This window comes from Lontra canadensis, unplaced genomic scaffold, assembly GCF_010015895.1.
Source record: "Lontra canadensis isolate GAN:19392208 unplaced genomic scaffold, GSC_riverotter_1.0 scaffold53, whole genome shotgun sequence".
NCBI lineage: Eukaryota > Metazoa > Chordata > Mammalia > Carnivora > Mustelidae > Lontra > Lontra canadensis.
In genome coordinates this window covers 11,703,403-11,774,725 of record NW_022631047.1, presented here as the reverse complement: position 1 = coordinate 11,774,725, position 71,323 = coordinate 11,703,403, and the positions used below count along the sequence as shown (strand labels likewise).

Here is a 71,323-nt window from a genome sequence, read left to right as displayed (position 1 = left end):
TGGCAACGACCCGCCAGAGGGGCAGTTGGGGAGGCAGCTGAGGATGGTCTGACCCTTCTCTGGCCGCTCAGCACCCACTGAACCCGAGTCACTCCTTGATGCCACCTGCGTGTCACCTACTGTGTTTGCAGCTCTGCAGCAAGAATGTGTCTGCCTTACCTGTCCGCTCTGAAGTAGGACCTCTGTATGCCTCACGGGGAGAGAACACGCTTGGGATTCTCTCTCCACTTTTCTGCCCCAAATAAAGACCTCTGTTCCTCGTGAGGCTTCATAATCCCCTTTCTCTCTTTATGGGTTTTGAGTTATCAGATACCTAGGGGCTGAGCCAGATGTTTGAAGTTCCTTCGAGACCCCGGTGCTCAGTTCACACTGGGGTCTGCAGGTGGGCAGGGGGGACAAGGTTGAAGATCAACTACCTCTGGGTTTTTTTGTAGCCTCTTTGTGTTCTTGTGGTGCCTCAGTGACCCCATGAGAAGATGCACCTGTGACATTTTGAGATCTGTTGAAAAAGTACAAATCCCATGGCAAGCTCAGTGATCCCTCCCATCAAGGTGACACGTCGGGCTCCTGGGCATTGCTCATTCCTCCAACAGACTGTCTCGGGCTGGTCAGATGCCAGGCATTCTGCACCAAACACCTCATTTAACAAATGTTTATTAAGCACCTGCTTTTCTAGGAACAACAACGTCCCTGCCTGCTCGATCTCAGTGGCTCAGTGGCAGAAACAGAGAAGTCACAGGACGCCTGCTCCTGAGTGCAGTGGCCAAGAGCACAGTGCTCTCACAGGCCGGAATCCCTGATGGTCCACCCACTAGCTCTGTGGCCTTGGGCATGTCACTCCCTCTCTTCAGCGGGCCAGTTTCTTTATCTGTGAAATGGGATGAAATAATAGTGGTACCTCCTGGGTTCATTCATTTGAGCACTTCCGCGTGCCTGGCACACAGCCAGAGCTTACGAACCTCAGGCGAAGGTGGCCTGTGAGACAGGAGCCTAATTCAGTCTTTTTAAAAATTAATGTCACCAACAGGTACCCATTGTTTAGCTACTCAGCCCAGCCAACTTCGGCATTGAGAGAAGGGAGACATTTTAGATCATTAGCAGCTAAGGGCATTTTGTGGTTTCAAAAAAGCTCTTCCCATGTATCCTATGTAATCCGCATATCCCCGCTGTGCATCCGGTACTTGTCTCGTGGCTAAGTGACCGGAGTGTGGTACAGCTCATGGGAAGCTGGCAGAGGAGGACTGGAACCAGGTGTGGCAACTCAATGTTACGAACACACTGGGTGGCTGGATGTGTTTGTATTTTGCTTCATGAGGACTGAGCTGAGAGACTGGAACTTTCAGCCGGGATGGATGGGGTCGGTGGGACGACACCACTGGTGGAAATCACCAGCTGGAACGTCCCCTTCGATGAAGACAAGGTCCAAGGAGAAAGAAAGAGGCCTCGAAGTTCAAGGAGAAGTTTTGGGTGGATCTGGACTCTGGAAGGAGCATTTTCTTTAAGCATTTTTGCCATGCCTCTCAAGCGAGGGGCAGTGGTTCTGTTCAGGTAGTTTCCTCTTGGTACATGTGGTTTCTAAATGTGGAGCCACTATGTCCGCCCGGCACACACACGTGCAGGAACGTAATTGCTTTCCCCTGAAACTAGTTCTGATCGGAAGAATCTGCCTCTTGGGCCATTCTTAGTGCGTTCTCCCTCTTTCCCAGGTTTGCAGTCTCAGTTGGGTTTGCCTCGCCCCAGCACTCAGGGCAGGATGGAGGGGCGGGGTGGATCCTTGGGTCTCCAGTTCAAGCCTGCAAACCCCCTTTGGGATCAATGACTTTGCATACTGACCTAAATGAATTCTTAGAGGCTCTTTGTTGATATCTGTAGCCATTAAAAAATTTTAAGTGTGTGAGCCTTGGCCACTCCCTCGCAACCTTGCTATCAACTTACAGGGAGAGCAAAGCTTGGACTAAGTTTTGCCCCTCGTCCATACAGACATTTAGCAGACACGGCAAGCCCTAAGTGCTTCACACCTATCCCCATAGTGCTGGAAGAGCTCAGAGCTCTGTCTCTACCACCAGCTTGCGTGAAGCTTTCATTCCTCCGGGTAAATATTCCAAAGGTAGGAGGAGTCTCTTACTTTTAGAGTTAGCAATAAGCAATCAGAAGGCCTCCTCATCCTGTGGCTGGACACAGGGCTGTTAAAGACATGAGGAGCAGGCCAGCCCGCCTGTTTATTCAGAGGCGAGGAGTGTCTCTGAGATGGCTTCAGCAGGTCAATATACCGATGTCGATTTCAATGAGACCCCAAACTAACTCGCATTGTTATAGTTCACAGGCTGTTATTTTCACCAGTACATCCTCATTTCTGAAATTCAGGATGTTCATTAAAGTACCCATAAGCAATCGGGATACAGGTAACTGAAGTTCTATGGACTGTGGTTCTCCTGATTAGGGTACCTCTGGACCACCCTTGGATTGCACATCCTTGACTGGGATGTTTGTGTGCCACCCCCCCATTCATATGTTGAAAATTATTAATGAAACTTGATGGTATTTGGAGGTGGGGACTTTGGGAGGTGACCGGGTCCTGAATGGGATTAGGGGCTTTATAAGAAGAAGCCTGAGGGCTAGCTAGCTCTCTCTCCACCTCGTGAGGATACAAAGAGAAGAGGGTGGTCGGTCACCCAGCAGAGGGCTCTCACCAGCACCTGATCCTGCTGGCACCCAGTCCCGGACTTGCAGCCTCCAGACCTGTGCGAAACAAACGTCAGCTGGCGAAGCCCCCCACGCTCCCGGCGGTGGTGGTCTGTTATAGCAGCTGGAGCCAACAAGGAATGCTGGTAGCCTCTGGGTTACAGCTTACGTGAATCAACCACAGAGGCCACATGTTCTGAAGTATTTCAAGAAAATTGTGAACATTGCTACTGGGCCTGTCTCGGTGACGTTTTCGCTACTCTGGAATGGAAGAGTACTCCATTTCGCTACTCTGGGGGCTGGCGACCAAAAGACAAAGGCTGCCCGGGGTGCTACACAACTGCTCCTTCTCTGGGGTCTCTCCACCTCCAGGGGAGCTCCTCCTTCCTCTCCCCGAGTCCCCAGATTTATGTCCCGAGGCCCTGCAAGGGTTCTGTCATTCTGAGGTTAGGGTCGCCCAGCAGTTGAGGCATTGAGGTGGTCCGAGAATTCAGGGTCTGCAGTTCTTGGAAATTCTTGATGCCTTAGATAGTCTAAAAGCAATCATTCAGGGACGTCTGGGTGGCTCAGTTGGTTAAACGTCTGCCTTCAGCTCAGGTCATGATCCCACGGTCCTGAGATCATTGAGTCCTGCATCAGGCTCCCTGCTCAGTGGGGAGCCTGCTTCTCCCTCTGCCTGCCGCTCCCCCTGCTTGTGTTCGCTTTCTCTCTGACAAATTAATAAATAAAATCTTAAAAAAACAAACAAAAAAAATAAATAAAAACAATCATTTAGGAGGGCCTGGCTGGTTCAGTTGGAAGAGCACGTGACTCTTGATCTGAGGGTCACGAGTTTGAGCCCCACATTGGGTGTAGAGGTTTTTTTTGGAAAAAGAAAAAAAAAAGCAAGAGCAATCATTTACTTATATTTTCCATATGTCTCCGTAAAATCAAAATGAAAGCACTATGGAAGATTTGCTTTGATATGGCATTTCCTACTGCCGTCCTTTCTTCATACTCTAAATATTTCCAGATACTAGGGCCAAGAGAATAAGATTTTAGGGTCCTAAAGGTCTTCTTTTTTCCTTAGCATTCTGTCAGGGCTGTGGCAGAAGCAAGAGCCCGGGCCTTCCCACTCGCTATCCCCCAGTGCTTGGAGTGGAGTATTACTGACAGTGCCATGCACTTGTATGTTTCATACAAAGTGTCACATGCATCGTGACAGGGAGAGTCAGAGTGTTGTAGTGGAAAGTCTCACTTAAGCAGGAAGATCTGCGTTTGAATCCCAGGGCTTCCACTGATGAACAGCAAGAGCTCTGAGCTTGCTCATTCTTTAAAAAATGGGAAACCTCGGGGAACCTGAGTGGCTCAGTCGGTTGAGCGTCTGCCTTGGGCTCAGGTCATGATCCTCAGGTCCTGGGATCGAGCCCCGCATTGGACTCCCTGCTCAGTGGGGAGCCTGCTTCTCCCTCTCCCACTCCCCGTGCTGTGTTCCCTCTCTCGCTGTCTCTCCTCGCTGGATTAAGAGGATTAAGTGAGGTAGTCTATGTCAAGTGTACTACATAGGAACAACAAGAATCAGCCAGTCTGAATACAAGCAAACGTGTCAGGGCTGTATGAATTGTTTTTTAAAGGCATTATGTATGCACGTGTTAATTTCCCAAAAGCTCAGGGTGGAAGGGGTTGTTGTTTTTCTGTGGATCCTGATGGAGGGGAGCACTCTTGATACCACGGCAATAAAACTGTAAACATTTATAACTTTCAGAGTAGCCTCTCTGTGCTGCTGCCGTTCTTCCAAACAGCTATGAACTTGGGCTTGGGGAGAGTTCTTTTCCCCACTAAGTGACAGGCTCAAAGGCGAGGCATGAAAAGGGATTAGTGGATACATGTATTCACATAAAGGGGAGTTCCCCAGAAGCGCGTCAGGCTGAGAAGGCATCCTTCGACTGTCCATCAGTAGAAAAGCTATTTGATGGACAGATATGATTTTTTTTTGGAACGAGCAATAATGGAGAACCATGGATGACAGATGTCAGATGTTGGCAAGGGGGCTGCCAAAACAAATCTCCCTCCACTTTCAGACAGCAAGCTGATGGAGGACTGGGCACCGTTGGACCGGCAGCCCCTTCTCGCGCGGATCATCGGTCACATTATTATTTCTCAGTCAGCGGACAAAGCAGATGGTTTACCATGTATTTGTGATTTTCTGTTGGCCTAGAAATTCTGTTTTTCCATCAGGATACAGCATGTAATCAATTATGACAGTGGGTGGGGCAAGGAAATCCCTGCCAGTGAAAGTCCAAGACTTTCTCTTTTATTAAATTTGCATAAGCCACTATAATCTCCAACTTAAAAGTGAGAGAGGGAAAAAGCAAAGTAGTGTTGTTGGAATAACTTGGGTAATTGCAAAGCCACGATTCTTTGTTGGCCCTCCTTTGTACCGGTATCTGCTGTCAGTTTTGTCTGTCCATTTTTAGTTTTAAATTTTTCTTGTCTCAACCATAAGAGTCTCTTAATCTCACAAAACAAACTGAGGGTTGCCGGGGGAAGGGGGGTCGGGAGAGGGTGGCTGGGTTATGGACACTGGGGAGGGTATGTGCTATGGTGAGTGCTGTGAAGTGTGTAAACCTGGCGATTCACAGACCTGTACCCCTGGGGCTAATAATACATTCTATGCTTATAAAAAATTTTTTTTAAATTTTAAAAAAATGTTCTTGTCTCTATTCTGGTCTTACAGATGCTCTTAGAATCATTAAGTGACATCATCAGAACTAAACTCTGTAAAAGTAAACAGAAAACCGAAAACAAAAAAGCTCATGAACTCAGATTTCTTTTTTGAATATTCAACTGTATTAAATGGTAATAATACTAAGTTGGCTTGCCTTTGTGTGTGTGAGTGGCTACATAGAGAGAACACGTACATACATTCTCACCCACCCCCTGAATAGTTTTCTTTGTGAAAGGCGTCTTGCATATATTTATGGAAAAAGTCCTTTAGTAATAAAAACAGCACAAACATTTTTAACATTATAAATATCGCCTAGAGAAATCTTTGACACAAATAGCACATTTCTTCTTGTGTTTTTCCCCCAAATGTCTGTATTTTTTCTTACATCAGTCTCACAGTGAATAGTTTTCTATCCTACCATTTTTCCCCCATTTAATCACGTATCAGGGGAATGTTACCATATCATTAGATATTCCTTAGGAACATGATTTCCAATAGTGGTAAATATTGACCGAGTTCCTACAATGTGTCTGACACTATTCTAGGCACTGAAGGCATGAAAGAGAACAAGGAAGTCCCTGGCCTCAAGGAATTTACATTCTAGCAGAGACAGACAGGTGATAAACCTGTAAAAACAGTAAATAAGTGGTATAGTTTCAGATAAAATAGGATGATAGATGGTCTCCAGGAAGTCTGCTTTGCTTGCAGGAAAGCCTCTTGACAAGGTGACTTGAGTTAGGATCTGAAAGCTGAGAAGGAAATAACCACTCAAACATCTCGTGGAAGAGCTCGGAAGCAGAAGGAACAACAACAACAACAAAATGCAAAGACCCTGAGATAGGAATGAGCATGTCATGGTCTAGGAAGAGAAATAAGCATTATAACTACAGCTTGGTGAAGAAGGAGAGTGAACAGAGAAATGGGACTGGAGACCTAGAGGGGCCCCAAGTCACCCAGGCCTTGTAGGAGTTGGGTAAGGAGTTGGGACTCTATTCTAGTGGCAGTGAGACTCCATTATAGAATTTTCCACCAAGGGGCTGGCATGATGTGATCATAAAGACATCCCTTTGGCTGCTGAGTAGGAGGATGCTGTGTAGCGTACAAGAGCACAGACTCCTACTGTCATCCAGGCAAGAGATGATAGAGCTTAGGATAGGAGGTAGTAAGGTCATAAGGAAGAACGATAGACTCAGCACATAGACTTAGTGATAAAGCACACAAGAACTTTTTTTGTAAGTTTTTAGATTTATTGGTTGATTGATGAAGATTTGAACAACATAAGTCAGCTCAATTCAGACATACATAGAGGTCTGCACCAATAACGAGTGAACCCACATTCTTCCTGAAGAATATATCCAAATGACCATGGATGAGTTGACAAAACGAATCTCCACAAATTTCAAAGATGTCTATCTTTAAAGATCTTTGAAATCCTACAGATTGAAGTCTATGACTATTTCAGTCTTACGCTCAGAATAAGAAAAAACTCCTTTAGTTAAAAAAATTATAAACAAGAAAAACAGAAATTTCACTGACTCCTATTAACCAGAAAGCCAGTATTTGGTACCAATATAATTAACTTCACCCTTAATGCTATTGTTGAAAGTATCTGGAAACCGATGCCAACCCACGCTCTCCTCCTTGGTCCCACATCCTGAGTAGATCAAGCATTTTCACCCTTGGCTCATTTTCAATGAAGACTATAATGAAATCTTTATTTGAAAACATGACTAAAAGACCAGACTAAAACTCACAGCATTATTGAGCCTACAGAAGTTTGTGATGAATTTGATGAAGAGTGTTAGGTTAAGGTTAAGAATGTAGAATTGCATGGGCAGCTGGGTAGAAGGTATTGCCATGAGATGAGAAAGACTTGAGGAGGAGTGAGCAGTCTTAGGAGGTAAAAAAATGGAAGAGTCTCTGTGGACAAAGTTAGCCTGCGATGCTCACTGGGGATCTAACTGAAGATGCTGGGTAGGTACCTGGGAAAATGAAGGAGTAGACTGGAAACTTGCGGACTGGAGATAAAAGTATCTATACACAGGGTAGGATCACGTAGGAGACTACATGGTTAGGTGAAAAGAGCTCAGGGCAGAATCCTGGGATACTCCAACTCACCCAGTGTTGATGGCATTGTCCACTCACTAAACATGTGTGCATTCCCCACATTTCCCATTACTTTTGCAGTAAAATAGGGCTATGTCAGTAGCTCTGGACAATGCACAGCGGAAGCATCTAAGAACTGGTTCAAGACCTTCAATTGTTCTTCTCTCCTGTCTCAGGACTCATGAATCTATGTGTTTAAATTGATATGTCTGTCAAACCTAATTCCTGAGTAACTATGTGGAGCAAAGGCCCTTTCTGATCCATGTCAGACAAGTTACACGAGAGAGAAACTTTCATGCGGTAAGGCATGGGAAACTTCAGGGTTAATTTGTTACCTCAGCATAACTTGGTCCATCATTTTTTTTTTTTTAAGATTTTATTTATTTATTTGACAGAAAGAGACACAGTGAGAGAGGGCACACAAGCAGGGGGAGTGGGAGAGGGAGAAGCAGGTTTCCCGCTGAGCAGGGAGCCCGATGTTGGGCTCGGTCCCAGGTCCTCAGATCATGACCTGAGCCGGAGGCAGATGCTTAATGACTGAGCCACCCAGGCGCTCCATAATTTGGCCCATCCTAACTAATTCAGAATTCCATCACATGCTATACCGTAACAAAGCACCATTTTTCATTTTTTACAAAAGGGCATATGTGATGTGATAGGCTGTCAACAAAAGTCTATCAGTGGTTATTTCTAGCTTCTATCTAAACAAAGTTTAAACCAACTCCCTGTTCATTTTATCTTATTTTATTTTTAAGATTTTATTTATTTATTTGACAGACAGAGATCACAAGTAGGCAAAGAGGCAGGCAGAGAGAGACGAGGAAGCAGGCTCCCTGCTGAGCAGAGAGCCTGATGTGGGGCTCAATGTGGGGCTCTATCCCAGGACCCTGGGATCATGACCTGAGCCGAAGGCAGAGGCTTTAACCCACTGAGCCACCCAGGCGCCCCTTCCTGTTCATTTTAGAAGCTGAAGAGAAATCCCGGAACTGTTGACTGGATAATGCAAGATTATGTCCATTCTTTCAAAGATCCTCATTTCTCAACTTTATTTTTTTTATTCTTAAAGTTAATGAAAACACTCTTTCTATACATATTTCTTGCATAATTCTTTAAGTTAATACTGGTGCTTTATAATTTTCTAAATTTCTCCTAAATTAATACTCTCCCATTTTATCAGATAATTTTTTTTAGATATTGGTTCATTTGAGAAATTGATCATAACAAATATTCCTCATTCATGCATTTAACAAATTTTAATTGAGTCCCTACTGTGTTTTAAGCATTTTGATAGGAGCCAGGGACATAATGAAACAAAGCCAGCACTCACTTTCATAGTTACAGTTTTGATGCCACCTGGAACATACTTACCTGGGGTCAAACTCAGTTTTGAGATCTTGAGAGATGGGAAATTACTTAGCTTCTCTTTGCCTTATTTTCTTCAACTATAAAATAAAAACAGGGATGCCTGAATGGCTTAGTTGATTAAGCATTTGCCTTTGGCTCAGGTCATGATCTCAGGGTCTTGGGATGGAGCCCTGTCTGGGCTCCCTGCTCAGTGGGGAGCCTGCTTCTCCCTCTCCCTCTCCCCACTGCTCATGCTCTGTCTCTTCCTGTCTCAAATAAATAAATAAAACCTTAAAAAATAGATTAAATTAATAATTCATACCTTGCAGATTACTATGTTAAATGAGACAAAGTGGAAGTCTGGTTTTAATTAAGCTTTAGAAATGTACTCAGACTCCCTTAAAGAGAAAGAGGTTTTATTATAAAAACAGAAACCACAAAGTATGTTATTATGGCAGCTGGAGGGACAAGGGACCGGGTAGTCTCTGCATTACACACTTGTGTCTGCTTCTGTCTGTGTGTTTACTGATTTCTTCCATTACCTTGCTTGTTCTTACTCCCTATGCTGTAAATCTGTTCTCAAGCTTAAATTATTCGTGGTTTCAGTCTCTTCATAGCTTCAGGCTATATGCTCCTTATTGCTCTGCACTTAGTTTCTCTTGATGCTTTTTCTCTTTAGCCTTCACATATAACTAATCAATTTCCCTTTTCTAGTTCAAACTTCCAGGAGAATCTGTTGGACTGATTCATTCATTCAGGCATGCAGATTTATATGAACTATCTACTATGTGTAGGCAGTGTACTCCCATGATAATTTGGGCCTCCTTTTAGAACCTTCTGAATTATCCTTCCACCATCATTTTGAAAATGTCTGTTTCCCTGGAAGCTTGCTAGAGATGCTGAATTTGGCCTCTACTCCTGGTCTACTAAATCAGAATCATTTTAACTAAATCCCCAAGCAATTTGTACGAATGTTCAAGTTGGAGGAGCACTGTCTTAAGCTTCTACTTCTCAAAGCTGACAGTACATTGGAAAGAGCTGGGGACAAAAAAAAAAAAAAAAAAAAAAAAAAAAAAAAAAAAAAATTACGATGTCTGGATCTCTCCTGCAGAGGTTCAGATTTAATTTTTCTGGGTTGTGGCCTGGCATTCAAAAAGTCCTAGATGGCTCCAGTGTATGGGTAGGTTTGAGAATCACTGAACCAGTCCTGTGTCTCCATGGACAATTACCTAGAGTAATTGCTACATTTCTCTCCAGGCCAGATTCTTCCTATCTTAAGTGAGGATACCCTGTCTACCTCGGACTTGTTCTGAGGGCCAAATGTGATCACACGTGTGACACTGTTTTGAAATGTGTGCCTAGAAATCCCATGCATCACTTGACTTCTCTAAACCCATCTTCGCATATATAATTGGGGGGAGATGCATTATCAAATAGGGGAATTTAAGTAAAAATGAGTGGAAAACAATATAAAGGTTAACATTATGAAGCTCTATCATTGTAAAGCTAGCACGAGTAAGCTTTGTTACCATTTCACTTACCAGTAACCGAGAGGTTAAGTAACTCCCAAGGCCCCGAGAGCTGTTAAAAAACATTATTCGCCAGATGCTCTTTAAAAAAGGGCGGGTGGGGGGGAAGACTTCACTTAAATCCACTGCAACTGGGATTAAGGCTATTGCAAGGGGAGGAGAGACTGAATTCAACTTCAAATACAGCGGAGACCAGTGGAGGTTTACAGCCAGGGGGCGGAGTGAGGAGACTCCGAGGAAGTCGGTTAGACCCGGAGAGGGGAAAGAGGAACTTGAAACCAAGGACGGAGGAAGGGGAGTCCCTTTAAGTACCACGGGTGGAGGAAGAGGAACTTGATCACATACGATGGGCGAGAGGATTCTCGGTTAATTAGTTCCGCAGGGGTCAACGGTGAAACCCGGCTCAGCAGGCCGAGGACGAGGCCTAGTCTAGAAACGCGCTCAAAACAAATCTGAGCAAAGTTTGCAGCACGAGTGTGTCTGCTGAGGCGCGCGCGGGGACCCAAACCGGACTGGTCCAAGTCCCCAGACCTTGCTGACCCCACACCCCCCGTTTTAGGGGCTAACAGTAAAACCCCACTCACTGCGCCAGACACATTGGACCCAACGTGTCTGGCGCAGCGCAGCCCTGAGGTAAGACTACGAGCTGCGTTACAGCTTCAAACGAAATCAACCCAAAAACCGTGCGCTGATTCCCTTATCCTCCCCCGGAGCCTCCCGGATCCAAACTTGCCGGGGCAAGAATCGCCTCCACTGCGGACTCCGGGGCGGGCCCCGCACGCACCTGCCGCGCGCCAATCACAGGCCTGCGCGCAGGGGCGCAAGCGCTACGGCCCTGGGCGGGGCCTCATCGCTCACCAATCTCCGCCAGCCTGCGGGCCTCGAGTCCCCCTGGTTGGCCCCGCGGGGATGACGTTGATGGCCGCCTCGGCCTATGGCGGCGGAGCCGGCCGGCCGGCGGGGCTTGGCGGAAGTGGTGTGGGCGAGGTGTCCCGCAGTGCGGAGAAGCGGCGCGCCGGAGGGTGCAGGGCCCGCGAGCCGAGCTGCGGCCACTACTTTCCGTCCCTCCGGGCGCCAGGAAGATGACGCGCTTCGCTCTGACCGTGGTCCGGCAGTGAGTATTGCAGGGTGCCGCCTCGCCTTCTGGTCAGTGAGTTCTGGACAGGTTGACCAGACCGTTGCCCCTCCCCCTTGCTGTCCCCTCGTGGGGCGGGCTTGGACCCGGCTGTCTCGGAGGTGTCTTCGCCAGGGCCGTCTCCCGTGGACCCTCCTTCCCCCGAGCACCGCCGAGCGAGGAAGGCGGGTCCCGAGTAGCCCGAGTCCCGCACTGCCGATGAGCGCAGTGAGGTCCGGAGGCTCGCAGCCCCCCGGCGGAGTTAAACCTGAAGGAGGACAGCCCTGTCCCCGGACTTCCCCGGGCGCCGCTTTTTGCTGCGCGGCGGAGTCTGCGGAGTCTGCGGGACGGCTCGCCCAAGGCAGATGCGTTTGTGCCGGCCGCCTCCCGCGGTCCTCTCTCTGCCGGTCTGCTGTCCCGCCTCGCTCGCCCGGGCTGCCGCGGGCACAGATCCGAGATTTACTTCCTCCCCCCGGAGATGACATTGCTGGCAGAGGAAGGGGGCCTCCGCCCTCGTCTCAGCCGACCGCACCGCCCCGAACACATATTTTTATCGTAGCATTACGTGGTGGAGCGAAAGGCAGATATGTCTTTAAGTCTGTTATCTTTTTTCTTTCTGAACGCGGATTGGCCGAGTGTTGATGGGAGTGCAGCCCAGGGTGGTTGAGAGCACAGATTTTGCAAGCGAGATAGACGTGGGTTAGAATCCGGGCTCTGGCTAGGAGGAGCCTTGTAACCAGGGCTTCCGTGAACATCCTCAATCTCCTGATGCATTCAGTGGGGTAATGATACTAATACCGACCTCACTGGGCTAGTGTAAGAACTAGAGGCAAAGGCGAAGTGTATAGCTCAACGGAGAGGAAGAAATAAATATATCTCAAGAATTAGATAACTTCTAATTCTCTAACACATCTCTAATAAAAATGTAGTTAATTCTCCATATTTATGTGTAGTTTGATCAGACCAGCATCTTGTACACTGCGTGCCAGTGTACTGGGCTATACAGATAAATAAGATACCATTTTTTACGTTCTGGAGCGCAGAAGAATACTAATAGGACTTAACCTGGTCAAGCTGACTTTAACTGTTATCTTTTTTTTTTTTTTTTAAGATTTTATTTATTTATTTGACAGAGATCACAAGTAGGCAGAGAGGCAGGCAGAGAGAGAGGAAGGGAAGCAGGCTCCCTGCTGAACAGAGAGCCCAATGCAGGGCTCGATCCCAGGACCCTGGGATCATGACCTGAACCGAAGGCAGAGGCTTTAACCCACTGAGCCACCCAGGTGCCCCTTTAACTACTTTTTTTTTTTTTTTTTTTTTTGCCCTGTTCTTCCTTTATAGGAGGATAATCTTGGAAGTCAGCAGAATTTTCCCTTTAGGACTCACAGGATTTTGATGACTAAACCATAAATTCTCTCTGTCTCTTCTTTCCCCACCCTTCCATTTTATAGAATGCTTTATGACCATTTTATGACCTACTTAATGCCATATAGCTTATTGGTAGCAGAGCAGGAAATAGAGCCCTCATTTTCCAGTGTTACTGCACTTTTTGGATGCCTTGACTCAGGCAGCACCATGCCTGACATGTAAGTGAAGCTCAGAAGTTGTAGGAAATCTGGATTACACCATCCCTTGAAAAGTAAGGTGATGTCTAATTAGATTCTTGTTGGGCAGTACTTATATGAATCTGGATTTTGTCTCTTCCTGTTCTTAAAAGGGCCTTGGTTTTAAAAATTGATTCCTTAAAGATATGCTATGAAGAATCAATTCAGAAGTGAGTCTTTATAAATTACTATGTGCCAGGCACCATTGTAATTAAGTTCTGACAACAATCCAGTGAGGTAAGAACTGCTCAGTTAGCAGGTGAGGGAACAGATGCTGGCGGCCTGTAACTTGTTACCTGGCTAGATGGGGGGCTGGGATTTGAACCAAAGGAGCATGACTCTGCAGCCCAGTCTCTCAACCATTGTACTCTTCTGCCTCCTGTTTTATTGAGTTAAAACCTAGTATTTGTAGATTGCTGGAGGGGCACCTGGGTGGCTCAGTGGGTTAAAGCCTCTGCCTTCGGCTTGGGTCATGATCCCGGGGTCCTGGGATTGACCTCGCATCGGGCTCTCTGCTCAGCGAGGAGCCTGCTTCCCCATCTCTCTCTGCCTACTTGTGATCTCTGTCAAATTAAAAAAAAATATATATATATATATAGATATAGATATATAGATAGATAGATTGCTGGAATATCACCAGCCATTTTCATGACTACTTTTTATTTCTGCTAATATAATTGTGAAAAGTGATATGAATAGTTTGCTTTGTTCTGTTTTATTTGTGGGAAAGTGGAATTAAAAGTTTTGAAATAATTGGTAGGGTTATGGTTAACTCTGTTTGGATCATTCCTCTTTTCCCTTCTGAGTCCTCCAAACTAAGAACTGAAGATTCTTTCAGGGAAAGAAACGATTTCAAACTTGGCTAATAATAGTCACCATAGTTAAATATGATGACTCTTATTGGAATCCAGAAGATTGGGTCATTTAGCATAATATTGGGAATAGCACTAACCTTTTCCATGACCTGATTCTGTATAACTAAGATAGTCAAGTGCTTTGAAACTGATGGCATGATCAGTATTTTTTAAGAGATGGTTACTTTTATTGAGCAGTATCTTCAGATAATGCAAGAAGACTTTTGAAATGCAGTCTTTTTAAGTTCAACCAAATCCTTCATGAATATTGTACTGTTACTACATGTGTGTTTTTCTTCATTATACTTATGGGTATGTATCATTTTTGGAATAGAATATCCAAGATTCCAAACTCGAAGTCTTTTAATATTATTAAACTGTAGCCTCTTATGATCTTGTAGCACAGCATTGTTGAAAACCCCAAAATATGTAGGTTGGCATTTCCATCACCTATACAACCCATTGAAAGGCCGCAGTTCCCTTGAAATAATATTTGTGTGTGTTTGCAATTAGTTGCCTACAAAGCCATCCCATTTCACTTCCATTTTTATTTTTTTTTAACATTTTATTTATTTATTTGACAGACAGAGATCACAAGTAGGCAGAGAGAGAGATAGAGGAAGCAGCTCCCTGCTGAGCAGAGAGCCCGATGCGATCCCAGGACTCCGAGACCATGACCTGAGCCGAAGGCAGAGGCTTTAACCCACTGAGCCACCCAGGCGCCCCAATTTACTTTTTTTTTTTTTTAATTTTATTTAGAGAGAGAAAGAGAGAGAGAGAGAGAGCAATCGTGCACAAGCAGTGGGAGAGGCAAGCAGAGGCAGAGGGAGAAGTAGGCTCTCTGCCGATCAAGGAGCGGGGCTCCAACCCAGGATGCTGGGATCATGACCTGAGCCAAAGGCAGCCACTCAACTGACTGAGCCACCCAGGCGTCCCTTCACTTCCATTTTTAGCTAGCTCTTAAAACTTAAAAAAATTTTTTACAAACTAAATTAAATTTACTTTTTTTTTAAAAAAGATTTTATTTATTTATTTGACAGACTGAGATCACAAGTAGGCAGAGCAGCAGGCAGAGACAGAGGGGAAAGCAGGCTCCCTGCTGAGCAGAGAGCCTGATGCAGGACTCCATCCCAGGACCCTGGGATCATGACCTGAGCCTAAGGCAGAGTCTTTAACCCACTGAGCCACTCAGGCACCCCAATTAAATTTACTTTTATTGACTTAAAGGTGATTAGTAAAGTTATTGATAGCAAAACTCTTTCTTTCTTTTTTTCTTTTTTTTTTTTTTACACTACCTCTACTGGCAGTTACTTTTTGTTGAATGCCAATAATTGTTCTGGTCTTTAATAAAGCAAGTATAGTAAATGCTAGGTCATCTGTAAACTTTTATAAACATCTTTGTGATTGTTTTGTTACTGTGGTATTTGTTTTCTGAAAATACCATTGATCAATTGGGAGACCGTTTACAACTAGGACTAACTTCTTTATAAACAAAAACATATCATGAGTTGGGTATGTTACATTTTTTTCCCCCACAAGCTATCTAGTGAGAGTCTCTGTGTTATTAGCCCTTGAAATCTTCCATATTTTCGAATGAATTATTTGATAGAGAGGAATTACGATAAAGCTTTATTCGTGATTAAATATCAGGTGAGGCTTTGCATTTCCATGTATGCTAAAGCATACCTATTTTGAAAACATGCCCCCAACTCTACTAATTTCTTATGATTTATCTCCGTCTTGTGGCAAACAGTAGTTGTTGATTGAATTTGAATTCTTTACAGGGATACGATTGGGAAATTAAGTTTTAGAAATGACTCCTAAAGAAATCCCATAGCCTATAAACCAGAGCTAACAAAATACAATACCTTTCGAAGTGAAGAACAGTGTAATAACCTACAAAATGAATGATGCGTATTTGGAGGGCCTATAAATGGCTGGTCATAAGACTCAACTTCTTGGCATAAGCATTTGGATTCTTGCAGAGTCGGGTGTTCTGCTTTGGAAATGGATCACACTGCAGATTTTGAAAATGAGTAGTGTTATTCCTGACTCCTTAAAAATATATCCCTCTGACCTTTCGGCTTCCTCTACTTTCTCTACCGCTATCACAAGCCAAACTTTGGCTAAGGGAAGTAGATTAATAGTAAAACTATTTTAGCCACCTACTTTTCTTTCCTACTCCCAAAACAGACTTTTAAACATTTGCCTTAAGGATTTATATAAACCTCTTGATAAAGCTGATAAAAGCTGTAAAACTAAATATTTATGAAAGTTTGGGGGGAAAATTCTATTTCTAGGTTTCCCACTCTGTAATATTTATGAAGGGATTTCAAGGCAAAAAATGGCCAGCAGAATGCCAGCAATTGTTAATAATATAATCATGTTGGCGGCTGTCCCTATTGATTTATAGCTAAATAAAATCCTTCATTATATCATTGCTGTCGTTTTCTCCCTTTGTCAAAAATAGTTAGATGGTGTGGCAGTACCATTAGAAAACCGTCAGAGTACTGGTATTCCATTTTTTTATAGTATAACATTTTGATAATAGAATCTTTTATATTGGGGCTCCTGGGTGGCTCAGTGGGTTAAAGCCTCTGCTTCCGGTTCAGGTCATGATCCCAGGGTCCTGGGATCAAGTCCTGCATCGGGCTCTCTGCTCGGTGGGGAGCCTGCTTTCTCCTCTCTCTCTCTCTGCCTGCCTCGCTGCCTACTTGTCTGTCAAATAGATAAATAAAATCTTTAAAAAAAAAATCTTTTATGTCATTCTGCATCTTACCAAATCAGCTATTGAGTTTAAACTAAAATTGTGAGCTGTCTTTTTAGCAAGCATACAAAAAGTTCTGATCTGTTGAATTTGTATTCGTAACAACCTGCACTGGCAAAATTATTACATTTCTGGCGCCTGGGTGGCTCAGTTGTTAAGTGTCTACCTTCGGCCCAGGTCACGATCCCAGAGTCCTGGGATCGAGCCCTGCATCAGGCTCGTCGGAGGGAAGCCTGCTTCTCCCTCTCCCACACCCTCTGCTTGTGTTTCCTCTCTCTCTGTCTCTCTCTCTCTCTGTCAAATAAATAAATAAATAAAATCTTTAAAAAATTATTAAATTTCTCCTCATCCTTGATTTTAAATTTATAAAATGAGCAGGAGAGCATAAAGTAGGCAATAAAGTAGGCAGAAGCTTTTGAGGTTCCTGTATAAAAGTAAACATGGTATAGGGAAGGTTCTTTGAATTTTGCTGGAAATTGAATCGGCTACAAAGCTACTGTCTAAAGAGGACATTACTTGTATTTAACAGCAGTTCTTTTATTCTTGATCTCAGCAAGATTATGAGGCTGAAACAGGAAGTGCACCCAATGTTTGGGAACAATTTTCTGTATTAGAAATGACAATTTCTTCATCCTCACCCTGGATGCTTTATCTGTCTGAATGGTAGAGATTAATGTCCTCTTTCACTTCTATTTTGTATGATTCTGAATAAATTTTAGAATATAAGACATTAATATTAACTACAACAATGATAATAATGGCAAATCAGTGCTAAGTAGTTCTGAGAAATTGAATTTATTTGTTATACATCTTTTTTAAAGGATGTTATTTATGTGAGAGAGAGAGATAGCAAGAGAGAGCATGAGCAGGGGTGGGGGAGAGGGAGAAGCAAGCTCCCCGCTGAGCAGGGAGCCCAACATGGGGCTCTATGCCAGGGCCTGGAGATCATGACCTGAATCCAAGGCAGACGCTTAACCAACTGAGCCACCCAGGTACCCCTGTCGTATATATTTTTTAAAGCTACATCCACATATTTAGAAATCAAAATAATTTTCCCTGGTCTTAACCTTTTCTCCTCTCATCCCTTCAATGATCATATTTATTAGTTTCTTATGTACCCTTCCAGTGTTTTCTTTGTTTTATTTTGTGCAGGTCCAAATGCTTATTCTTATTTCCCACCTTTCTAAAAAGGTAACATTTTTTAATATTATCCTGCACCTTGATTTTTCCCTTTATTATATTTTGGAGATTTTTCCATGTCTTTACATAAATCACTCTCTTTTTAGGGGACACAGTTACGTAGTATTCCATTGTGTAGCTACACCACCATCTATTTGTTAATGCGTCCAGTTCCCTATTAATGGACATTTAGGTTATTTAGCATCTTTTGCTATTAGAAAGAAAATCGTGACTGGTAATTGTTTTAAATATGGATGAATGCAGATATTCCCAGTTATGGGGTTGCTGGATCAAAGGGCAAACAGATTTGTTATTTGGGTAGGTATTTCCATGGCCTGCCGTCGGCGCAGTGCACACACTGAGGTTCAATTATTTCCCAGGGTTTTCTCCAGGTAATGGGCATGTTAGGGTGAGGCAACCTCTGGCTGTGCCTTTAAGGAGCTGGAGCCAGGTAGACACACAACTGAAAAAGTGAATTAGCATACAGGTGGTAACTTATAATAGTGGTGCTGGGTTAAATGGAAGTGTAACATTGTGGGCGTTAAATGGGATAGGTAGGTGGGGAAATGCGCTGGGAAGGAGAGACTCCCACAGAGAGCTGGCTCTCTGTGTTGGGTCTTGAAGAACGAGAACGGATTTGCCGGGTCCAGCAGTCTATGTTTTAATAAGCCCTCCAGGGTATTTTGATAACACGCTCCAGTTTGAGAACCACTGCTGTAAGCAGAGGTTGGCCAACAACTATTTCTGTAAACAAGGGACAGGGTTCCAGGCCGAGGCCTGGGTTTGTGATTCTGACTCTCAGGTCTGATAGAGTTCCTCTCTGGATCTGGGTAAATCAATCCCGTGTGAGTGCTTTTGTTTTGTTTTTTTTTTTTAACTAGTGCTTTATTTAAAACAGAGCAAGGGGGATATGCCTTCACATACAAATTCGGATCAAACTGAGATAAACTGTTCTAGTGCCAGATTCGCACAAATGGGAAACTCTGACCTTGCTAAATGTTGGAGAGGATGTGGAACGCTGCTGGGGCATGTAAATTGCTATGACCACTGCAGTAACATCTAATAAAGTCGAATGTTTGCATACTCTGTGGCTCAGCAAGTCTAGTGCTAGGCCTCTATCACTAAGTGTGGGTTAGCAAACTTTTATTTAAAGGGAAGGAAGTTGTTTAGGCTTTACAAGCCGTGCACTCTCAATTCCACCAGTGTAGTGTGAAAGAAGTCATAAACAACATACGAACACATGTGTGACTGTATTCCAATAAAACTGCTTATAAAAAGAGTCATTTGTCATTCCTCGAGTGTTTCTCAAACATGAATGTGCATCAGAATCACCAGGTGGGTTTATTAAAACACAGATTAACTGGACCCCAACCCCTGAGTTTCTGATTCAGGGGTCTGGGGTGGGGCTGAGAATTTGCATTTCCAAAGCCCTCCCGCAGTGTCAGTGATGCTGATCCAGAGGCCACACCTTGAGAACCATTGCCCTAGAGAATTTGAGGCACTCTCTACAAGGATATTCATAGCAGCTTAGCTCTAAACTGGAAACAATGTAGATATCAAGAATAGAACATATAAATACATTGTGGCAAACTCTTAAGCATGTTATACAATCATGAAAAGGTAAGTAGCCGCCCTCAGCAACACTGAGGCATCTTGCAAACAATGTTAAAGAATGGAAGCAACACAGAAGCAATTCATGATAAGGTTCAAGGACAGGGGAACTAATCTGTGCCATACGTGGGTGGGAAAGCCATGGAGAAAGGCGAAGCAAGTGGGCATCTAAATGTCCACGTTGAGGATCCACTGGGGGTGGGATGACATTGTGATCAGAAAGAGACAAGGTCTAGGAGGCTGGTGGTGATATGTTACCTTGGCTGGGGTCACCTGAATGTTGGCTTTGTGGTATGTTATTTGTTTCTATGGTTTATTTCATAATTTTTACAGGATTTAAAATGCACTAAGTTGACTCTCTGATTTCTGGGTAGCTCTGTCCAACCAAGAACGACCTATAAACAGAACTATTGAGTGCTTACTAAAAGCTGAGCGGTGTTGAAACCCTTTATCTGCAATACACTTTGCCTGGCCTGTATTCATTCAGTTACCCAAAGAGTTCTATTTAAAGATTTATTTATTTTTAGAGAGAGACATAGAGCGTGCACACAGGTGAGGAGGGCAGTGAGGGGCAGAGGGGGAGAGAGAATCTCAAACAGACAACCCCCCCCACTGAGTGCGTGCCTAGCGTGGGCTCCATCCCACAGCCCTGAGGTCATGATTGGAGATGAAATCAAGAGCCAGACACTTCACCGACAGGGCCACCCAGGTGCCCCAAGAGTCCTGTTTCAATAGGGCTATTATTGTCCCCATTTTACAGACGAAGAACAGAGGTACCCAAGCCTAACCGAGCTACTAAGGATACAGCCAAAGCAGTTTTGTTCCTCAGCCGGCTGTGTGGCAGTGAAGTTTACTTTAAAGGATTTTCACCTCTCATTGACATAGAATCATATAAATCGTGGGCATTTGATACCAAATGAGGAAACAACTTGATCTGAAGAAATCCATTCACTATTTTAACCTACCATTTCCAATTCTGTGTCCAGTGTCCATACAGAACAAACCAGCTCCTTTCTCCCAGTCTGCCACCCGTCCTTTGTGTCTCCGTTACCAGTGCCTGGTGCTCTACTTAGCACATAGAAAGGCCTCAAAGAATTTTCCACTCAGTTCTTGATAGCTTTTCATGTATTTGATAGCTTTTGTTGTTGGAATACCCTGCTGTCTCTGGTCTGGTCCAGGTAGCACATCCCCCTCCACTTTCTTACCCCTCCAACCTCAGATGATGGTTGTTTTGTGATCAAGTTCCCAGTCTATTCCCTCTTCTGGTAACCTCAGGATTGATTGAGTTTTGGCTTTTAAATTCTTCAAACCACAGTCCTCAAACCTCAGTTTTTCAGCGTGGTCTGCAAGATAGTTGTCAGCATTACGAGAAAGAACAGCTTGAGATCTAGGAGCTAGGAGAAACCAGGACATCTGAAGGCCTGTGGACTTCTTTCCTACTGAATTCAGGTTCCCTGGCGCTTGCTTATTCAGCCCGGCAACAGACGGACTCACAGTTTCCTCGTGCTTGTAAAAAGAATTTTAATCAATGTATTTATTTTCACAAGATTATTTAATAAAAATTACATATGTATTTTAATAGAATTTTCTTTTTACAGTTTACTTAAGATTAGATTCATGATCTATACATTTTAATTTGTGACAGTATGAAATTCTTGGCTCATCAACTAAATACAGTAGACAATTGCAAATAGCAGTTTAGAACACATGTTTACAGGTTAGATTATAAAGTACGCTACAGGGGCACCTGGGTGGCTCAGTGGGTTAAGCCTCTGCCTTTGGCTCAGGTCATGATCTCAGGGTCCTGGGATTGAGCCCTGAATCGGGCTCTCTGCTCAACAGGGAGCCTGCTTCCCCCTCTCTCTCTGCCTTCCTCTGCCTACTTGTGATCTCTCTCTCTCTCTGTCAAATAAATAAGTAAAATCTTAAAAAAAAAAAAAAAGTACACTACAGAGTCATATGCTACCTTTGTGAATATCATTACATTGATGGTTTACATCATTTCGTTGATTTTTTTTTTTCTCATTTCAAAAATAACCTAATTTGGTAATAAAAGTTTTTCCCCCCACCCTCTCTATTTTAGTGGTGAAACAAGATTTAACAAGGAGAAAATAATTCAAGGTTAGTATACTCTTAGCTTTTTCCTTTAGTGTTAATGTGATGTGTGAGTTAATCAGATTGGGTGGAGGAGGGTAGACCAGGGGCAGCTCTGTATTGTGAACAGCTTTAGAGAAAGTGTCATAAGCATGGAAATATGATCAGAGCAGATGGTCACCAAGAGGAATAAGTCTCTTAAGTGAACTGAATGTAAAGAACAGGATTCCAAGTTGTTTATAGGTAGCTTCAAGTGCCCAGTCAGCTGATTCAGGAGTTAATGTTGAGTCTAGTGGTCTTAAAATATAACTGCTGTAACTTAAAATGGCTTCATATTTGGAAACATGAAGGTTGCTGGCTGGTGTTAATGGTATTTTTCAGCTAAGATAGTTATATTATTTTTAGTAAGAACAAAGAAGAGGTTTTAAAAAGAGAATTCCTATTCTCACGCGGGATTCTTACTTTATTCTGAACAGATTCTTCCTCCCTTGTTCTGCTAATTTGGGTTCAGACCTTTTAATCTCCCTATGATCCAGCAAGGCTGGCTCTTAAAGAATATCTTGGGTAAACTCTCAGCCAGACAGGCTATTTCTGTGCTGTGATTATAAAAGCGTTTAGCTTTATTTTTTTGCTTAGGGACATCTGGAGTTTGCAGAACCTGATTTTCATACCCAGGGTGCCCCACTCCCTCTTCTGAAAACTAGTCTGATAATTAAATGAACCCTTTGTTTCCAGTGACATGTACCCCACCCAAATTAGCCTCTGTACTTCCTGTGCCTTATCACCCTGTCTTTTAGTACTGCTCACCTGTCTTATTTCATTAGACACCGACAGTGGGGCAGCAATACAAATTTTTGTGGTCTCAGCTGGTTTTGCTATTTGTTTTGTGTACATCCCCTACCTCTGTCAGTTAGATGTTTATTAGTTCTTTAAGTTAAAACATTCAAACCTTATATATTTCCAGGTGCCATTTTTGTTGCATAACTACAGTGTTGATATGTAGTCATTTCATAGGTATTCAGCACCAGGTGTCTTAAATTCCCACCAGGATTTCTTCAGTGACCCATGAATTATTTAGAACTGGTTTTTACATTTCCGGATGACTGGACTTTTTGTTTCTGCTCTTCATCTTTTATGATTGGCTTCCAGTTACATTTTGTATTCTGATAAGATGGCTTATTTTATGATCCTCTTTGAAATCTTTTAACATGCTCAGTGTTTATACATCTACCATTGTGTGCTTGAGAACAATCTATGTTTTCTGATTATTGGGTTTGGAGTTATAGGTCAAATAATTAACCTCTGTTTTGTTGTTCAGATCTTCTATGCTTTGTTAATTTTGTGAATTTACTGATTTGCCTGCATGACCGAAATACCAGTTTGTGGGTGAGATGTGGGATTTGCCATGGTGATGGCCAGCTTATAGTTTAGTACCTGACATTCTGTCAATTTGTGCTTTATGTGTTCTGCTCTGATACAGTTGAGTATATTTTATTAGGCACATACACAGGTTTAAAAATTGTTCTGTCTTCCCAGTGAAAAGGGTCATTGATTATTTATAATATCCTCCCGATCCTAAGACTTTCATCATAAAGTCTTGCATTTCTGAGTATAATATAGCTTCTCCGGCTATTTTGGGCTCGGAATTTGCCTGGTATGTGTTTTTCTCTTGCTTTCCTTTCAACCTTTCTGGGTGCTGATGTCTTAAACGTTACCTCATAAAAACTACGGAGCTGATTTTGGTTCTGTCCCCCCACCCTTTTCCTACTGGCTTTGGAATGATCAACTATTTCCATTCTTTCAATGGTCACCTTTAAATTTTTACCATTCAGATCTAATGAAGTATAGTATCAATTATCTCCTTTCCCCCCAAAATACAAGGAACTTATATGACTGTTGCTTAGTATCTTAGTCCTATCCTTTTTAAACCATAGGACATAAGCATTATTATTTGCTTTGTTATTTAGACAATGTTTGTTTACATTTACAAATATATTCACCGGTTTCTCTCCTCCTCATTTCTTTTCCATCTCAGACCTTATTCCTGAAGTGTCTTCTTTGAAAGGTCCCCTAGGCAGTTAGTTGCTGGTAAAGATAGTTTTAATTGTTTTTATTCCAAACAATTCTATTTCTATTCTATTCAACCTTCTTTAGCCTAGACAATTTAGACTGACAGTTCTTTTAGCATTTGGAAGATACTGTTGTGCTGTTTCTTTGGCTTCCATTGCTCCTGTTACGAAGTCTTCTCAGCCAAATCTTATTCCATGATACATAATCAGTCTTTCTCTGCATCTACTTCTGAAATCTTTTGTTTGATTTTAGTATTCTATAGTTTCCCTTAATATATCTAGGATGGATTTTTTTTTTCTTTTAATTTATCCTGCTTGGTGTTTTCTTTTTCTGTAGATTCATGTTTTCCATCATTTCTGGAAAATTCTCAGCCATTATCTCTTCATATTTTCTCTCTTCCATTTTCTTTCTTCTTTCTGGAGTGCCGGTCAGATGTATGTTAGGGAATATCATTCTGTCATTCATGTCTCTAATAGAAGTGAGATGTGTTTCATCTCCTTTATGCTGCATGTGGGGTAATACCTCAGCCCTGACTTTGAGTTCATTAAGCCTTTCTGTGACTGAATCTCCCTTTATTCCCTGAGGGATTATTTCCCTCCTCAGCAATTCATAATATTTTTCATTATTAAAAGATCCATCTGGTTCTTTTAGAAAGCTCCCTGGTTGTTTTTGATGGTTTCTTGTTAACTGCTAATTTTTGGGATTCCATCCTTATGTTTTATGTACAGTTTGGAGTCTGTATCTGCTGATTTTAATGTCTGAAGTATTAATGATTCTGAATCTGCTTTTTGTTGTTTCTGCTGACTTTCATTCACGATGGATTATTTTCTTGTATGTTAAGTTAATGACTGAACTATTATTTGCTCTTAGTAGGAAACTTGTTAGCCTTTATTCAGTCAGATTTGCTCTGAAGCGAATTTGCATTGGATTTTAATATATACTATTGACCTGAAACTATACTAGCTTCCTTGTAGGATCTCTGGCTTCCAGGAATGCTGAGTTCAGTCCTCCCCACCTTGCTGTGCCACGCAGTAGTCTCCCTCCCCCAGCTGCTCCCTTGCTTGTGCTGATATCCTGGCAACTCCATATTTTTAATGTTAATATTCAGATTTCAACTTAGGGTATTTTGGTTGCTTTGCATTTCCTCTTAGAGATTTTCCTGTGAGCAGCAAACACACACATACACAAACACAACCATTTAGTTCTTTTGCAATAGAAGGACCCTTTAGCCCTTCTCCTGAAAAGGAAGGTTCCAAAGTTGTTGTTAAGGAAAAGGAAGGAAGGAGGAAGGGAACAAGAGTGAGGGGCAATAATACAATGTTGAACATTTGGGCAGTGGAGGTAAAGAAGGGAAACTCTTTAGGTGAGGATCCTGCCTTTCAAATGCAGCACCTGGGTTGAGAACGTAAGATCAGAGCCAGCATTAATAAAATACAGCTAATGAGGGGATGGACAGACACGAGAGAGGGGAGCTGGAGACAAATGAATATTATCATCATCATCTGATTACCATTAGGCAGACATTCTTTTGGGAAACATTTGAATACCTGAGCCTTTATAGGATTATAGCTTAATTTTACTTCCTTTTTTGGTTCTCTGAAAAATTATATAGAAGGGTACCCAAGGAAATCTTTTAATAAAATGTAGACAAATTCCATTTATATTTTCTTACATGTGATTTATTTGCATCGGTTATATTTACATTTGAGTGTTCTTATTCCTTCTCTGACTACCACAGGACAAGGAGTAGATGAGCCTCTTTCAGAAACTGGATTTAAACAAGCAGCTGCTGCTGGCATATTTCTTAATAATGTGAAGTTTACTCATGTTTTCTCCAGTGACCTCATGAGGACGAAGCAGGTAGGTTTAAAGTCAAGTTTGAGACTGTTGAGTCAAGAGTCTCAACAGTTATAACCTTAAAAACTGCTTCCAGAATCTGTAGGAAATTCAGTCACACGCAGATACCATCCCCAGTCCTCTCCTTCTCTGCCAACAGAACTTTTTCTTTTCATTTTACTTTTGTACTTTATTTTATTTTGGTAATCTTTAAATTAAAGTAGCTTGGGGAAAATGTCTAACAAAGTATCTTTACAAAGACAAAGAAGGTTTATGAGAGAGAGCCAGCAGAAACACCAGACAGGAGAATTTAACCCACAAAGACATCAAATATTGGAATCCAGTCCCAGTTAAAAAAGAAAACAACTATGTTACTGTAAAGAAATAAAAGACATGTTTGAAATATCTTTAGGGAACAGATTAGTACAGTTTACTATATAAATGACCCCAGAGAATTAAAAAGGAACCAAATATATTTCTAAAGACTCCATGGAGGGAATAATTCCCCATGAGGGAATAACAAGCTTGGAGTATAGTCTGCCTGCACATAAGCCACTAGTGAAACAGAACAAAATTTGTGAAACAGCTGTTTGCAGACATTGGACTTCAGACAGTGTGGGCCTGTGATCCCCAAATGAAGTGAAACAAATGAGGTGAGCCTTGGATTGTCCTGGTCTTCCACCTGATGCAACTTTCCGATGCTGGTAGGAGAAACCAGATAGAGCCAGTGGCCTCAGTGAGTTGAGAAGACAGCACTTGGGATTTGAAGAGATTAAATAACTAAAGATTGTGGGTCAGAGTGTTGGAAGAGGGAGCTACACAGAGAAAGAACTCTAGAAATATGGATAGAGAACCCCTAAAATCCTTAGTGGACTAGAGTCTGCATGTGCGTAGGTGAAATTGCATGAGGTCAGGTGTAAAACAACTATGGGAGAGAACAGTTGCTGGGGAGCCAGAAGCCAGACAATGTCAAGAACTCCCACAGGTTGGGAATCATTTGAGTTGCTACCATCCAGAGTGGAGAGATTTTGTTAAATATATCAAACTATGCAGTGGAAACTTCAGAAAAATCACACCTTAATAGTGAGGCTGATCTGTGCTCAGAGGAACACAATGAGGAATGAAATAGAAGATATAGAAAGAACCAAATCACACCTTAACAGTGAGGCTGATCTGTGCTCAGAGGAACATAATGAGGAAAGAAATAAAGATACAAAAGAACCAAATTCATCTTCGTGAGATCAAAATACAATATTCTGAAATGAAAATTTGACAGGAGGGTATTATTAGCAGGTTAGACACTGTTAAAGAAGAGGTCAGTGAACATGAAGTCATAGAAATTTGAAATAGAGAAACAACAACCCCAAATTAAGAAACAAGACTAAAAATGGAAAAATGGGGACACCTGGGTGGCTCAGTTGGTTAAGTGTCTAACTTGTGATTTGGGTTCAGGTCATGATCCATGGGTTGTGGGATCGAGCCCCATGATTGAGAAGGGAGTCTGCTTGAGATTCTCTCCCTCTGCCCTTTCCCCCACTCGTGTGCACTCATGCTCGCTCGCTCTCCCCCGCCCCCCCCCCCCGCTTCAAATAAATAAATAAATAAATCTTTAAAGAAAAAATGAAGAGCCTCAATTGAGGGGCCTGAAGTAAACCCACACCTATATGGTCAGGGTGTTTTTGTTGTTGTGGGTTTTTTCTTTCTTTCTTTCTTTCTTTTTTAAATTAGTTTGGGGTTTTTTGGTCAATGGATCTTTTTTAGTCCTCTCCTTATTATTATTTTTAATGGAGTCTGGCTAAAGGTTTATCAGTTTTATTGATCTTTTCAAAGAATCAGCTCTTGGTTTCATTGATCTGTTTTATTCTTCTTTTAGTTTCTACTTCATTTATTTCTGCTGTTTATTATAATTTCCTTCCTTCTGCTAGTTTTAGGTTTTGTTGTTTTTTGAGCCCCTTTAGGTATAAGTTAGGTTGTTTATTTGAGATTTTTCTTGCTTCTTGAGGTAGGCCTGTGTTTCTATAAACTTCCCTCTTAGGATAGATTTTGCTGCAGCCCAAAGGAAAATCTTGGGGAAAATCGTGGACCCTTGTGTTTTCATTTTAATTTGTCTCCATGTATGTTTTGGTTTCCTCTTTAATTTCTTGGTTGACTCACTCATTATTTAGTAGCGTGTCTTTTAAACATGTGAAAGAGCATGTATTTGTGCTCTTTCCAGATTTTTTCTTGTGGTTGATTTCTAGTTTCATACTGTTGTGGTTAGAAAAGATACATGGCGGGACTTTGGTCTTTCTGAATTTGTTGAGACTTGTTTTGTGCCCTAATAATGTGCTCTGTTCTGGAGAGTGTTTCCTGTATACTTGAAAAGGATGTGTAGTCTGCTGTTGTAGGATAAAATGCTGCGAATATATCAGTCTGTTAAATCCAGTTGGTCCAGTGTGTCATTTAAAGCCACTGTTTCCTTGTTGATTTTGTTTAGACGATCTGTTGATGTAAGTGGGATGTTAAAGTCCCCAACCATTATTGTATTCCTATCAATTACTGCCTTTGTGTTTGTATTAATTCACTTATGTATTTGCATGCTCCCTTGTTGGATGCATCAATATTTACAATAGTTTTATCTTCTTGTTGGGTTGTTCTGTTTATTATTATATAGTATTTTTCTTTGTTTCTTATTACAGTCTTTGTTTCAGTCTATTTTGTCTAATATCAGTCTTGCCCTCTAGCTTTCTTTTGACACCCATTTGTATGATAAATGTTTCTCCATCCCCTCACTTTCAATCTGCATGTGTCTTTACATCTGAAATGAGTCTCTTGTGGGCAGCGTATAGATAGGTTTTTTTTTTTTTTCCTTTAATCCATTCTGTCACCCTATTTCTTTTGATTGGAACGTTTAGTCTATTCACATTCAAAGTAATTATTGACAGGTAAATATTGACTCTATCTTGATGAAGTCCCAGTAATCCATTTTGTGTGTTCTTCATTTCTGATTGGTTCTTTCTTTGTGTTAAATGCCTCACTGATGTCCTCCACTTTTTTCTCAACTCCAGTGAGTATCCAGTGAGCGTTGCTTCAAATTCTCTATCGGCAGTGTCACTTATCTCCATTTCACTTGGGTCTCTTGCTGTGATTTTGTCCTTTTCTTACATTTGGGGCATATCCCTGTCTCCTCATTTTGTGTAACCTGCTGTGTCTATTTCTGTGTATTAGGAAAGTCAGCTACGTCTGCCGCTGTTGAAAGTCATGGCCTCATGACGAAGAGGTCCTCTAGCGTCCTGCAGCACAGTGTCCCCTCTTCATCAGCACCTGGCGCTTCAGGGGTGTCTCCTATATGCTGTTGGCACCCTGCTGTCATGGCTGAGCCGCTTTTGCCTTCAGACCAGTCATGTGCAGTGACTCTCTTTGCCTGTTGTGGGCAGGGTTGGTCCCTGTGTTGGTAGTGGGCCAGTTTGGTGGGGCCACCTTGGGCTTGAGTTGAGTCAGACCAGGCATTTGCCAGAGCTGTGGTAACACCAGACTGCAGGGCGATCCACCCCCTCCTCACCTTGTTGTCCTCCAAGAAGCTTTCACTGATGGGCCAGGCCGGCTGGCAGACCGTTTATCTGCCTTCAGCCCACTGCTGGGGCCACAGTCTGATACGTATCCAGGGCAGGAGTCACTTTGGAGTGGCGCTGGCCACTGCTTGGGCTCCTTACACACTGCCAGACCCATGGCACCACCCTGCTTGGGCTGCGCCAACATCATATTGGAGGCGGTGGATCCCCAAGGTGCTGGGGGGTGGGGTGGCAAGTTAGCAAGTTGGTAGTGAATGCCTGCCTTGCTGGGTCCCACGGGGGGCCATGTGTGAATGCTGCGGGGCCCTGGGTGGGAGATGGTGCATGTCAGCCCCAATTTGTTCCTGGGGGAGTCTCCTCGTTACTGCTGCTGCTCTGGACTTGCCCTGAGATTGGTAAATAACTCTCTCTCCAGTATGCTGCAGGCATTTTTCACACTGCTGCTTCTGTGCTCTGTCTTGTTGCACAGTATGTTGTGCTGTCTCTTTAAGGGCTTGGACTCAGCTTGCTCTTGCCCTCAGGGCTCTCCCAGAGCCTATCCTCTTGGTTTTTTAAATTCCAGGTTTTGAGCCAGGCAATTTGTAAGAACTCACAAAATTAGGACTCTGGTTTTCAAAGCCAAATGTTATGAGGGATTTACCTTCCCCACATGTACTTCCTGTGCCTCCTGATGTGAGGGTCTGTTTCTCTTCCTTCTCCAGGCCTTTGGCTCCCTCCCTCCTGTGGGTGGCCTGTGGGTCTGTTTCCTTCCCCATCACATCTCTGTCCTTTCTACTCTACGGTCCTCAGTGTGGCCTCTTCTCTACCTTCAGTTGTGGAATTTGTTCTGCCAGTCTTTGGGTCATTTTCTGGGTTACTTACACTGATGTGAATGTTACCTAGTTGTATCCATGGGAGAAGGTGAACTTAGGTTCCTACTCCACCATTTTCCCTGGAAGTCAGAATCTTTTTTATCAGTTGGGTTTTGACAAGGGTCCCAAGGTAATTCAGCACGTGAAAGGTATTCTTTTCAATAAAATGTCCTGAAACAATGGGCTATCCATATGGAAAAATATGAACTTTGGCCTTTACCTCCTATAACACAAAAATTAACATAGTTGATCTCAGCACAAATCTGAAAGCTGAATCTGTATATTTTCTATAAGAAAACAGAAAAAAATCTTTATAAGGGTTTCTTAGTACAAAGCGTAAATAAGATGCAGTTGGGAGAAAATTATGAATGTGTATATTACATATATAACGTGTGTATATAGCCGACAAATTATCTAGGTTTATTTTTTATTTTTGTTTATTTATTTATTTATTTATTTATTATTTTTTTTTTCTTAACATATAATGTATTAATAGCCCTAGGAGTACTGGTCTATGAATCGCCAGGTTTACACACTTCACAGCGCTCACCATAGCACACACTTTCCCCAATGTCCATAACCCCACTGCCTTCTCCCTAGGTTAACTTTTTAATCTAAAATTTATCTAATTTTTTTTCAACTCAGTAATTAGACAAACACTCACTTTCAAATGGAGTTGAATTTGACCAGGCACTTTTTAAAAGAAGAGACAATATGGAAAGTCAGTGAGCAGATGAAAAGATGCTAGGTAGAATTGATCTTAAGGGGAATGCAAATTAAAACCACAGTAAGATACTATTACGTGAGCATTTGAAACTGCCTAAAATAAAAAAGGTAAAAGAATGTGGAACAACTAGAATTCCTACATTGCTATTGAGAATGTAAAATGAACAACTACTTTAGAAACCCATGCACGTTTAACATATATTAATTAATCATATGATCCAGCAATTTTGGTCCTAAGAATTTATCCAGGAGAAATAGCATATGTTTACAGAAAGACTTGTATGTAACTTTTGAACACCCTTGTTTGTAATAAGCAAAGAATCGGATTGCCTGTGCTCAACAGTAGGTGAATGGATAAATGACCTGTGATATCTTCACACGGTGGACTACAGATCAGCAGGAGCATGGAAGAGTCTCAAAGACACGCTGAACCAAAAATGCCAGGCACAGAAGAGTACATATTGGAGGATTCCATTTATGGGAGACTCTAGAAAAGACAGATCTAATCTTCAGTTATGTAAAGCAGATCCGTGACTGCCATGGGCCAGGAGTGGGAGGGATTGACTGGGACAAACACGAAGGAATGTTTTAGGGTGACAGAATTCTTCCATATCTTGATTTTGGTGGTATTTAGATAGGTGTATACATTTTTTAAAACTCAGTGAATTGTACACTCAAATAGGTGTATTTTTTTTGTTGTAAATTGTACCTCAATAAAATTGGTTTAAAAATACAGAACAAGTAAATAAACCAAAAATGAAAACATCAGTGGATGTACTGAATTATAGATTAAACATGGCTGAAATAGTCTCTAGCTCATTAAGTAAATGCAAGATAGTAACTGAAATGTAGCACAACGTAATAAATTAAAATATAAGAGCTTAAAGGAAATCAAGAAATGATGAAGTCTGGTGTCTTTTAGAAGGAAATATTAAAATGGGAAAGGGGTCAAAGAAGTCACAGTTGATAATTTTCCAGAACTATTGGTTCTAGTAAGTGTGAAAAATCCCAGTCAAGATAAATAAAAAGAAACCCATATCTACGCTTACAATAATAAAATTGCAAAGCTCCAGAGGATAAGAAGGACAGACATAATCCACTAATGGCCAGTCAGAATCTGTTAGTATTTTTACTGTTAGTATGTTTACTGTCTAACAAAATCTGTTAGAATTTGTATTAATAATTAGTTTTTATTTTTAACGTACTGAGTTTTAATAAAGACTAACTTAGAGTTTTATGCCCAGCAAAACATTTTCTCAAGTATAGGTGATATGAAGACATTTTGGACAAACAGGCTATAAAGAAACGTTGAAAGGATAATTGAAGAAGGAAAATAGTGCCAGAATGGAGGTCTGAGTTTCAGAAAAGATTGGTGAGCAAAGACATTGGTAAAGGTAAAGATAAAGGTAAACAAATATTGATAATAGAGAACCATAATGATGACAATGTTTAGTGTGTGGGGAGGGGATTAAAAAGGCAGATAGTGGACTTAAATTATTTCTACAGTTTTGCAAATACCATGTCTTGCCGATCAAAAGTAATCAGGCACACCAGGAGAGAAAGGAATGTGAACAAAAATGAGCCCAAACAAAAGACAACAGAAAGAGCTGTAAGAGTTCTTTGATAACTGGTTACCAGACACGGATTTTAAAATAACCGTTGAATGCATAGATTAAAAAATGGCATTGAGAATTTCAGCAGACAACTGGAAACAATGTAGAAGAACAAAGTGTGAATTCTAGAAAGGAAAATGTAACTGAAATTAAGACTTGGTAGATGGGTTTAACAGTAATTTAGGCACACCTGAATGGAGAATTAATGAACTGGAACCTTTTCTGTAAAGGGCCAGATAGTAAATATTTTAAGTTTTATGGGCTGTATGTTCTCCGTCACAGTTGTTCACCTCTGCTGTTGTACTGTGAGAGCATCCGCAAACGATATGTAAGCAGTTGTTTTCTAATAGCTCTTCATTCACAACAACAAGCCACTGTCTGGATTTGGGCTGTGGTTTGCTGACCTCTAAACTAGAATATAGTGCAGAAGGAAATATCCAAATTGGTGTGAAGAGACAAAGGGTGAGCAGTACAGAAGGGAGGCAACTTTCACAAAGGAAAATTATTTTTATTTATTTATTTTTTTAAGATTTTATTTATTTGAGAGAGAGTGAGGGAGAGAGCACAAGCAGGGGAAGTGGGAGAGGGAGAAGTACTCCCCACTGAGTGGGGAGCCCGACTCAGAACTCAATCCTAGAACTCTGGGATCATGACCTAAGCCAAAGGCAGATGCTTAATGGACTGAGCCACCCAGGCACCCCTCTAGGTTTTGTTTTGTTTTGTTGTTTTTAAAGATTTTATTTATTTATTGACAGAGAGAGATCACAAGTAGGCAGAGAAGCAGGGAGAGAGAGAGGGGGAAGCAGGCTTCCCGCTGAGCAGAGAGCCCGACTCGGGGCTCGATCCCAGGAACCTGGGACCATGACCTGAGCGAAAGGCAGAGACTTTAACCCACTGAGCCACCCAGGTGCCCCCAGGTTGTTGTTGTTGTTGTTTTTACTATGATGTATTTTGACATTTTGGCCAGAATGACTATTTTTATGAGAAAAGAAACTGTTGTTTATCCGCTTTCAGACTGTGCATGGAATTTTGGAGAAGAGCAACGTTTGCAAAGATTTGACAGTCAAGTATGATTCAAGACTTCGAGAAAGAGTAAGTAACTTAATTACATATTTTTCTTCACCATGAGTTATCAGTAAATCACCTCAGTTTATCTGATGCATTCTTTTTTTTTTTTTTTTTTTTAAAGATTTTATTTATTGACTTGACAGAAAGAGACAGCGAGAGAGGGAACACAAGCAGGGGGAGTGGGAGAGGGAGGAACAGGCTTCCCGCTAAGCAGGGAGCCTGATGCAGGACTCGATTCCAAGACCCTGAGATCATGACCTGAGCCAAAGGTAGATGTTTAATGACTGAGCCACCCAGGTGCTCCTATGATACATTTGTTTTTGTTTCTGGTTTTTTTAAAGATTTTATTTATTTATTAGAGAGAGAGAATGAGAGAGAGAGAGCATGAGAAGAGGGTGGATCAGAGGGAGAAGCAGACTCCCTGCCAAACAGGGAGCCTGATGCAGGACTTGATCCTGGGACTCCAGGATCATGACCTGAGCCGAAGGCAGTTGCTCAACCAACTGAGCCACCCAGGCGCCCTATCTGATGCGTTCTTGTGAGGGAAGTGGAACCAGCTCACACATGTTAAGAACCTGCTGTGTGACCGTGGCTTTACATGTGCTCATACATAGTATCTTATGTAATTACTGAATTTGTGTAAGGCAGGCATCCTACATTGTAAAAGCAACATCTGCTCATGAGAACTAGTGCAGGAGAGTGGAATGTGAAAGTGCAAAGTTTTCATCTCAGCCTCCCTATCATACTTCCTGAGTTTAAGCTTCAATAGACTCTATTATGCCCATTTTATATATATTAGAAATGAATCTTGATGAAATGGGGATCTAGCTAAAGCCACACCTCAATTGCAGATCTGCGATTTGACCCCACGTCTCCTCCTAGAGTGGCAGTTTTTGCTCCAGTGCAGGCCTGTAAGCAGGCTGATGTCCCTGGCAGCCCTGTGATTTCTTCTGTACCTGGGGAGGAATGTCGAATGGCTGGGGCATCTCTAAAGAATTGCTTTTCATAATTTACACGCGTTCTCTGTGCTCATCCAAAATATACACTACAACTTGCTCAGAGCTGCTGCTCAGAAAGGCTCACTCTGCGTGAGAAGCCATGGCCCAGTGCTAAACCAGCATTGTGAGTTCCGTGGAATGCTGGGCGGGGCCTGTCACCCACAGTGGGGAGAGTGGGAGCGTTGGCCGGGCTGTCTCTTCTCACTCCCTGCTCTCTTCCTGAGTAGCTCCATCCTCCCCTGTGATCTCAGTGGATGTCCATCTATATATTTATGTTCAGCTGAGATCTCTTGCCTAAGCTCACCTATCAAACTACCTACTTTTTATTTCTGCGTGTGTGCCCTGCGGCTCAGTTGGACACACCCCCTCGTCTCTCCCCAGCCCCTGCTTTTACCCATTTGTTCAGACCACACGTTCTTGGTGTGCACTTGCCCCCCACCTGCACATCCTACCATCTGCTGTTGTGTCGTAGTTCCTGAGCGCCCCATCCCTCTGCGCACCCACTGCTGCTGTCCTGTACATTCAATGTCCTCCGTCCCCTAGCTCCCCCGGAACAGCGATTCTCCTGTCCTCTGACTTGTGCTCGCTCTTCTCATCTGATCTCCGTGCTGCAGCCGGAGTAGTCTGGAAAACATGGTTGCTGCGCACCTGTGTAGAACAGTTCACTGTTTCCGTTTTACCTTCAGGAGGCCATCCAGGCTCCAGCCTGGCTTGTCAGCATGCTGTAGGATACGATCTGTTGCCTCCATCTGCCTCCTTCCTCTTCCCTGTGCTCCGCGCCCAGCCTTAATAATACCAGTGAGCATTCTCATGGTGCTCCCCACACGCTGGCCCCACTACGGTCCCTGCAGCTTTGTTAATCTTCACAACACCTCCCTGTCATGAAGACTTAAAAAACCTCATTTTTCCAGCTGCAGAAAGCAAGGCACACAGAGGTCAAGTCTGCGCCCAGCATCCTAGAGTTAGTGTGTGGCACAGCTCAGATTCAGACTGAGGCCACCCGGCCCTGGATTCCATGTTCTGGACTGCTGGTGACAGGCCTCTTGCGGATCTGCTCAGAGTCGTCCAAACACCCTGCGCTCTTTCCTCCCTGAACTTCTGAATCTGTACTCCATTCCGCCTGGGATACATGCTCTCTAAACCTGGCCAACTTCTGTTCACCCTAAGACTTCGACCTGCTGCCGCCCCACAAATGCACATTAGCCGTCTCTGCTGTGTGTGTCCATGTCCGGTAGTTCCTTCCATTATGGCACTGTCCCCTTACTGCTCTAGGTTAGTACCCCACACACTGCGGTCTCAGCAGGGGTGGGGAGCTGCGTGTCCCTCCTGGTCTCTTCACCGCTCTCGCCTCATTGCCTGTGTTCCAGCACGGAATATCTAATGAATGCATGTTTCTATTCTTAAAAAAAAACAAAGTAACGATGTTTAGTGTTCTTCTTTATGATACAGGTTGTTCCGGTTATAGGTGAGGATGTGAGAATTTGAACTTGGGAATTGGAAGAGCACCTGACAACTGTGCATATGGTCTTATAAAAAAAGAACATTTCATTGTAGGACTTCTGTCTGATGGCGATGTTAGAATTTTGGGGCACCATCAGCGTAAACTGTAACAAGTGATTTATCTCAATATTTTATTAAACATTTTATTATGCAAGTAATCTGTTATCATTGTAGGGAATTAAAAGTAAGAACAGTTTGGGGAAAAATACAGTTAAAAATTTGTACCCTGCACAAATAACTGAACATGCTGGTATGTGTGCTCTTGACTTCTTTTCATGTTTGTCTGTCAGTCTATCTATCTGATCGTGTACGCATTTTTCTAAATGTACCCCTACTATATGTGTTTTTTAAAAAGATTTATTTATTTAACTTAGAGAGTGGGGGAGCAAGCACAACTTGGGGGAGAGGAAGAGAATCTCAAGCAGTCTGCTCCCCACTGAGCGGGGAGCCTGACATGGGGCTCAGCCTCATGACCCCGAGATCATGACCTGAGCTGAAATCAAGGGTCAGACGCTCAACTGACTAAGCCATCTAGGTGCCCCTCTATGTGTTGTTTTTTAACTAGTTTTTTTCCCTGTGTATTTCAGTGCTAATAAATGCACATGGATATGATCACCTAATTAGTGACTACATTATTCCAATATATGGATATTGCATAGCTACTACTGGTGGACTCCTGGGTTGTGACTAGATTTTGCACTGATATAAATAATGTTAAAATAAACCTTCTTTGTAGTTCTTTATACACACACCTAATACATTTCCTAGAAGTGGAATTGTTGAGTATGTACTTTTTTTTTTAAAGCCTTTTATACATATTGCTAAATTTCCCTGATGTAGGAGGATGTTTTTCTCATGAAAGACGTAGGAGAAAGTTTTTCTCACATAAGCATTAGCAATTGGTAGTCTTCGGTCTTCTAATATAATAGCTTCTGAAAGATGCCATTTTAATTTTTACATTATAGATTCCTGCTGAGGTACATTTCCTATTTCTTGGTCACTTGTATTTCTTTGGTGACTTCTGTGTCTCTGGCTGTGGCTTAGTCTTTACGAATCTAAAGAGCTAATGAGCTTTGAAAACACACAGATCTGGGTTTGAATTTCAGCTCCACTGTATTGGCTGTGGGAATACTGGCAAGTTGCTTAACCTCTCTGAAACTCCACTTTCCCATTTATGAATATGGAGCTGAAGATACCCATCTCGTAGTGCTGTTATTAGGATCAAATGAGAGAGTACGGATAGTACGTGTGGATAGGAGGTGACTGACTGAATCATGGTGTGCTTCATGTGTTAATCTCTAGTCCTGGAGTCTGTGCAAGTCTCTGTATTTGTCCAATAAAGCCCCACTGTCTCCTTGAGTGTGCTGTTCCATACAACCCATCTGGATACGGTGGACAATTCAAGGTGTCAGCTGTCTTTTCTAGGGCTTGCAGCCTCTACTGAGCATGTTCTCATTATCAGTTTAAAAGATAAAGTGGAGGGAAACCAAACTTCTTGCCACAATGATTGTTCCAAGTTTGTCGCAAGCATGTACTTAATCATTGTATTGCAAATTCACTTGAGGCACTTTTTTCTGTTGGACCATTGCAGAAATACGGGGTTGCAGAAGGCAGGGCCCTAAGTGAGCTAAGGGCCATGGCCAAAGCAGCTGGGGAAGAATGCCCTATGTTCACACCACCTGGAGGAGAGACCTTAGACCAGGTATGTAGCCCTGGGTGAACTTGCCAACATCAAAGTAGCTAAAATTGGGTTTCTTTTGTAAATGAAGTATCTCTAAATCTTAGCTAAGCTGTTTGAACATTGGTTCCTAAAACAACTCTGTGTCGTGTTTTTGTTTTTCCTTTCTAAGCTGTCTTTCTTATTTACTGTTAAGTTGACAATCATTGCCAACACCAGACTTAAAGGACATGTGTTATTAGATGGTACTTGAAGAAAAGTCTTTGAATCTGCAGCAGTACCTTCAGCAGTGGTAGTAGTAGGCAGGAGAGCAGTGGGTGCTGTGCAAGGAGAGTGGTAGGCAAAACACTCGAGGCAAAATAATTCAAGACTTGCAATCTTCAAGCCTCTCCCTCCTGTGTCTTTAGCTCTGTAAGTGACCCCATCGCCGTGCTTGCCTTTCTGTGGAGTGTTCTGCTTTTGACTTGCATTATTGGGAATTGCTTCCTCTATTTTTTATTTTCGTAATTTTCTTGGAAGGACTTTCTCTTAGTTTAGTAAAGGCAAGACATCGTGTCCTTGTCGGTGGTTGCTCTAACCGAACTGATGTGCTCTAGATGCAGTTACCTCGTTAACACTTCAATGGGCTTCTTTTTTAGTTGTAAGTCGCCCTAACTAGATTGTAAATGCTTCGAAGTGAGGAATTAGAAATTGTGTCTTGTTGTCCCCCAGCGTGCTTCCATCATTCCAGAAGTTTGGTGGGCATTTACTGCTGAGCGGATGACTAGAAACAGAATCTTATCTGCTTCTGTAATCCTTCTGTTGACCTATTAGAAAAATCCAGTCAGTCGTGTTTTATGTTTGTGTTTTAAGACAGTCATTAATGCCACTTTATTTTAATTTCTTGTAGGTGAAAATGCGTGGAAAAGACTTTTTCGATATTCTTTGTCAACTGATCCTGCACGAAGCTGGTCAGAATGAACAGTTTTCCCGAGGAGCTCCAAGCAACTGTCTGGAAACTTCTCTGGCAGAGATATTTCCTTTAGGAAAAACCTGTGCCTCTGAATCTAATTCAGACAGTGACGCACCAGGATTAGTGGCCAGTGTCTTAGTTGTGAGTCATGGTGCTTACATGAAAAGCCTGTTTAATTATTTTCTGACTGACCTTAAGTGTTCCTTACCCTCTACTCTGAACAAATCCGAATTTATGTCAGTCAGTCCCAACACAGGGATTAGTCTCTTTATCGTAAACTTTGAGAAAGGAAGAGAAGTGAATCCAACAATCCAGTGTGTTTGTATGTACCTACAGGATCATCTGAATGGAGGGACTGAAACTCGCTAAAATTTAAATCTACGTCAAAATCTAGCAATTTTGAACTTCTGAGGGAGTGCCTTTGGCTTTTTTTGTTTCCATCCTCTGCTAGTGCTGATTTGGAAACAGTTAAAAAGCTATTACCGCAGGTTATAAAGCTTGAATGGAATCATGGCCACAGAGAGCACTAATGGAAACCATTTAGGACTGACTTATTTTGTCTTGAGTACACTTGGCATTTTCCAAAGTAATTTTACCACCCTGGTCAGTTACATATCTGGATTGTAAATGAAGCAAGGAATTCAGTATTGCAAATTGAGGGATACATGACTTTGTAACTATTTTTTTGCTTTTTCTTTATGTTGTTATTTTTCTTTTATATCTGAAAAATCTAGCCTGTTCTATTGGCTCTTGGTAAGATACTGTATGCTTTTTACTATATCACCCAGTGCTTAAAAGAAGGAACTATTTATAATTCCCATTGCGTATTTATAATAAGAACATACTGTATTTTAAAAGTCCTTTAAATTAAAAATTCTTAACCATCCTCCATTTTGTATAAAACAAAACGACACTGAAATTTTTAATATAGAAATCAACTGTTAGAATTTTTTACTATGGAGGGTTTGAAATATGGATGAATGGAGATCATGGTTGCAGACTGGTCTGGTGAGAAAGAAGAGAAAGCATCATTTGACTAAGATACATTGAAGAAGGAATCGCTGAGCAAAAGAAGATAAAAGAGCAGCTCTTTCTCAACCAATTTATAGGCTGAAGAATTTAGTCTGGGGAAGGCTGATGAGAGTCAGTGGTTACTAGCGAACTACACAGTAACCTCAGAAGGAAGGGGGATGCTTCTTTGGAAAGAATGTTGCTCTGGTAACCCCAGCTGTGGGGTTTTGTGGGGGTGTGTGTGTACTGCTTCCTTTGTCCACAAGATGGCACCAGAGCAAAGGGATTTTGGTTAACTGAATTTTGTACTCAAGATTGGCCCCTCAAAAAATCCTCACCGAAATGGAAGTGTTTTCCATGTAGTTTGCCTTTAAGTTACCATGCTGATGAATGCTGTGAGTCTCACTTTACGAGAGTATTGATACTAAAGTTTGTCGGTGAAGGCCAAAATCACACGTAGTCCAAATTTACCGTGGACAGCCTGTAAGTCCTACGTGAAGTTCAGTATTAACACCGTTCTCAGCGGCTCCATCCCTGCCCCTCTCCTGCCGGTGCTGGAAGAGAGCTCGTGGCTGGGCACTGGCGGGAGGAATCCGCAAGTGAGAAACTCGAAAAGGGGATCGAAAAGGATGAATAATAATAAATGTCTGAATTCTCACCATCCAGAAGTAATAACTTCCCCCTTCTTCCTTTTTTTTTTTTTTTTTTTTTTTTTTTTTTAAGAAATTAACACAGTGAGGCCTAAGTGAGGTTCCTTTAACTAGTCCCCACAGTGCCATGCCCTCTTGTACTCTGCAGAGACCACCACGGTGCGGTGCGTCTGTGTGTCCATTCATCCGTTCCCGACGTTTACCTGGATCCTAAGGAAACGGTATTGCTTCAGTGTTTTTCCAAATGTACATGAATATCATCAAATCTGTATTCTGTATGTTCACGTACTATATCATGTGGCTCTATCTATGTTGATATGTATGGATGTGCTTAGTATCACTGCATTCTATTAAATACACGTGGCACATTTTGTTCATTTAGTCTCCTGTAGTGGACATTTGTGTATATCCAGTATTTTCTTTCAGGACACAGCCTTCCACCTCTCTCTTGGTACGGTGGCATAAGAAATGTGCATCTCCAGTTTGACAAGAGTCAAAGGGGTGTTAAGAGTCGCCGGCCTGGTTTTCCGTCTCACTGGCAATGTTCGAAAGTTCCTATTTTTTACATTTCTGTCATACTTGATGCTGCCTGATGAAATTCTATGAATCTGATGAGTGAAAAGTATAATGTCATTGCTTTAATGAGCTTGTACATGATTCCTAACGAGTCTGGGCATTTTTTCCATGTGTATTGACAGGATCTCCTCACTGGTGAATCACTGGTGTACAATCTTTGCCTGGTTTTACTGTTGGGCTCTTTGGCTTTTTCTTAGTCAGCTGCAGAGTAACATGGCAAATAACTTCCAGTTTACTTACCTTTTACATGATGTTTATTAAGCATTTTTTTTTAACGTTAAGTGTCTTTTGTTATTAAGTCAGATCATTGTATTGTGTCCATTATTGTGTTCTACTAGGAGGTCATAGAGTGGCTTCCAACTTTCTTATATTTTTAAAGGATTTTTTGAATGCTAGATCTTCAGATTATCTAGAGATTATTTTTCTATGATATATGGTAAGAATTCAAAATTTATATATTTTTTCCTTGTAGTAAAAAAGTTACCCAACGTCATTATTAGGAGTCTCTCCAAGTGATTTGTGATTCTACTCTATTCATACCTCCATGGGCCCATATTTGCTGGAGTTGGTGGGCTTGGTTCTGTTTTAGTGAGCTATGTAGTCCCATAACAATATCATAATTAGTTCCTGTAGCTTTGTAACTTAATATCCTGTAGGGTACATAATTCCTCTTCTTACATTCTTTTTTTTTTTAATTCAAGTTTTATTAGTTTCAGGTGTACACATAATGATCCAACAGTTCTGTGCGTTACTCAGTGTTCATCATGGTAAGTGTACTCATAATCCCCTGCACCTATTTCCTCTACGCCCCCACCCACCTCCCCTCTGGTAACCTGTTCTGTACACTTAAAATTCTGGTTGCTTGTGTCTTTTTTCTTTCTTTCTTTCTTTCTTTCTTTCTTTTTTTTTTTTTCTTCTATTTTGTTTCTTAAATTTCACTTAGGACTGAAATCATGTGGTACTTGTCTTTGTCTGACTTAGTTCACTTAGCATTATACCCTCTAGGTCCATCCACGTTGTTGCAAATAGCAAGATCTCTTTATTGTGGCTGAGTAATATTCCCTTGTGTATATATACAACATCTTCTTTATGCATTCATCTGTTGATGGACACTTGGGTTGCTTCCATGTCTCGGCTATTGTAAGTAATGCTGCAGTAAACATACGGGTGCGTATATCTTTTTGAATTAGTGTTTTCATATTCCTTGGGTAAATACCCAGTGGTGGAATTACTGGATCATACGGTAATTCTATTTTTCATTTTTTGAGTAAGCCCCACACTGTTTTCCACAGTGGCTGCATCAGTTTGCATTCCCACCAACAGGGCACAGAGGTTCCTTTTCTCTGTATCCTTGCTAACACTTGTAATTTTCTGGGTTTTTTGATTTTAGCCATTCTGATAGATGTGATACCTCCTTGTGATTTTGATTTGTATTTTCCTAATGATTAGTGATATTGAGCATCTTTTCATCTGTCTGTTGGCCATTTGTATATCTTCTTTGGAAAAATGTCTATAAGTTTTAAATTTATAATTAAACTAAATTAATTATAATTAAATTAAATCAAAATTAAATTAAAATTTAATTTAATTAAAATTAAATTTTTAATTTTTAATTGGGCTATTTATTTTTTTGGTGTTGGATTATATTAAAGTCTTTCTATATCTTGAATTTTCATGCCTTATCAGATATATCATTTGCAGATATCTTCTCCCAATCCGTAGATTGCTTTGTCGTTCTGTGGATGGTTTTTTTGCTCTGCAAAAACTTTTTATTTTGCTATAGTCCCATAGTTTCGTTTTGCCTTTGTTTCTCTTGTCTGGGGAGACATATCTAGAAAAATGTTTCCGTGGCTGATGTCAGAGACATTACTGCCTATATTTTCTCCTAGGAGTTTTATGGTTTCACATCTCACTTGAGGTCTTCAGTCCATTTTGGGTTTGTCTCTGTGTGTGGGGTAGGAAAGCATGTAGCTATCCAGTTTTCCCAGCACCATTTGTTGAAGATTCTGTCTTTTTCCTGTGGCATGTTCTTGCCTCCTTTGTAGATTAATTGACCATATACGGTATGGGTTGATTTCTGGACTGTATTCTGTTGTACTGATCTCTGTGGCTACTTTTGTGTCATTTTTCTTGTTTCATTTTTGTAGCTGTCCAAGTTATTTTTGTGCTCCTCTATTCTTCCATATACATTTTAGAATCAGTTTCCAGAAAAATTCAGTTGCAGATTTATTTGGAATCTAGTGCATTTGTTAATTTATCTGGTCACTCAATACGTATTTCCCAAGCATGGCACCCACATGTCAGGCTATTATAAGAACTATTAGAACTGTTATCAGAGCTGCAAATATATAGCAGTGAACAAAAAAATAGACCAAGTCTCCATCCTCGTGGAACCTGTAGTCTGTCAAGGAAGACAGATAAGTAACATGTCAGCGTGTGATCAGTGAGAGAGAGAAATGGAGCAAGGTAAGGGGAATAGAGACGCGAGGGAAGATGCTGCTTTATTTAGGGTTAAGTACAATAGGGCTTTCTAAAGTGTTCTCAGAGTTCTGAAGGGCTAGAGTGAGCTCTGCTGATCTCTGGGAGAAGAGCAACCCAGGCAGGGAGTAGAGAGAATTCAGAGACCCTGGGCAGGGATCTTATTTTGCATGCTTGACCTGCAGTGGGAGTTGGGAGAGTGGTAGTAGAAGAAGGCTAAAGGGAAGGGGAGGTGGGGTGGCCCCGTGGCCTACGCTAAGGATTATGGAGAGTGTTTGTTGATTGATCGTTGTCTGATGGGAGCAGTCAGTGACCCAGGAAAGGTTTGTGGTCAGAAGACTTGAATGCAAGTTCTAGGCCTGGCTCATAGTTTTGTGGCTCATCAGGTCTCTTAATACACCGGAGCTGCTGTTTGCTCACACTAAATAGAGAATAGTTCTAGTAACATATGTATGTGTGTGTGTGTGTGTGTGTGTGTGTGTGTGTGTATGTGTGTGTGTTTTCCTCCTGAAACCTGAGAGTAAGGTGGAGATGTCATGCTCTTTGTGTATTTCCTAAGAGCAAAGACGTTCTCATATAAAGCCAGAGAATAAATACCAAAATTTGATATTGGTACAATCTATTATCTAATCCACAGACCATATCTAATGTTTCTAATTATTCCATGGATGTGCCTAATGGCTGATTTTTCCCCATTCTAGCGTCCAGCCTAGGACTGCTGCATTTAATTGTCAGGTCTCTTCCTTCTCCTCTGATGTGGAATCATTTCTTCACCTCTCTGTCTTCCTTGACCTTGTTAAAAAAAAGAAATTATGTATGTGTTTATTTATTTATTATTTTTCTCCTGATACTTTTCATTATTATTACATTCATGTGATGCTTTTTGTCCGAATTACCCTAGAAAGGTTGTGTCTTTCATGAGTCTCATCGGGAAGTCCATGGTGTATGTCCAAGTCTGTCTGCCACAAAGTTGCTGTTTATATGGTTCCTTGTTGAGTTTCTGTCCTCTCTTTTAGTCTCCATTGATTCTTTTTTTTAAAAAAAGATTTTATTTATTTATTTGACAAAGAGAAAGCACGAGGAGGAGAAGCAGCAGAGGGAGAGGGAGAAGCAGACACTGTGGAGCAGGGAGCCTGATGTGGAGCTCGATCCCAGGGATCATGACCTAAGCTGAAGTCAGATGCTTAACCAACTAAGCCACCCAGGCACCCCATTGATTATTTTCTGGTTTTACCTCTGTATTTATTAGTGGGTATTCTACAGTAGGAAAGAACTTTCCCTTCTTCCCTACCTGTTTATTTATACCACTGTGAGCTCAGGGGTATTCAGTGACTCAGAATCCAGTAGTATTGTTATTTTGTGCTCAGATGGTCCCAAATTTGTTCCATGAGGGCCCTTTCAAGGTGCTTCTTGTGTGCTGTTGGTATATTCCCGTCATTCTCTAAGCACTACTTTCCCGCATAATAAGGTGCTCCCAACTTGGATTATTCTTTTCCAGCCCCAGTCCTGGGAATTGGCTTTTTCTCCAAAAACCCTGCTTCCTTTTAGTGGAAATGACATTTAGACACCAAGATCTGGATGCCAGGTGCGCCCGTTGCTAATCTCCGTCTTCCTTGTTTGTTTGTTGGTGGTGGTGTTCTTTTAAGATTTTTTATTTATTTGGCAGAGAAAGAGGGAGAGAGCACTCACAAGCAAGGGGGTGGGGGGCAGGGTGGCAGGCAGAGGGAGAAGCATGTTCCCTTCTGAGCAAGGAGCCTGATGCGGGGCTCAATCCCAGGACCCTGAGACCATGACCTGAGCCAAATGCAGACGGTCAACTGACTGAGCCACCCAGGCATCCCTCGGTCTTCCTTGTTATCACTGCATTAAATTCCAGTGTGTGAATATACCATACTCTATTCTGTTGTTGAGCACATAGACCATTTCCAACTTGGGAGCTATTATGAAAATGCTGCTGAAAATACTTTTTTTTTTTCCCCAAGTCTTTTGTGGACATATGTTTTCATTCCTCTTGGGTAGCCACCTGGGAGTGCATTTGCTGGGTAACAGAGTAGTTGTGGATGTGTGCTCAGTCTATGAAAAATTTGTCCAACTTTTCTCTAGGGTGGTCATATCATTTTATGCCCACCAGTAAAGTATGGCGATTCATATTCTCCCCAACATTGGATATCCTAAGTCTTATTTTAGCCATGATGGTGGATTTGTGGTGGTATCTTGCGGAGGTCATAATTTTTTACTAATTTTTTTCTAATTTTTATGAATTTTCACTAATGATATAGAGCACTTTATCACATGCATATTGTCTATTTATGTAGCTTTCTTTGAAAAAATGTCTTTTTTATTTTTATTTTTTATTTTGATTTTTTTAAAGATTTTATTGATTTATTTGATAGAGACAGAGATTACAAGTAGGCAGAGAGGCAGGCAGAGAGAGAGGAGGAAGCAGGCTCCCCGCTGAGCAGAGAGCCCGATGCAGGGCTTGATCCCAGGACCCTGAGACCACGACATGAGCCGAAGGCAGAGGCTTTAACCCACTGAGCCACCCAGGCGCCCCACAAAATATCTTTTTTAAATTGTGTTTGTTCTCTTATTTTTGAGCTTGAACTCTTCATATGTTATGGAGATATAAGTTCTTTGTCAGCTATCTGTGTGTATGTGTGAACGTATATACACTTTTATGGATTCATAATATTCCAGTTTTTATTTTTTCATTTTTAATATTTTTCAAAGATTTTTATTTATTTATTTGAGAGAGTGAAAGTGAGAGAGATCACAGAGGGAGAAGGAGAAGCAGACTCGCCACCAAGCAGGGAGTCTGCTATGGGGCTTGATCCTAGGACCCTGAGCACATGACCTGAGCCGAAGGCAGACACTTAACTGACTTTTCTAAGTGATGTTTTTAATGAGTAGTTGTTAATTTTCATAAGACTGATTTATGGTTATTGCTTCCTGTAGTCTAAGAAATCTCTGCCTAACTGGATTATGGAGACCTTTTGTTTTGTTTTAGAAGTTTTATAGTTTTCCCTTTTACATTTTGGTCTTTGTTCTATCTGGAATTAATTTTTGTGTAAGGGGTTGAGGTTCACGGTTTTTCACATGAATATCTTGTTATTCCATCAGCATTGGAGAAGACTTTCTCCCTGGATCGCTTTGATTCCTTTGCCAAAAATCAATTGACCATGTAAATGTGGGTCTATTTTTGGCTTTCTTATTTTCCTTTTCTTTGGCTGTTGCAAGTCCTTTGTATTTCCATATACATTTTTCAACAGACTTTATTTTATTACAGAAAAGTTGAGAAGGTAGTACCAAGAGTTTCCTGTGCTCAGTTTCCTCTTGTTGATATCATTTATTATCATAGTGCATTTGTTACAATTAATGAATCACTACCCATGCCTTATTATTAACTAAAGCACATTGTTTATTCAGATTCCCTTAGTTTTTACCTAATGTTTTTTCTGTTCCAGAACTCCCAATCCCATTTTTACCATATTACACTTAGTTGTTATGTCTCCTCAGGTCCCTCTTAGCTCGTCAGTTTATCGTCAGACTTTGGTTTTTGATCACCTTGGTAGTTTTGAGGGACACTGGTTGGATGTTTTATCAGATCCCTCTCTGTGGGACTTTAATGTTTTTCTCCTGATTAGAGTTGGGTTATAATTTTTTGAGAGAAGAATACAGGCAAAGTACCATTTTTATCCCATATCAAGAGTATGTACTATGAACACAACATATTCCTTTAGTTATTGACATTGACTTCGATGTTGATCTTGATCACCTGGCTGAGCTAGTGTCTGTGAGGTCTCTCCGTGGTCAGGTTACCCTTTGGGAGAAAGTCAGTTTACATGGCAGAGTTTTACGTTCCCCTCCTTGAAGACAGAGTATCCACGTGATTTTTTTGGAATTCTGCCTGAAAGAGTAGACTCTTCTCCCTCATTTATTTATTTATTCAATCACTGATTTTTTTCTGTAAGATTTTGAATTTTTGAGTTGAGACTATTTATTGGCTCCGTATAGGATCCATCTTGATGGACATTTCATATGTACCTGGACCTGAAAAGCATATTTTTCTATAGTTGTTGGGTTTAGTGTCCTAAAAATGTAAGTTCTGCGAAGTTCATTAATAGTGTTTCTCAGGGGCAGCTGGGTGGCTCAGAGGGTGGGCCTCTGCCTTTGGCTCAGGTCATGATCTCCGGGTCCTGGGATCGAGCCCCGCATCAGACTCTCTACTCAGTGGGGAGCCTGCTTCCCTTCCTCTCTCTCTGCCTGCCTCTCTGCCTACTTGTGATCTCTGTTTGTCAAATAAATAAATAAATAAAGTGTTTCTCAGATATTTCTATCCTTACTGATTTCCTTTTTAAAAGATTTTATTTATTTAAGAGAGAAAGAGAGAGAGAGCACAAACAGGGGAAGCATCAGAGGAAGAGGGAGAAGCCGGCTCCCTGACGAGCAGGGAGCCTGACATGGGGCTCGATCCTAGGGGAGACACTTAACAGACTGAGCCACCCAGCCGTCCCACTATTTATTCTTTCCTTTCCAATCTACTTTAAAGGTTGTTTAATAATTTTTTTCTTTCCAGTTATTGTTCTTTTTCAAGTATAGATTTTTTAAAAATTTCCTGAGATTCCTCATCTGTTTATTCTTTGCTGTCATACTTTCCTTTAAAACCTCACATGTATTTATAATAGCTGCTTTAAAGTTCTTGCCTGCTAATTACAACATCTGGGTTGGATTCTAGGGATTGCATTTTCTCTTGACTTGGGGCCATTTTCCCCTTTTTCTCACAGGGTATGGGTGATACCATGTATGGAGTCTGGTTTATGTCATCTTCCTTTAAATGGCATCGAGTTTGTTTTGAAAGACCGTTAAATTAGCGGCAGAGCATTGTGGCCTTGTCAGGCATGGTGTGATTCCCTGTTACAGCAGGTCTGTTTCAGTTTCAAATTTAGTTTTTGGGGTGTGTCCTCGTAAGGGCCCATTCTAAAGATGTGGCCTTTCAATGTCTCAGTTAAATGTTGATGTGCTCAGTGAGCCCCTGCACCCTGGCCTCGTTGGACCTCTGATAGTTCTCAGCACTTTTATGGCCTCTGGTATCACTCCCTGCTCATCTCCCAGTTCTGTAGCAGAAGGTCTTTGTAGGGTCTTGCTGAATTTTGCCCTGTGCAGGTGCAGTCCAGCCCTTGGCCAGAGGGCTGTGTGAACACGCAGACTGTGACGGCTCCCCTCCGCGCAGCTCGCCTTCCAGCGCCCCTGCCCCCACGAAGCCAGCTGCTTTGTCAGAGCAGGGCAGTTGTTGCCTCTGCCTGGGCTCCGTCTCCTCTGTGTTGTGAGGACAGGAGAGGTGATCATGGGGACTTGCTGCTTTTCTCCCAAAGATGATAGTCTGAAAACAATGGCCTCATCTATTTTCTAGCTGTTTGGGCAGATGGCACATCTGGTACCAGTTCTGTCTTATGACCGGAAGTTAGGCAATAAGTTAGTTAGGATGTGTGCAAGTTATGCACAAACAGTAAGTATTTATACAAATACGTGTAAGGGCTGTGATGCTATCTTTATCCCACCAGGATTTATAATTGTACAGACAAGATAAAGATTAGGCTTTAAATACTGGGTGTCCTGCCTATGGTTAGATCTCTGAAGCTTCTAGCAGCCAGATTGCACAATGTATCATAAAAGTGGGATGTACACATTTTTCTTCACTTACCTTCTCCCACTCTCACCCCACTAACTGTGTTGTGTTAAAAGTTTTAAATTTTCCTCTCTTCAGGGAGAACTTTCATGGACAGAGAAAAGAACTCTTCCAAGCCTGTGGAGGGGCAATGTTTATAGGACATCTTTTCTCTACAGTGTTTAATTCTCCTTCTGTAATGGAAGGAAGACCTATTTATTCCAAAATGGTTACTTTGGCACTGTTCTATTTGGGCCAGAAATAAAACAGAATCACTTATCCCTTCTGCCTTTTATTTCAGAAATACTATGGAGGGATGAACCTTATAAGCAGAGGCGATGTTAAAAAACAAAAACAGGAGAAATTTTAAAACAATAATCTGCCTTTGGAAAGTCTTAAGATTTTATGTGATTAAAGAAATAAGGCATTTGACCTCTAGTCCTGTATCTGTCCTGATTCCTGTCCCTCACCCTTCTCTGTGGTACAGAGGACTTGGTATTCAGACTCTTGGATGCAGTCAGAAGACAGTCTGGGGTTGTCAGAAGATCATTCGAAGGCGGGTTAAAATAGCAAACATGGCACTAAATTCTTTTACGTTTTTTATGGAAAGAGGCTAGGCAGTGAAAACTAACTGTAGTCTTGAGCTGATGTAAATTTGAATACAAATGTGTATTTGTATGTAATTGTGATGTAAAGGCCTCGTGGGCATCTTTGCTCCCTGTGTTTGGGGAGTTGTCAGGTAGAGATGAAAGAATGAATTCTAGGGGCCCCAGCTTCAGAAAGAGAAGTGGGTTCATTATCTTGGTGTCCTGCTACGAGGTCTCATAGGGCAGTAAAACTGTCTGTGTCCAGTAAGTACATCGCAAATGATTCACTGGGATATTGACGTGGTTAACTCTGTGGGTATTTTCCAAATACAAAATTCTCTCCTTAAAACACTTCTGAGCTGGAGTGATCAGAAATTCAGGGTCGATAAAATATTTTCCTTGCTTTTAGTAATGCTGTCAATCAAAATTGCTGAGTCCATTTATGAATGGCAGGACTGACTTTTAAAATTCTGACACTCTATTTGAATTCAGTATTGTGGTCTCTGGATTTTCACAGTGCTGCCCTCCCATAATCCCTTTCGTTATCATATTCTGACATGATTTCTTGTAGTAATACAGAAAGGAAAAAGCTAACAGAAGCTGAGATAAATTTTATTTTTCTTTCAAACAGAAGAAGGAGAAAAGGTGGGGTTACACTTTTATAAATATCTATAAATATTGAGCGATAAGCAAATTTTCCAAATAAATAAATAAATATCGCCATATGCTAAGGAACATAAGAAATTGTGGGGACCACCCCGACTCTGCCAAAAGAAGAACCCCTAATAAATGGTATTGCGTATATAAGATAATGACCAGTTTTCTGCCAGAGTCCTTTCCGGGATTTTATGTCTAGTTATCAGTATGGGGGAGCTTCCAAAAGCTTATAAACAGTGTAATATCTCTAACAGGAAATAAAAACTATGGAGAAAATACTTGCCATGCACTGCTATATGGGAGCATACACAGTTTTAGCATTTCAGAATAGGAACCAGTCCTTCAAGTTCAGCTTAAAACCGTCAAGTGAAAACAGTTGTCCGATATTTCAGAAGTAAAAAGAACAGATTTGTTTCTAAGGCTGGGTGCATGATGGCAGTGGGAAAAAGCAAGGTGATGTGAAGAAGCTGTTGCTAGCTAGCATTCTGCTCTGTGGGCGGCCATCTAACAGAGGTAAGAACATGGGACCCCCCCCACCCCCGCCACTCCATAGAAAGACTCTGAGTCAGGTGGTAAGGCTAGGTAGAGGGAGGCTGAGCATCAGGCCCACCTGGCTGGTGCCTCAGCTATTGGGTGAGTGAGGTTTGGTTTTCACGGGACCAAAAACTGTCTTCATGTAATGCCCCCAGAATTTGCAAGTGGCCAAGACTGGAACATGTCAGCCCAGGAGTGTTTACCTCTGGAGCCAGTGCTGGAGAGCCATAAGCAGAGCATAGAGAAGAGCTGACAGTGTTGTCTTTGGGTAACTCCTACATTTTGGTCCCCTGATTATCGGACTTCTTGTCCCCTGAGTCCTTGATACCACTTCACTTCCACAGAAGATGGAACCCAAGAGCAATCCCATTGTCGCAAGATTCCCTCCCTGTGTCGGTTTGGTAGTTAATCCTGAATGCAATACTACTCAGCTGGGAAGTAGGCTTCATAAATGCCTCAGAGGGGAATTTGAATTTATTTCCATTTAAAAATTTATTTCAAAAAAATTTTTTTTTCCATTTCCTAGCAGGGGAGATTTTCATGAGCCAATGCCAAAGCTCTTCCCCTGGCCAAATTCACTAAAGCCCAAGACGAGGCCCATAGACAGGGTTATGTCACGGTCTGCTTGGGAGCAGGCAGGGTCCTTCTCGTCCCTTCGGCTCTGGCTACATAGAACGGGAGAGAGCCTGGCAAGGGGGACCCACTCCATAGGGAGGTTGAATTTTCTAGCTTGATTTCTTGCCTTGGTTGTCCCAGCATTCTAGTTCCCTTTTGACCAGCCTACTACCCATCTTTCTGACAGCTCTTCTCCAGAGATGCTCAAGGAAGAGAAAAGCCTTGAGATTAGGATTTTACCAGTTTGCCCAGGTCAGCTGTTAATGCCCTAGTCAAGGTTGCAGACTCAAATGCCAACAGGGTCGGGGCTGGTGCCACAAACGTCAGGAGCAGTAGAGATACTGCTGGCATTGGCTCTTCCCTTCACCTTCGAGGCGGTGAGCTCACTAAGCCTATGCTTGGGTTTTAATGCTGGACTGATGAAGAGGAGAGGCATAGGGAAGAGGAACTGCCGGGGGTGTTGGGGGGATGGGTGGCGGTCGGGGTGGGAATCCCTCTCTCCTTCACCAAGGCGAAACTTCTAGTTTTATCTTTCTGGGCTTCAGAGTTTGGACAGGTGGCATAGGCAGGGTGGGGAAGGTGGTGAAACCGCCATGACTCAGGCCTTAAAGATACATTCTCGGGGGACCTCCTGGCGCTAACTGCCCGCTCCACCCCCACCTTCCCTTTCCCTGCACTGCAGAGGGCGCGGGTCCCCCTGAAGACAGTTTGGTTTTCTGAAAGGCTGCTGGGAAAGGATTCCTTTCTGGTTTCCCTAGATGAACTTGGGGAAGGGGTGGCACCTGTCCACGCCCATCCCCCCCGCGTGCACATTCACCCGGTTGCCTCTGAGCACCCCTAACGGGTCGCTGGCCACCACACTGTTGTCCTCGGCGCTCGGGAGCTCCTGGGAGCAGGAGGCCGGGGCGGGGGTCATGCGGGGCCGGGGCTTCAGCACGTTCAGCGGGTCGTGCTCCATGTCCTCTGCGCTGCGCGTGTGCCGCCGTGGCCGGGGGGTGTTGAAGTGGATGAGGGGGATCTCGTTCCTCCGGGACAGGAACTGGGAGTAGGGTGGCGGGTTGGTGCCCGGCAGGAAGGCCCTCTTGGCCTGGCCCAGGCTGACGAGGAAGCGGTGCTGCGGGGAGTGGTACACGTCGTAGCCGTTTTCCAGTGTCCGCTGTCGGAACCTGCAGCTCTCGGGGCTGAAGAGGTGCTGAAAGGGAAGGCGGTGGGGTGAGCGCCCCGCCCGGGCCGAGTGCTCCGCCCCCGGACCCCGCCAGCCCCTCCGGGGTGGGGGTTCTGGGCATGGCTTAGCCCTCCCTCCGGGGCTCCATCAGAGGGTCGTCCTTAACCCCTCGCTCCCTTCTGCGGGGGGATCTGGCCTGCGCTTTCCAGTTGCCCAAGCAGGCAGCACGGCTGGGAATTGCAGGGAGCGGCAGCAGCATCCCACACAGCCCCCGAGCCCAGGGCCCTCCGCCCGCCCTGTACCCGCTGGCTCGGCTCTGGGCTGGCCACCGCAGCCTTTTGTCCAGCTTCTGGAGGGACAGCCAACTTCAATACAACCCTGGCCCTCCCACCTCTGCCTTTGGCTGGAAGTTGGCTTGGGTCTGTCTCCTTGCCTGGAGAAAGGAGGGGGGATGGGATTTGTAGGGTCAGACATAACTGAGGGTACTCACACTCAGAGATAATGTGCTTTGGGATTTGGGGCTGGGAACTCTGGCAGCAGATGACTAGGTTTGAACCCTCACTCTGCCACTAACTAGTACTCGGTTTTACCAAAAGCCTTCTAGACCGTCGCATGTTGTTTCCGTTAATCCTCAAACTCCACGGAGTGTTTTTACAGATGAGGACTATCTATATGCCTAAATGTGGTCCAGAGATATTTTAATTGAATGCCCATATTGTTCCACAAAGAGTTGTCTACTTGTGGCCAGATAATGTAGTAGGTGCTGGGACACGGCAGCAAGCCAAACAGGAAGTCTTTGCTGTCATGGTATTTCTAGTGGGTCTGTCTGGTGGTAAGAGGTTCCTGAGATGAGCAGTCCTCCTATTGTATGACCTCAAAATCCTTTGGAATATGCCTGCATCCTGTGGTTTGGGAAATCCTATGCTTACCAATCTGAATGACCAGCATCCACAGTTAAGGCAGAGATCATTCATGAGAGGTCTTCATTTTATTCTAATTTTTAACGATTTTATTTGTTTATTTGACAGAGAGAGAGGGAATGAGCACAAGCAGGGGTGTGGTGGCAGGCGGAGGGAGAGGGAGAAGCAGACTCCCTGCTGAACAAGGAACCAGATGAGGGACTCGATCCCAGGGCTCTGGGATCATGATCTGAGCCAAAGGCAAGTCCCCAACTGACTGAACCACCCAGGTGTCCCCATGACAGATCTTTAACTGGAGGGAGATCCCAATTTACTTCTTCCAGGTGAGGAAACTGATGTGGAGAAAAGTGAGGGAATCAGCCTGAGGTCAAGAAGGTGTAAAAGAATCAGGAAGACACGCATGGCTTCTCACTAGAGGACCCATGTACAAGGTGCTGTGTAGATGCATAGATGGGTGCCCGTAGGCGATCAGACTAGAGGCTACGAGAACCAGAACTCCAGAACCAGACTATGTGGGTTCGAGCCCCAACTGCATAAACCTGAACATCTGCTACTTAGATTGACTAAATCACTCCGTGAAAACATCACCAAGCACTGCCAATGGAATCTTTCTAAGATTTTATGTTTCCGCGAAGAAATAGATTATCTTTAAATGGTGGCCAGCCCAAAAAAGAAACTCACGGATCCAAAGATGTTGCCTCTGAAGTCCATACAGAGGTACCGCCTGCTCATCACCCCTGTGATCACCACAAAACCGGCATCCTCTGATCGGATCATCAGGGCACCTACGGAGAAAATCATCGAGGTCAAAACCTGGCTGCATGTCCCATTCCTAACTTCGAACCCTTCCTGAAAACGCACCTGCCTGAAAACTTGCTGGGTGGATTCTCAGCGTGCTGATTTCACTTCACCCTCCCTTGTCCTTACTGGTTCAGCTTCATTTCTTCTGATTCCTCCCTTGCAAACTCCCACACACCCCGCCCCCCTGCTTGCCCCCTGTTTCCACCTTGTGTCTTTCCGGAGCACTCTGAACTCCCAGCATTCTCTCCTCCGTGCCGGACACATGTTTCCCTCTCCCTGTTCTGTCTCTACTTCCCCCATTGCCCGGCTAATGCCTCTTCATGTCTGTGGCTGTCATCACGTTCTCACAAGCCTTCTGGGCTTTTGGGATTTTTAAATCTACACCGAGATGTCCTTCAAGGATCCAGCTTGTAAATAAAGCCTGACGTTCCCTCAGGGATCTGCACGGTAGTCCGTGATCCCTCACCCAACACCTGTTATGAATCCAGAACTGCACGAGAATTGATCTCCCCCTCCCTTCTCTGCTTATTGAAGTCTCTCATCCTTCCATGCCAGGCTCAGATGTCACTTGCTATGAAGAATTTCCTAATCTCCCTATTCCGAACGAACGCCCTCACCTGCATTACAGAGTGTATGTCATTCACCTGACCTTGACCAAGTTCAGGTTATCTAGGGCCTCCCCTAGAGAGAGCTCCCTGGGAGGAGAGGGCTTATTTCTCTGTGTCTGTTAGATACCACGGATGCACAGAATTTCTTCTTGGGTCTTTACTGCTACTCTCTGTCCTCTTCTTGCTTGGCGGTGTCCACTCCAGGGCAGTCCCTCAAGGTCCTTCAGGGTCCCCACTCAACAACCAGTCTCCAACAAGGGCCTAAACCCCACACATACCACCCACACTTTAAATAATCCGTAACTGCCTGCCCTCGTGTAATTGTAACAATTGCAATGCATTGTACCAAGGACCAGTTAAAGTCTAAAGCTGTTTTGTGGCAAGAGAATCATTCAGCAAGAGTTCCACCCCAAATGCTGCTTAATTACCTGACATTTTCTGCTAAAAATCATTTAAGTCTTTGGAGTCACTTGCATTTACTTACCACAGAATTTCCATATGTGTCTCCTTTGGCCTCACAACCCCCTGGCAGCTGTTCAAACTTCTGTTTTAGAAAGGTAGTATGGAGAGGTTGAAAATGCCCGGGATCTGTGCCCAGGAAGTGGGGTGACTTACACCTGGGTCTCCCACCTTTCCCTGAGTAGGCTCAACTCTGAGAAGAGTATCAGACAATACTTAGACCCCAGCTGAGGATAGAGCTTCGTTTGGACTAAAATTGGAATGATGTAAGACAGAGGGAAGGAGGGCCGGAGCAAGCCCAGAAAGGCGAGAAAGCAAGAAGGCCAAGGAGAAACATTAATTTGTTCCCACGTTTGGCTAAGGGTCAATCTTGAGGGAAGCTTCTGGAAGTGGGGTGGGGTATAGGAGGTGCAGAGGTTATTTAAATTGCCCCATGATGAGGTCTGCCTACGGGTCTCAAATATATGGCTAATCCTAGGACAAACTCTGAGAGAAACAAAGAAATGTATTAAAATAAGTTTCTGTCCTGATGAATTTTCAGCCTAACTGGGAAAAAATAACACATAGTCACTGGTTTTGAGTGGTTGCACTTAGGTACTTTACAGATTCTAAATTCTCAAAACAACTGTGATCTGGTTAGTCTTATTAGTATTAACATGGGTGGCAGCAGCATCCCCATTTATGTGCAGAGGGAACAAAGGCAGGATTTAAAGTGAGGACAGCCACTCTAACATCCTCTTCCTACAACCCAGCAATCACCTCCAACAGAAACCACCCCCAGCCTGAGGAGACAAAACCAAATGCCAAGATCCGTGGCGTAACCCGTGAGAACCCCAAGTCACACTGCCCCTGAGAGGGTCGGGGAAGGGGCACTGAGCCAGGAACCAGGGCACGTGGATTCTGGTCCCAGATATGCCACTTCCTAACTCAGTAGTCTTGGACAAGTCGTTGTTCCAGCCTCAGGTTCCTTAGCTGCGTAAAGAGGGTGATAGTAGCTGGCCTGCCGACTTTACAGGGTTCTGATCAGAAATAAACGCAATGGCGGTTGGAAAAGTGACTTTTTTCAAGGAGCATGGAGCAAATGGAAGGCATTAGGTAGCATGCGCTGGCCTGCCACTTACGGCAAGCCCAGACTTCGGCAGCCACGCGGGTCTGGTGCTCGGGGTCGGGGTGGGCCGTGTGCGAGCCACAGAAGCTCCTGGGCTCTGGGGCCGGTCCCAGTAGCAAACAGCCTGGAGGGGAACCTTGAGCAGCTGCTACAGATGATGCACAGTCTTGAGTCAAACCAATAGGAACCAATGAGAAAGTGCAAAAAAGGGAAGAGACAGGTGGCCTTCCCTTTGCCTGTGTGGAAGGCGTGTTTTCACAGGCCACGGAGGTTGTCGGGCAGAATCTGGCAGAAGGAAGGCACGACAACCTATTGCAGCCAGGTGGGCCTGACGGACTGGCCTGTGATCCCAAAAGAAGCATGGGGTTGGGGTCAAGGTGTCCTCTAGGTGACCTCAAGCCAGTGTATTTCCTTAACCTTTGTTTTTCAGAGGTAGTGGGATCGTTGACCTCGTTTGGTCATCTTGAGAGTGTAATGAGATAATATTTTTCTCCACAATAAAAACACTTTCTAGAATGCTAGTAATTTTACTATTGCCACTTGCCTCCACTCTGCTCTAGAAGTGGGAAATTATCGGAGCACCTGGGTGGCTCGGTTGACCGTCCAACTCTTGTTTGGGTTCAGGTCATGATCTCAGGATCCTGGGATTTGTGCCCAGCAGGGACTCTGCTTGAGGATTCTCTCCCTTTCCCTCTTCTTCTGCCCCTCCCCTTATGCTCTCTTTCTATCAAATAAATAATAAATCTTACAAAAAAAAAAGTAGACAATGATTGGCTCTGTTCTATTCTCATGCTGGTAAATGATGATGGTGGATGTAAAGTGCTTCTAGCTCCTGGAAAGAAAGATACTATTTTGCAAGATTAAAGAGCCCCAGGATAATTCAGCTTCAAGTAGAGAGAGCACCAGTGGGGAAAATGGAAGAAGGAAAAATATCAGGATCTTGGACGTGGTATTAACCACAGGTAGTAGGCATCTCTTCTGCTGTTTTCCACGAAATGGGGATAGTGGGGAGTGGGAGGGTGGCCTTCTTCATAGTAGGATCAGAGACACAGACATCAGAGAGGCTCTCTGACATCAGCACTGTGAGTCCCAAGAATCTTACAGGCAGGTAATTTCACAATGACTGACAACCCAAGGATGGATTGGGCACTCAGCTATTAATCAAGAATTGCCTAAAGCACAATTATCAAATGAACCATATTTCACCAGCAAGGTATAATTAATTAGGAGGAATAAAACAACACACACACTCCCATCAGTGTAAGCATATCCTCCACCAGTCTGTGAATGACTTGTGCTACTTATCTGCACGCCTCAGCGTTTCCTTTTTCTGTTTTTGCTAACTTTTGACCTCTGTATATACATTTATTTGGGTAATGACACAATGACTGATTTGAGTAATATAAAGGGTTATGTAAAGTAGGACGAGTAAGTCTCCTTCCCCCCCACCAGGACCCCCCAACCCGAGTTGCCCTCTGATGGTTTGTTTTGATTTCTAGAGACATAATGCTTGGCTATTGTCTACATCTGGCAAAATAAAATCATTCCTAACAACAACAACAACAACAAAGTCTGAAATAATTTCCCTGCATTTTGCTTCTTCTCAATCATTTTAATTCACTCCCCACTGGAATGAGTGCCTCCTCTGAGCCTGATGCCAGTAGATATTTGAGGAAAGAGTTCTCCAGCTCAGGCTGCTGGCTTATAGGCAGAGCACTCACACTGTTCCACACAGCTCACCAGAGCCGTCTCACACCCTCTCCATCATGCTCGAGGGTGTGTCCTTGAGGGTTTCTTTCAGTAAAAGCTTTTGTTACATATCTCTTGAATAAAATGAGCAACACTTTGTATGCACCAAGTGTATCCAGATTTAGTGCAGATTTTTGCCATTAAACTCCAACCTGGTTTCCCAAATGTTGTCTCCCGAACCCTACCACATCCCCTGGAGTTCTGGAAACTGCCTGATACCTGCAGAGAACTTTGGTCCCTCCTCTCATCTCCCATCATCATCCATTGAGCACTTGAAGAGGTAGGCACGGCTGGCTTTCCCTGTGCACGTATTTTGCTACAGTTTGAGGGACCTTTGATTCCGCACAGCAAGGTCACAGAAAATTATCATTTAGTTCAGTACAACAATAAGGGCAAATCATTATTCCCATAAGAAGTTTCCTTTAATGAAACAGACAGTGATTACTCCGTCATTCCTTCCATTTGCTCTAGGTTGAATCAGCTTGCATTCTTCTGTATCCTCGGTGTACCTTTGACACATTCTTGTGAAGTAGAAGACCTTGTCTTTTTCCATACTCCTCCCCTCTTACCACAGAATCCCCTATGTAGGTGCTCACGAAGGCACCCTTATTTGAATCACAGCTAACTGATCAACTGTGGACTGTGATCCAGCTTGTCACAAACCCAAACCTTAAACCCAAACCATTCCAGTGGCCTCATGTTGCCAAGCAGTTCCCAACTAGCTCAATCTGCCACTGAGTGGAAATTTCAGCTCCACAGAGAGGAATCACCAACCGATAGCAAACTGGGTACCTCTGAAGCCCCCAGAAAACATGCTGGGAGCAGGGATGCATGGACGGTTCATGCGCTTGGTCAGACCCATCAAGACAACACACCTGGACAGTCTGTCTTTAGTACATCTTTCCTGAGAAGTTTTATCAGACCAGAATATTAGAAACTCAGAGTTGGAAAGAGCCCCTGAGTTCATCTATCCCAATCCTAGGTCTGATACAGGAACCTTCTCTGTAACCTCCATTGTTAGCCCTGTCCAAAGTTTATGAGCCAAACTCAGTGTCAATGACCTATCTGGTTTTTCCCCCTTTCAGCTTCCTTGCCTTTCTTTCTGTACATTTTTGGACTCTTTGTATAGGACAAAGTGAGAGTGCTGCTATTGTGGGAAGAGGGATTATAGTTAAGACAAATTAATCGTGTTGGAAGAAACAAGTAAATGCTAATTAAGAATCTTCTCCCCAGGGCTAAGCACACATGCGTGCGTGCGCGCACACACACACACACACACACACACACAATTGGATTCCAGGCAAGAAGCTAGGAGGCTGGAGTAGTACTCTGGTCTAGCCCAAGGCATCCCCAGATCTCTTGGAGGTGGGTGGACGGAGGAGCTCTCCAATCTTCCTGGCCGGAAAAAATCCCCTACTCCCCCTACTCACTGTAGATGGTCTGGTGGGGTGTGCCATCCACACGGCCATCCTTGTGGATCTGCAGGTGGTAGCTGTTCCTGGCGGTGGCCGTGTACAGGTGGGTCAGGCCACCCCAGCTGGAGCCAAGCAGCGGGGAGGCGTTGGGATAGGCTCTCACTACCCAGCACAGGACAGAGACCAGGAGCCCAAGGCGGGTCCCTGACATTGCTCTGAATGGCTGGCTGGAGTTTGAAACCTGACACTGCCTGTGCCTCCCAGGCCTTTTCCTCCTCTTCTCTGTGGGTGTCTGGCCTGCGGATCCTAGCTGGATTCCCTCCTTTTTTCCCTCGGACTTTTAAAGGGTAGCTGTGTGACATCAAACAGGAAAAACTCCACTGTCCACATCCTCTGTGTTGTAACCAGCCCGTTGGAAGAGAACGCAGAGCCCTCCAAGGTTCACGGAAGGCACGTCGTTATACTCACACACACACACACACACACACACCCCTCAATTTCATGCCAGCGCTCCAAAAAGTGAATGATGTGTGGGCAAAAGTTATCTATGATTCTGGGTTGTCTGTTGACCTGTCCCACTTCCACCAGGAAATGTGAAGGGAGCCAGCAGTTCTGGAAAAAAAAAAAAAAAAACAACAACCAGCTTCAGTCCTGTAGTCGACAGACTCCTGTGCAATTAATCTCTCATTGAGTCTACTCATTTTGGTTTTCTCCATCCTTTTAATTCCTATCAGCAACTGTGTATCCGGTGATTTCTCTGTGCACAGCACCGGGTGGGTGTCTTGAAGGTACAGAAATAACACAGGACACCATCAGGCAGAGAGCACCCTCTGAGATCCTTCTTCATGAAGATACGGGAGCTGCAAACAGAGGTCCAAAAGCCCAAGTTGCCACCTTGGGAAGATTTCAAAATAGGAAGAAAGGAAACCAGGCCTTGAGGTCACTGCTGCTCTATGAAATTCTGAGGTTTGAGTTCTTGGTTTTCCTAGTTCAGACTGTGTAAGGGCAACCAAACTGGTATTATATTCAACCGTATGTAGAGTAATTCAGAGACTTCATGGAAATGGGAAGGCTGGTGGCTGAGAACAGGGGATCAGAACCTGGGAAGGTCCCAGGGGCAGAGCAGCAGGCCAGGGTGTCCCACAGTTAGTGTCTCCTGGGTGCCTGGCTTCTGGGGCTGGACACTTCCTTGCAGACCCTGCTTACAGGTGTGCACTCTGGGAAGCTACATTTGATGGGGGGGAGAGTGCCCTGCCTGTAGTCCAATGGGGAGCAACTACTGCAATGCATACCAGGAAAATACATACATGAGGACACTGCTCCTCTTCCAATTTTCCGCTCACTGAGTGCATGCAGGCATCAGGCTAGACATCACGGTTGCCAGATGAGAGAGCTAGGTGCTCTCTGCTTCAGTGAGGTCATGAGCTAACAGAGGAGGCAGAAACCATAAGTAACCATTGCACAAAGCACAATGGAATGTACAATCATATAGGTGCAGACAAGAGATGCCATTTGTTATCCTATATTTGTGCAGGTTTTTAATGGCTTAGAAAACATTTTAAAATGCTAATTTTTACATCTATTAGCTCATCTGAATCTCACTGCAACCCTGTGAGACAGTCCCACTAGACATTATCAATATTTTGATTTTATATACGAAGAAATGGCAATTGTGGATTCATATGTCCAAAGTCACAAAGCAGTTAAGTGGGAGAGCTAGGACAGGGTCTCCTGGTTCCCTAGGTTGCTTCTCCAGTAATAATCACAATGACAACTTAACACTTACTGAGAGCTTACTAAGTGCTTTCCTTGTAGTAACTCATGTCATCATCATAGTAACCTTTTGAGGAGATGTTGCTACCTTCTTTACACAGATGAGGGAACTGATGCCCATGGTTTAAGTACTGTGCCCCCAAGATGTACAGCCAATATGTGGACTGACATTGGATTTGAATTTGAACAGTCCAGCCCCAGACCGCCTAATGACTTGGCTAGATGTGTAAACCCATACAACATGTTAGGGCAAAAGAGCTTGGACCCAGGAACTCAGTAAGAGAGTGCAAGTAGCACCAAGGCATAGCAGTGTCCGGTGTTTCTCTAGCAAACACAGGCCTTTTCCCAGGTTTTGCCTCTAAGATATGGGGTGCTGCCTTCCCAGGTTAGGTAGATGATCTAGGACTTATAAGACAGTCTTCTTTAATAATGATCATAGAATGACCCATAAATATAGTACCACATCTTAGAATTCAGAATTGAAATACAAATCATTCAGGAACATTTGCCGGTGGTGAACTCCACATTTCCTTTTCTGGTTGCAAGGTAGGGATGGGAAGCACCATGAAACAATCAGCGGGTATCAAGAAACGTCTCTGTGCAAGAGAGAAAGGAGGAAGGAGTTCCAGGAATGTTGCAGAACAAACATTCTTGAAGGCCTTTAGTATACCTGAGCAGAAGAAAACCTTGTTTAGTACAAAGCATTGTGTGAAAAGAACTAAATTCCTAGATGTGTAAGACTTGCTAACAGTGGGGCGCCTGGGTGGCTCAGTTGGTGGAACGTCTGCCTTTGGCTCAGGTCATGCTCTCAGGGTCCTGGGATCGAGTCCTGCAACGGGGCCGTCCCTTCTCAGCAGGGAGTCTGCTTCTCCCTCTCCTTCTGCCTCTCCCTCCTGCTTCTTCTCTCTCCCTCTCAAATATATAAATAAAATCTTTTAAAAATGGAAATGTTAATGACATTCAAAAGAGGATGAGAGCACAAAGGGTGGACACTGTGGTCAAAAAGGGCTTCGAGGGAAGCAGGACTTGAGGGGGCCTTGGAGGATGGACAGAGAAGGGCACTTCCTAGCACCTGCCCGAGTGCAGTGGGAAGGCAATGCATGTGTCTCAGGAAGTACGTGGTTATTCACTTGTTCCTGTGGTGATTGGAGGGGGACCTCCCTGGTGGCTTCAGCTCATGTTTTTAGGAAAGAGAATTGATGTGCCAGCTTAATCCACTTCCAGACTTCCCTCCGAGAAGGAGCCCCGAACACCTACTGGATCTGAAGGCAGAGGACAGTCTAGGACAGTAGGCTTACTTCTGACGGGAATGGGTACAGGGCAGGGAGAAGAAGCATTACCCACTTGGTGACAGCAAAGGAGAGTACAGAATCTCAGAATAATTCTTTCCGCTGAGATATGGAAAAATTGAGAGTGGAGGAGAGGATATGCCCATTAGCACACACAGACAGCAGAACGTATAGCTCCGAGCTGAATTCCCTACCAGTGGGTTCCAAACCTGGCGACCCATTAGAATCGCCATAACTACCCCAACACTAACCTTAGGCCTACTGAATGTTCAGCCTAACTATTTGCACTTTCCCCCAAAGCTACCTGGGAAATACCACCCACCTTGATGTTGATGATACTGAATGACTTTGCAAGGAGCAAGAGATGTAAAGAAGATTCCTGTATCAGACCTAGGGTTGGAATAGATGAACTCAGGGGCTCTTTCCAACTCTGAGTTTCTAATATTCTGGTCTGATAAAACTTCTCAGGAAAGATGTACTAAAGACAGACTGTCCAGGTGTGTTGTCTTGATGGGTCTGACCAAGCGCATGAACCGTCCATGCATCCCTGCTCCCAGCATGTTTTCTGGGGGCTTCAGAGGTACCCAGTTTGCTATCGGTTGGTGATTCCTCTCTGTGGAGCTGAAATTTCCACTCAGTGGCAGATTGAGCTAGTTGGGAACTGCTTGGCAACATGAGGCCACTGGAATGGTTTGGGTTTAAGGTTTGGGTTTGTGACAAGCTGGATCACAGTCCACAGTTGATCAGTTAGCTGTGATTCAAATAAGGGTGCCTTCGTGAGCACCTACATAGGGGATTCTGTGGTAAGAGGGGAGGAGTATGGAAAAAGACAAGGTCTTCTACTTCACAAGAATGTGTCAAAGGTACACCGAGGATACAGAAGAATGCAAGCTGATTCAACCTAGAGCAAATGGAAGGAATGACGGAGTAATCACTGTCTGTTTCATTAAAGGAAACTTCTTATGGAATAATGATTTGCCCTTATTGTTGTACTGAATTGATAGTTTTCTGTGACCTTGCTGTGTGGAATCAAAGGTCCTTAAAACTGTAGCAAGATACATGCACAGGGAAAGCCAGCCATGCCTACCTCTTCAAGTGCTCAATGGATGATGACAGGAGATGAGAGGAGGGACCAAAGTTCTCTGCAGGTATCAGGCAGTTTCCAGAACTCCAGGGGATGTGGTTCAGGAGACAGGAGGTTCAGGAGACAGGGTTCAGGAGACAACATTTGGGAGACCAGGTTGGAGTCTAATGGCAAAAATCTGCACTAAATCTGGATGCACTTAATGCATCCAAAGCATCACTTTGAGTCCCAACAATGCACTGAAATTAGTATATAGAGACCAAGCCCTGCTTTCAGTGGCCTGCTCAATTTTCCACTTCCTTTCAGGATTTCCAGCCTAAATGTGCAGGGTAAGATGTAAAGGAGTCTCTCTAGGGGATTTTAGTTATGAACACTAAGTCAGTACACCATGCCTCTGAGCAGCCTTTTCCTAGATCCTGGTATGTGTGACATCTCTTTAGAAGCTTCAGAGGGTGAGAGGAGAGGCCAGGGTAAGTTGGTTCCTGCTCTTTGCACCTAGAGGGGATCAAGGTGAGGGAAAGAACAGGAGCTGGGTCCCAAGGTGGCTCACTGTTTTCTTTTCTGTTTGACACTCTGTCTAAAAGCTCCATCTACAGATGGTAGGATTACAGAGCCCTGCTCACTCGCTATTCCTGCCTCTTCATAGCTTTGTTTCCATCATTCACTGTCTTCACTCCCTGGGCTCAGGGAGATGGATTTCTAAGCCATCCTGGACAAATAGTGGTTTCTTCTCTTCTCAAAGTTGTCTGGGGAAGGTGCTCCAGCCTTCCTGAAAATGCCACTCCTGTATCTTGTTTTCCTGACAGTTAAAACATGCTTCCCGGGCACCTGGGTGGCTCAGTGGGTTAAGCCTCTGCCTTCGGCTCAGGTCATGATCTTGGGGTCCTGGGATCGAGTCTCGCATTGGGCTCTCTGGTTGGCAGGGAGCCTTCTACCTCCTCCTCTCTCTCTCTGCATGCCTCTCTACCACTTGTGATCTCTGTCTGTCAAATAAATAAATAAAATCTTAAAAAGATTTCTTTCTAAACAAACAAACAAACAAAACCCCCCCAAAACAAACATGCTTCCTTAGAAGTTTGAGAGGGCAAGGGGAAGGCTTTGGGTAAGTCAGTTCCTGTTCTTTGCACCTAGAGGGTCCAGATTCTCTCTTGTCCTAATGTATTCATTCAATCAACACATAACTATTTACAGAAAGCCAATTTTATGGCTAGTGTTTTGTAGAAAATCTTTAGGGAAGCCTAAGAATGGAAAAATATATATATAGTCCTGCTCTTCCAGGAGCCTACAACACATTGAGCAGAATATAGTTTGCATTTGTCCAGCAATTCACAACCTATAACCTGCACATTCCTATCTAGTACCCCACTGGATGCTCAAAACAGTCGTGTGAGGTGGGTCAGCAGGTCACTGCAGGAACTTAACTACCTCTTAGTCCAGAACTGGTATGTCCCATGAGGTCAATCTTTTCCCCTTCTCTTCTTTCCCTCCAAACGAATTGTTTAAGTTTCCCCTCTCCCAAACAAAATTTCCAGCCTTTTTTTTTTTTTTTTTTTTTTTAATCATGGTAGCTTTTCCCAAATAAAGGCACCTGGGAAGATGTGTCTTCAGGACAGGCCTTTTTCCAAGGAAGCCTAGGACTGAAGCCTAGCGCTCAAAAGTGAAACATCAAAGCTTGGAAAAGAGTTCAAATCCATATGAAATGTTAAGGTGCTTCTCTAGAAGGTTTAGCTGGCAATGGCTTTCACTTTTGCCACTTGGGCCAGTGAAACCCACAAGTGGGTCTCGTAAATTCATAAATATTGACCCTGATGGTCCAGTAATGACTGTTGATGAGAAGGGTAGGCACCTGAGTTCTAGATACTTAACCCTTTTGAAAAGGGTTAAGAAAGTGAATTATCATATGGGTTCACTTACTTGTGAAACATAAGGAATAACATGGAGGACATTAGGAGAAGAAAAGGAAAAGTGAAGGGGGGTGGAAATCAGAGGGGGAGATGAACCATGAGAGACTGTGGACTCTGAGAAACAGACTGAGGGTTTTAGAGGGGAGGGGGTAGGGGGATGGGTGAGCCTGGTGGTGGGTATTAAGGAGGGCACAGATTGCATGGAGCACTGGGTGTGGTACATAAACAATGAATCTTGGAACACTACAACAAAAACTAATGATGTATGGTGACTAACATAACACGATAAAAATTTAAAAAAAAGAAAAGGGTTCAATTTTCAAACGCATAACATTAAATTTTACCACCTATTCTGAACTTATTTCACAATGTAGAAGTGTTTTGTTTTGTACAAATAGCCAATGTTTGAGAGTATTTAATTAAAACACAAGCATATATTTAACTTAAAATATGCTTTCAAATGGAACTGAAGGGGACTATGCTAAGTGAAATAAGTCAAGCAGAGCAACACAATTATCATATGGTTTCACTCATATGTGGAACATAAGGGATAGTCCAGAGAAGCACAGGGGAATGGAGGGAAAACTGAATGGGAAGAATTCAGAGAGGGAGACAAACCATGAGAGACTGTGGACCCTGGGAAAGAAACTGAGGGTTACAGAAGGGAGGGGTGAGGGATGGGTATTAGGGAGAGCACATGTTATGATGAGCATTGGTTGTTATATGCAACTAATGAATCATTGAATACTACATCAAAAACTAAAAAAAGAAAAAAAGAAATTCTTAGTCCTACAATTTGGCACAAATACCTCCAAATAATTTGACACTTGATTTAGTAACAAAATAAGTTTAACTTGCTTTTACTATAATATTTGTTATTAAACTTCTATTTGTTTACCAGAAAATATCAATCAATCAATCAATCAATCAATAAAATATGCTTCCATTAAGCGTATCTGAGTGCTTGTTTACTTAGAGGTTTGAAGTTTTCCGAGAGTATAAGACAGCCATACTGAGTATGAGAATTCTGAAGACAGAAGAATGGGAAGAGAGACCTCAGAGACAGTGATGGAAGGGATGAGAAGGATCAGGATTGGTACTGCCAGGGTCATCCCTAAGAGCAAAGGTTTTCCATGGTGAGTGGGGCCCTCCAGGCTACGAGGGCTCAGAGCTGACTGCCTGCAGTTGGTGCAGGCTGTGCTGTCCTTGTGAGTGGGAGTCCCATGGCACCCCCGGTGAGCCACTGCACAGTGAGGGGAGCTGCGCCCCAGGAGGGCACACAAAGCCAAGATCTGGACCACTGGGGATCTTTAGGGCACTGAAACTACTCTGTGTGTTACTGTAATGGTGGGTACATGACATGACGCCTTTGCCAAAACACCTTTGCCCATGGAATGCACAACATAAAGCTTGTGAACCCTGATGTAAATACACTTTGGACTTTGGTTTGTAATCACGTATCAGTTTGGTTCAGCAATCATAACAAATGTACCACCCTAACGCCAGATGCTGATGATAGGGGAAATTGTGTGCAGGAAGGGAGAGGGGAGAGGAAAGTATATGGGAACTCCCTGTACTTTCTGCTTCATTTTTCTGTTAACTTGTAACTGCTCTAAAAAATAAAGTATATTTTATTTTATTTTTTAAGATTCATCTATTTGAGAGCGAGAGAGAGAACGGAGAGGGAGAGAATATCAAACTGACTCCCTGCTGAGTGTGTAGCCTGACGTGGGGTTCCATCCCACAATCCTGAACTCATGACCTGAGCCAAAATCAAGAATTGGTCGCTCAGCTGGCTGAGCCAACCAGGAACCCCCACGAAAAGTATGTTTTAAAAAATGGCCAGAGGCAGTGTTTGCCTCAACAGGTGTTAAAATTTAATCACTGCCTGGAAGGATTCATTTCAGGATCAGATCAATGAAATGCACTAAAACAGGAAGTATTGCACTGCACATGGCTCATGAGTTACCTTCCGTTCCTTTAAATAAGACATAAGCAAATCTCTCAGCCACCCCTGTTCCACCGAGCAGCTCCCCATTAGAATCCGAACTCATTTCTTTTTAAATCTGTACATGCAACCACACGGACATCACTTCCTTTCTCTGCACCCAAGTTTCTCTAGCTGGAAACTGGGGAGGTGGGGTGTGCGATGCTGGGCATTTCTCTGGAGAAGGTCACTGCTTGTCTTCCAATCCCTACCCCTTTCCAAACTATGTGCTTTGTCACCTGCTACACACGATCGTCTACCTGTGCATGGGGATGGGAGGGGCTTAAATTCTCTGGTGCCGGATCATTTCTCTCCCCCTGCCTTGCTTATCATGTCCACACTGGGTTAAGGATAAACTTAATGGAGGAAAGTGCCTTTCATCTAATATTGACTATCACATAGATGATAATATATATTTTATAATTTGATAGTATAGGTCACTATAACAGCAAGCTCAGCCTGACCAATGTACTCAAGTGTAAATCTAAATACATAAATAGAATCCTCATTATACATTCCAAAATGAAATACACCTTCCTCTGTAAGATTACTGAATTCACGCCATGCTGCCTTGCCCTTGGTGCCATAACAAGAAGCTTATGTAGCACCACTGAGGGGGTGACAGTGCCTTCGCTGGGGAGCCCCCGTGCCCTGGAGGTCGGAATGCAACTGGAGACCTGAGGACTGAGGACAAGTGCAACCGTTGCAGCTTCCAGCCCCTTTTCCTTCCCTTCTCTCCTCACCCCTCCTCCCTTCCGCTACGGCCCTTCTTCTTACTGGAAACCCTCTCCCGGCCTCCACCTCCACCGCAGGAGATAAGACAACACGTGTCCCAGGCAGGGAGTGGCCCAGCCTGTGTGAACCATTTCAAAAAAGGTTCACTTTGGGTGATAAGAACAGGGTTCTGTTTGTTCCACTGAGAGCAAAGCCAAAGACTTGGGTCAGATGGGGCAGCTCGGGTAGCCGGGGAGCGTGGGAGACACAGCTTTTGAATGAAGGAGTCTCAGCAAAAAGTCTGTCCCTTTGTAACCCCTCCCCAAATCCCCTGCACATTTCACACATCAAGGGGCCTCCTTGACTCTCTTTCTCTTTCTCATTCCTTGCCCTCCAAGAAAAATCTTTTTTTTTTTTTTTTACTTCATGTTTATTTTAAACAGATCTTTAAAACTTTTCAAAAACAGGGACACCTGGGTGGCTCAGTTGGTTAAGCAGCTGCCTTCGGCTCAGGTCATGGTCCCAGCGTCCTGGGATCGAGTCCTGCATCGGGCTCCTGGCTCAGCAGGGAACCTGCTTCTCCCTCTGCCTCTGCCTGCCACTCTGTCTGCCTGTGCTTGCTCTCTCTCTCTCCCTGACAAATAAATGAACAAAATCTTAAAAAAAAAAAAAAAACTTTTCAAAAACACTTTCGTAATGGGTATCTCACTTGACCCCCACAGAAACGGTCTACTTTGTCTAATGCTGCAAGTCTGTAGGAGAGCAAGTCTCCCTTCAGCTGGCCAGCGGTCATGGGGTGAAGTTCTTGCCCGAGGGACGGAGTTCCCCAGCTTTCTCCTCCCAGCACAGCCCCACGGGCTTCCTCTTTGTGCTTTTCTCGGTCAGAATCCCACCCGGAGTTTTTCGAGCTTGGGAGTTTATGAATTCTGGACCCATTTTTTTTTTCCACATGATTTTCTTCCCCTTCCTCCCTTACTACTTCCCCTACTTTCCTCTTTATGTGGGTCATGGAAACACAGAACCTCATCATGGGTGTTGGGAGCTTGGAGATCCCCACTACAGCCTGTTTCTACAATGAGGAAAACTGAGGCCTGGGAGGTGATTTGCCCAAGGTCACATGGCCATGTTAGTGGCAGAGCTCAGTGTTGGATCAGGCTCCTGACCCTCAGCAAGACTCCATTCCACTACCGCACACCTACATTTATTCATTGGATTAAACTTGTTGGAAGGGGATCAGGATTCTAAGGCTGCCTTATGAGTAACAGGGTGGTTCTTTGCATCTCCTTTGCATAGGTATCTCATGCTTCGTCTGTGCCATTGCCATATGGGGTGCTGTATAGAGGGTGGGGTGGCTGTGTGTGACCTCAGAGAGAGAGGAAATTGCATTTGGGCATTGGATGGGCCCTTTGCAAACAGATCCATCCGTTCCTCCATGGTGCTGGCACTGGCTCAAGGATGGGAGAGTTTGGTTTCCCATAGTTTCACTTTCTCCCACCTCAGGGACATTAATTCCTTTTAGTATTAACAGTGAAAGTTTTGGAATCATTCCTCGCACAATTATTTTGTCTCCAGCCCTGGTCTTACCCTTACTGACTCATGTCCTATGGTGGGAAGAGTGGAGAGGAGTCAGGGAGCCCGCCTTTGGCAAACTCATCATCACGTTATGGACCTCATTTCTGTTCTTTGCTGAATAAAGGCATTCAAGTAGAAAAAAATTTTTTTTCTAGGTGAAGGAAGAAGGAGCAATGTCTACAGACCTCGTTTATTCTGCTAGCAAGGCTTTGCTAGGTAGCTATCTTCCGTTACTGTACTCTAGACCTTTGATCAAAACCAGAGGGAAAACAGTGATGCTTCTAAAGTGGGGATTCTGCCCAGGAATGGGGCAATAGAAACTTGGGACTGCAGAGGAGCTGTATGTGTGTGTGTGTGCACGCACCTGTGAGCATGTTTGTGTACACACACACACACACACACACACAGTCTGCCTGATCTGATTGGTGCTCAAAGGCTGCCCAGAGGAACCCAGCCCACCCTCTCAGGATGCCTGGGGCTTGTCACGCAGCCCACGTCGGGGAGCAGACATCCTGGTTCCCACTCACCTCTTCGAGCCTATGACCCGGGCCAGCCCATCATGTTTGGGACTCTGCACATCCGGACCCATGTTATCTCAGGATTCTGGGACTCTTTGGCTCCCCTGCCCTGCCTCCTCCCCTCCCTGTGGACACGTAGCCACCACACACTTCTCAGAGGGCTATTTCTAGCCGAGGGGCTGTAATTCAGCCCCAGCCTGTCAGGTCAGGCCGTCTGTGTGCTGCAGCTGGGACGAGCGGCCTGACACGTTGTGGGTTCAGCAGAATGCAGGATGTTGGGGCTTCCGGAGGCAGCATCCCCTCAGCCTGCTGGAGGTCACAGTTGCTGAGACGTGGGGGTGGGGGGCAGACAGGATGCTCCCGCCGCCTGATGGGGAGGAGGTGGGTGTGTACGGGAGAACTAACGGGAGCCCAGCCTCACACCTCCAGCCCTCATCTGGACTCTGGCCCGCCACAGCCCTTCCCCTGGCATGCACCACTGTCTTCAGCCTAGCTCAGAGTTAACACAGTCAGAGGACTTAGTGGGGTCAGAAACCCAGCTGGGCCCCATCCCAGGCCTGCCATTTTTGTTCAGTGACTGCACCTCCTGGGACCTGTCTCTCCTCATATGGAAAGAGGAGATAATAATTGTACCTGCCTCATTGGATTGCTGACAGGCAATAACATGGCAAGCACAATAGCCTCACATGGAGGGGTCATGTTGCTCTCCCTGGTATATGGCAAATGGTTCCTGCTGGTGTTGTTCCTCTTCCAAACTCCAGCTTCTGCCGCAGCTTTGGGCACTTCCCATGCGGCTCTCGCTTGCTGTCAGAATGCCTCACAGGGCCCTTTCAGAGTCACCGTTACCTCAGAGTTCTTTCTGATGCCTGGCATGTTTTTGGTGCTTGGTTAATAAGTTTTCACTGAATGGAGGAATGGATTCCTCCTAGCGCCGTAGGATGGAAGAACCCTGAAGATGGAATGAAAACAGAAATGATATTAAAAAAAAACAAAAAACAAACCATGGGTTCAGATTCCAGCTGCACCCCACGTGACCTGAGTAGGTGAGCT

The 71,323-nt window shown here is 43.5% G+C and overlaps 2 protein-coding genes across 2 annotated transcripts; one reads left to right on the top strand and one right to left on the bottom strand.

The window, feature by feature from the left end:
- The first annotated feature begins 11,218 nt into the window (after window positions 1–11,218).
- Window positions 11,219–38,811, top strand: TIGAR (TP53 induced glycolysis regulatory phosphatase). The gene is made up of 6 exons (XM_032874837.1): window positions 11,219–11,482; window positions 21,581–21,618; window positions 25,400–25,521; window positions 33,253–33,330; window positions 37,396–37,506; window positions 38,372–38,811. Exons 1-6 carry the CDS (start codon window positions 11,451–11,453, stop codon window positions 38,801–38,803), a joined length of 813 nt encoding a protein of 270 aa, XP_032730728.1. The 5' UTR covers window positions 11,219–11,450; the 3' UTR covers window positions 38,804–38,811.
- Window positions 38,812–50,133: 11,322 nt separating this feature from the next.
- Window positions 50,134–60,005, bottom strand: FGF23 (fibroblast growth factor 23). The gene is made up of 3 exons (XM_032874836.1): window positions 59,448–60,005; window positions 53,974–54,077; window positions 50,134–52,399 (listed from the first exon to the last, which is right to left on the bottom strand). The coding sequence occupies exons 1-3, from the start codon at window positions 59,641–59,643 to the stop codon at window positions 51,962–51,964; spliced, it is 738 nt and encodes a 245-aa protein (XP_032730727.1). The 5' UTR covers window positions 59,644–60,005; the 3' UTR covers window positions 50,134–51,961.
- Window positions 60,006–71,323: the final 11,318 nt, after the last annotated feature.

Excerpts from the sequence above, each read along its gene's own strand:
- FGF23 (XM_032874836.1), bottom strand. The coding sequence starts at position 59,643 with ATGTCAGGGACCCGCCTTGGGCTCCTGGTCTCTGTCCTGTGCTGGGTA. Across the intron at positions 54,078-59,447 it reads ACCCCACCAGACCATCTACA|GTGCCCTGATGATCCGATCA; the intron begins GTGAGTAGGGGG and ends TTTTCTCCGTAG. Across the intron at positions 52,400-53,973 it reads GAGGCAACATCTTTGGATCC|CACCTCTTCAGCCCCGAGAG; the intron begins GTGAGTTTCTTT and ends CTTCCCTTTCAG.
- TIGAR (XM_032874837.1), top strand. The coding sequence starts at position 11,451 with ATGACGCGCTTCGCTCTGACCGTGGTCCGGCA. Across the intron at positions 25,522-33,252 it reads ACCTCATGAGGACGAAGCAG|ACTGTGCATGGAATTTTGGA; the intron begins GTAGGTTTAAAG and ends ATCCGCTTTCAG. Across the intron at positions 33,331-37,395 it reads ATTCAAGACTTCGAGAAAGA|AAATACGGGGTTGCAGAAGG; the intron begins GTAAGTAACTTA and ends GGACCATTGCAG.